This window comes from Scomber scombrus, chromosome 3, assembly GCF_963691925.1.
Source record: "Scomber scombrus chromosome 3, fScoSco1.1, whole genome shotgun sequence".
Classification (NCBI taxonomy): Eukaryota; Metazoa; Chordata; class Actinopteri; order Scombriformes; family Scombridae; genus Scomber; species Scomber scombrus.
In genome coordinates, this window is record NC_084972.1 from 24865833 (window position 1) to 24934563 (window position 68731).

Below are 68731 nucleotides of genomic sequence, written 5' to 3' on the forward strand. Positions count from 1 at the left end.
ATTGATACATGGCATTGAGCTCAACATTGATGGAATTTTTTCTTTAAATTTAGTGACAGCACCATCAGTCAGACATCTAGTAAGAACATGTCTGTCCAGTGGTGTATAGTCCAGTAATAAAAATTCAAATGTTATTAAGTAGTGGTCTGATAAAGAAGGATTATGAGGGAAAACTATTAAATGTTCAACCTCAATACCATATGTCAGAACAAGGTCGAGGGTGTGGTTATAACAGTGAGTTGGCTCATTCACATTTTGAGAGAAGCCAATTGAATCTAATAATGCAATAAATGCAGTGTTAAGGCTATCATTCTCAACATCCACATGAATGTTAAAGTCACCTACTATAATTATCTTATCAGTGCTAAGGACTAAATTTGATAAAAGCTCTGAGAAGTCAGATAAAAATTCGGCGTACGGGCCAGGAGGACGGTAGATTACAACAAATAAGACAGGCTGTAAAGTTTTCCAGGCTGGGTGAGAAAGGCTGAGAACAAGACTTTCAAATGATTTATAATTAAGTTTAGGTCTAGGGTTGATTTTTAGGTCTGAGTTAAAAATGGCTGCAACTCCACCTCCTCGGCCGGTGTCTCGAGGGATGTGGGTATTGATATGACTGGGAGGAGTGGATTCATTTAGACTGACATATTCATCCTGACGCAGCCAGGTTTCAGTAAGACAGAATAAGTCAATATGATGATCTGATATTATATCATTGATTAATACACCTTTAGAGGAGAGCGATCTAGTGTTTAAGAGTCCACATTTAACTCTCTTATTTTGATGGTCCATTACTGGAGTGGTATTAATTTTGGTCAGGTTTTTATGTATCGCTCTTCTATTAAAAGCTGTTTTAATTGGTTTAGGAGGTCGGGGGACAGACACAGTCTCTATATGTAATTGGGTGGGTAACTGCTCTAGTGGAAGCACAGAGAAGCGTGTAAGACTGCAGCTCTGTCTCCTGGTCTGGACTCTGGGTTGTCATGGATTTGGGTCAATGAATTCGGCCATATTTCTAGATATGAGAGCAGCTCCGTCCAAAGTGGGATGTATGCCGTCTCTCCTAATCAGACCAGGTCTTCCCCAAAAAGTTTGCCAATTATCAACGAAGCCCACATCATTATCTGGACACCACCTCGACAACCAGCGGTTAAATGATGACATGCGGCTATACATGTCATCACTGATCAAATTAGGCAGGGGCCCAGAGAAAACTACGGAGTCCGACATTGTTTTAGCAAATGTACACACCGACTCAACATTAATTTTAGTGACCTCCGATTGGCGTAATCGGGTGTCATTTCCACCAGCATGAATGATAATCTTACTGTATCTATGTTTATCCTTAGCCAGCAGTTTTAAAGTTGACTCTATGTCGCCCGCTCTGGCCCCAGGAATACATTTGACTATGGTCCCTGGTGTCGCTAATTTCACGTTTCTGACTATGGAGCTACCAATGATCAGAGTCTGTTCCTCAGCAGGTGTGTTGCTGAGTGGGGAGAATCTGTTTGAAACATGAAGTGGTTGGTGGTGAACCGTGGGCTTCTGTTTGGGGCTATGCTTCCTTCGATTAGTCACCCACCTGCCCTGGTTTCCCAGCTGCTTGAGAACTACCGGGGGATTAGCAGTTATGCTAACACTGGCTGCAGGACGGCTCGCACCGGTTACTGGGGCCTGGCTAATAACTGGAGCTAACTGGCTATCCTTGGTGCGGAGCCGCGTTTCTAACTCACTAAGCCTCGCCTCCAAGACTGCAAACAGACTACACTTAGTACAAGTATCATTACCGTCAAAGGAGGCAGAGGAGTAGCTAAACATGTGACACACCGAGCAAGATAGAGCAGAAGAGTGAGAAGAGGGGAGAGAAGCCATGGCTAACCGCTAACCAAGATTAGCTGTGGAGCTAACCGGAGCTAACAATAGAGCTAAAGCAACAGAAGTTTAAAACTGTGGGTTTTAAGAGATCGGAAAAGCAAGAAGCGCTTTAAACCAAACAAGCGTATGCTTAAGTGTACAATTAATAAGTATCAACAGGAATTAAGAATATATAAAAGTTAGCGGAGTAGAGAGCAGAGACACTAACGCTAACAGTAAACAGTAACACAGACAGTAACAGGAAGTGACGGAATACGCTTACCGGAAACTGTTCTTTCCTGGTAATGGGATCTGAGGATTCTCCTCAGGGCAGGCAACGTGAGTTTTTCTTTTCCTTCAAGGTAATTCCTTAACTGCAGGCCTGGTGTGATGGCACGGATTACAGCATCAGTGACCTCTGACTCTGGGTAGCCTTTGCTGAGCCCACTTTCAATTTGCCTAGCCAGACTAGAAAAGGTGAGTCTATCTTTTTGTCCGGGCTCCCCTATTTGGCCTGATATCTTAAAATCTTTGTGCCACATAGAGCCATTTGGCAGTGCTGGAGCCATGTTTTTTATTGGGGTGCTAGAATTTAGAGGGAGATTCATGCTATTTTTCATCAGGTCATGCATTGCACTCTCTTTTTCACTTAATGACAGCCTTAATGCCTCTACCTCCTTCTGGAGGCTTTCCTGTTCCTCAATTTGATTTTGAAGTTCACTTGCACTCTGTCCTTTGTCCATTTGTATTTTGTCTATGACATCTTGAGCATTAAGGAGATCGGACATACCTTCATCCTCTAGGCTGGCCGATTCTTCCCGTTCGAGGTACCTTATGACATGTGAGATTAACTGACTGCGTGTCTTACCAGTCACATGCTCTTTTCCTGGTCCTGAGATTTGAAGTGCATCACATACTTTAATCAGCTGCTCTACAGTCAGTGTATACAGTGCTCCTTTAATCTCCAGCTGCAGCTTCTCTAATTCAGATTCCATTGTATCAGAGGAGTTGGCATAGGCAGTCAAATGAGGGTTTATTTGGCTTAATTGGTTTTCGCTGCTCCCTAGTGGTCACCTTGCTCACTTCAGGATGCAAACCACCAATTTTTGTCTGAAAAACCACCTCCACTGCTTTGCTGAGCTCCTTTCTGATGCCTGGGTAGTTTGGAGGGATGATCGACAAGAGGATTTCTCTTACAGGTTAGGGATGGTCCTAAAGCCGAACATCCCAGCGGTGCCTCCAAATGTTGTGCCCTTAAACAGGGAAAATAGTGAGGGAAGAGGGATGAATAAACACACACTCTGCTCTTGCCTTCACTCGTCTGTATTGAATCTTAATTATATACAGTACAACCAAATTCACACATTTTCCCAGTATGAATACACTCAGTCTCAGGACCACAGTTTCCAGAACTAAGTTATCCTCTATGGTTTTTCTAAATAATGTAAATTATATTTTTAACCAGCATAGACTGCAACTTACATGAAATACATTTACCTTTTTAACTTATGTATTTTAGCTAACACATAAACTGACTTGTTACAGTAATAAAATACCATTTTAAAGCATCTTACAGAAAATACCTCGGTGACAAACTCAAATATAGAAAATGGCGGAACAACAGTCAGGCGCTAAAGCGAGGCAGTAACAGTAGCTAGCTTACACGGTGACGAAGTTAGCCAGAAACTCTTTGACAACATGAAAGTACAAAATTCACCTCTTTCTCTCACAATGAACAACCATGACAAAATAACAAATATTAACAACGTGTGTCACTAAATTTATAGTGCTTTGTGTACGGTAATTACCTTAAACAGGGAAAATAGTGAGGGAAGAGGGATGAATAAACACACACTCTGCTCTTGCCTTCACTCGTCTGTATTGAATGAGGAAGAGTAGCGCGATTCCCCCTACTGAAGCCCTGAGGCATTACCAATAGATCGACGCATAATCAACCCAGACAAAGAACACACACAATGAAATAACAATGAAATAATGTGTTAAGAAAGTCGAACACAATGCATAACGCTGAAAAGGAATCAAATTATGTTTCTGGAAAAATCAAATTATTTTAAAATTCTTAACTACCACATATACCCCTTATTTCAGTGTTCCTCTTACCTCGCCACTCATCCATTGCTTTTCCTCAAACTATTACCTTAACCTCTCATTTGCTTAATGGGACTTGTAAATCTATAGTGTCTTTATGTGAAGCTTGTTTTGCTAATCTGTCCATGTCCTCGTTTCCCGACATACCCACATGTGCCAGAACCCACATGAACCCAATGGACATACCTTTTTGAATGAGTCTGGACTTACTTCGAACAGAAGTGGTTGGAGTTGAAGGATTTCAGGCTCTTGAGAACTGAAACAGAATCAAAGCAGATTCAAGTGTTTCCTTGTTTAATCTCCTCTACCCATTGCAGAGCCAAGAGTACTGCCAGCATCTACACTGAGTAGACTCCCAGATAATTTGCAGGCCACTTTATTCTAACAACTTTCCTGTCTGGAACTGAAAAAGCAGCCCCAGCTGTCTGATGCTCTCAATCTTTTGACCCTCTGTATATACTCGGGTGTACTGAGAGTAAAGCTCTCTAACATCAACTGAAAATGCTCTTAGCAGGTCCACTTTCCATTTCGCTGCCTTCTTGAACTCCAGCAGGTACAACTCTGTCTGCGCTGCTGCATGTGTCCTTTGCTCAATCTCCAGAACTAATACTGTTGGGTTCATCTTGATATTATTAACCCACAAATCTTTTGCATATATTTTGAAAGCCCGCCTAAAGCTTGGTCTTTGTCATCTGCCCTCTTCCCTGTACTCCTGGGTTACTGCTTTTATTGAATGTTGCTCTTCATGCCTTCGTGTTTAGTTGGTCATTAACTGATTCCTTCTAATATTTGGTGCCGCCTCTCCTGCCAGGACTTGCCGGGTTGGGAAGGGGAAGCGGGAGAAATCACTTCGTTCTTTTAAGCTCTCACTGACATCACCAGGGATATCATGGGTTAGACCTGGTGTATGGGGATTTGGATACAGTGTTTGGTTTGCCCATTGTTGGCTACTGTAGAAACATGGCGGTGCAACATGGCAGCCTCCGTGGAAGGGGACCAGCTCAGTATGTAGATATAAAGGGCTCATTCTAAGATAACTACAACTATTCTTATCTTCAGGTGATTTTACACCAATCAAAACATATTTGGTCTCACTTGGATTTTGATTTTGTGTCTGTAATCCAATCACAACAAATCTCAGAGCTCAATTTGGCATCATCAGATGTTTTGTTCAATGAACAATTCGTTTTTTCCCCTTAAAAACTACATTTAAGGATTATTTGATTATGAAAATAGTTGAAACATTTTGTTGATTTACTAATTGATTGTTTCAGCTCTTCTACTTGTGATCCAACATCATAAGTTATTCTTATTCTTCCTCACATCATTTTATTTGAAGGACTTTTAGCAAAAAGCTAGCAAAAAGAGTCTTTCTTCATGCCTTTGATCATCTTCTGACCATTCAGGTAAATTTTGGGACCCCTTAAAGGGTCCTGAACCCCAGGCTAAGAAACACTGCTCTTCTCTACACAAAATATTCTGTAAATTCTGGCCAGTTGAACTGATGATCATCACATGCTCACTTCTCTAAAGAGTATGCTTGTGATGCAGCATGCTTAATCACTTCATTAAGAAGTTACTGAGTCATGCTCGATCTGCATCATATTTTAAGGTTGAAGGACAGCACACACCGGCACACACTCTTATCAAAACACATTTGAAATATAATTTATTGCACATTTACAGATCAACATAAAGTGGCACGATACCCATTTCAATCCTGTTACATCAGAAAAAAAGAGACAAAAGAAGTCCTTACAAAATGCTCACACCTTCGGTTTATGATATTGGTTTTTGACTTTAGAACAAATGGCCATTAGGTTGCAGGAATGCCAGACCGAAACTGCATAGATTTATAAAAATAAACATAAAAATAAAAAAAATACCGAGACACTTCCTTAATATGGCACAGGAAATCCAATCAGACCTTGGCGTTACTCATACTTGTCATGAGCCCATTGACTTCCACATTGTCCCAGTGACTTACAGGCGTTCAGTGTGTCACAATAAATGGGGCAATTCCCATTCTGAAAGAGGAAAGCACTGGTAATATGTTCTCGGAAACACATATATATATGGCAAGCCTAATTTTAAATTGTCTTTTGCAGAAAAAGAGGTAAAGACTGATTTTATATTGAGTCCAATATAAAAAAAAAAACATTCCTTAAGCCTGATTTACAGTAGCATTTAATCATGAAAACATTTTGGGAGCAGGCGTGTGTCACTGTAAAAACCTCAGCATGGAGGTGCAATTCATTGGGGAAGAAAAACTATACAAAAAAAAAAATACATGATAGTCACAGTCATTTAAGATACTATTTACATCTTTGACCTCATTTTTCATGTCATATCACCATCCAAACTCCTTTTTCATCCACATTATTGATTAAATTAGCGATCATGATTCATTACTTGATAATAATTTCACGGTGTTAGTGGGCATGGACGACCATCTCTCTTATTGCTGCTTGGCTCATATTGTCATAACTGGTTTCAGAGTATTTGTTGGCAACAATCTATAAGTTTATATCTACTGTTGCTGTATTGACTACGTCATAAACCAAACCACTGTGAAATGAGTGACACCCAACATAAATATCTGCCATTTAAAAGTGGCTTACATGATACAAAACCAACCCTAAACAGCTACAGTATTTACAGTAGGACAGTGAGAACTGGCAGCAGTGGATAAGATATTAAAAAAATCATTATAGGTTGATGGCACAAATGTTCAGAAGTCTGTTTTTGATCCCCTCATCTTACTGAAACCTGGAGGAAAAGTAAACATACACATGTTGATGTACAGTACAGCATAAATACAAACCCAGCCAATGGTCAAGAGAAGAACGGCACAAAAGCATGCTAACTGGATTCAAAATTAACTCTTATAGCAAGTCATAAACACAGTTTTATTAGGGTTACCTGATCAAAGGTTTACAGTTTCATTAGGGCCGCGTGATTGCATATTTTATATGGACACCACAGCAGTCAAGTGAATGAAAACCTGTCTGATTCAGTGTACAGTAACAGGTTTATATGTCCCGTTTACTCACTAATGGGAAGTTAGCTGGGGAAATGGTGCAGTGCTTTATTGTAGATTTTAAGCAAGAAGAACTAAAACCCAAGTAATCCCCTTGATAATAAAACCTTATATACATGGACAGCAATAAAGAAATGTGATTCTCTTTTGGCACAGAAAAACACTCTCCCCATCTTGAGTTGAGTTCAGTAATATGATTGGTTTCATAGACATTACTTCCTCTTAGTAGGTCACATAAATGTTTGATGAAAGCTACCCCATTCATGCCTCCGAGGAACTTCAAACTGCTCTTTAGTGCCACCACCACAGTGCTGATTATTTCAATGTGACTTTACAGGTAAATCAAAGTCAATCAAAAGAACAAGCATTCAAGAAGTACCTGCATCAAAATCATTTTTTAATCATCAAGGTTGGATCCAGCAGGCTGTTCAGCATGTGTCAAGAACGACGGCTAAAAGATGGAGGGTTACAGAAGAGATAAAGGCCTCAATTTGAATTCAGATTACCCAATTTTCAGCATTACAGAACCTGCCTGTTGAGTACTTTTACCCTGGCACTACCATGATAGTGGCTCTAACAACATTGCCTATTGATAATCACAGGGAAAAAAAGGAACAAAAAAGAAAATCAGTAATCTTAATCTGCCACTGAACAAAACCATAAACCACAGGACGCGTACTGTCCAAGTAAACATAAATAAAGATGCAAAGTTGAGTTCCAGAGCAGAGTTATTTGGAGACACTTTGAAGAAGCAGCACTTAAGAAAACTGGAGAGAGATACTGAAAGTCAGCCAGAAATAGAGGAAGAAGGAGGCAGAGGGGAGATAAAGGAAGTTAAGAGAGACAGACTTTCCTTTGGCACCTGTGCCACAGTGGCAGTGCTCTTCTGTGGGCGAGGCAAGAAAAGGTACCAGACGAGGGTAAAGAAATGAGAGTAGGGAAAGAGGGAGGTTTCGCTTAACAGCTCATGCCTGACTGAAATATCCTTCCTTGACTTGCTCTCTTCGACCGGAGATTTATTCTTTTTCCCTCTCACTCCATCTGTAGATCCTGATTCGGTTCCTTCCACATCAGTCGCACCGCTCAAACACATTTACCCGCAAGTTTAATCCCTCAAATGAATCTTTTTGATAGCCAGTGTCTGACCTTCTTTTATAGCCTTGAACCTCAGTTCTGCAGGAACAAGTTCTCCACTGTGGTGAGCACTATGGAGAACCTACAGTAAACAGTAAGTGCTTGCAAAAAGGAGGTTCTCCACATTCTTCTGTAGCAGTTATTTTATGGCACAGAGGGGACTTCTACAGTTCTCTATCTTGGTTTTGCTTCCACAGAAGAATGACAAGTTCCTCACAGATGAGTTTCACAGGCTTAGATCCTCCCACAGGCGCTCCTCTGAGGTCGGTTAGTGCAGATCGTTCTGTGTTGAGGTTCTCCCTCAGGTCGGTTCAGTGTGTGGTTCTATAGGTTCTCCCCAGGCTGATACTGGGGTTCTGTGGAGGTGAAGTAGTCCTCTAGGAAGCCCTGCAGGTACTCAAATGTAGGCCTCTCTTCTGGATCCTTCCTCCAGCAGGAGAGCATGAGCTCGTGCAAGGAGCTGGGGCACTCTGCCGGGCACGGCATCCTGTAGCCGCGCTCCACCTGATCTAGGACCTCACGGTTTACCATGCCTGCAGAGAGAAAAACAGAGTTAGACTTAAGACAAAGCGTCTTCATGAAAATAAACCAAGGGTAATTTTATGTGTGCTGAATGAAAATAACTAAATTTGTTGAACTTCGTACACTCATAAAAAATACCATTGCCTGAAATTACATCATTTATATCTTTTAAAACAGAAAATAATTAATTCTATAGTTTTATCAATTCATCAAACAACAGGTTTGTTTGATCAAGTCTTTGGGAACATTATGTGATGTTATGTGAGGTTAGTTGGGGCGTCACCTGGATAGGGGACTCTGCCTTTAGTTGCCAGCTCTGTAAGCAGCACACCAAAGGACCAGACATCAGACTTGATGGTGAAACGACCGTACAGAGCTGCCTCCGGTGCTGTCCATTTGATTGGAAACTTAGCCCCTGAGGAATCATGGGAAATAAAACTTTACATGTAAGTAACATTTAAAAGCAACATACTGTAAAATAAAAATATGTCTACATTTCAGAACATCCCTCCAAAATTGTAATCTCTTGAATCTCAGTAAACAAATCTCTTTTTCTCTATGTGGCTCTTTTAACAACAGTAATGCCAGTTTTAAATGAACAGTAATGAAACAGTAATTAGGACGTACCTTGTCTCGCAGTGTACTCATTGTCTTCAATGAGTCTTGCCAGACCGAAGTCGGCCACCTTACACACCAGGTTGTCTCCCACCAGGATGTTAGCAGCACGCAGGTCTCTGTGGACGTAGTTCATCCTCTCCACATAGGCCATTCCTGCTGCAATCTGATAAGAGAGATTTTAGAGGAAATTAAAATATTATTTTAAAACATTAAAAAAAACATTTCAGGAAAGAATACATTTTAGTGTGTAGATTATGGATTGTTGTAAGAGGCACTATTGACTCTGGGGCACAATAAATCATATTGAGGCTGCAAAACAATAAAGTATTATTACCTGAGCTGACATGTCTACCAGCTGAGGCAGGCGAAGCATCTTTCCTGCATCTCCTTTAAGGAAGTCCAGTAAGCTACCTGTGAATTCAAGACAAAAAATATTTAGACAAACTACTATACATAATATGTTATGTGAATAAAAGATTGCCAATCACCGAGCAAATTCAGTGATTGATTCAGTTTTTGTGGCAGTGAAAGGTCAAATAATCTAATTTCAACTCAGTTACTGATAGTTTTTAATGCTAGAGTCAATCATATACACTTTTTATTTAACAAAAGAAGCTTCAGTTCTCAAATGTTAAATGTCTGAACACAAGCAGCTGTACAAGAAGTCTTCCAAAACAAGACAGTCGTATTTGATGCCAAATGACTTGACTGTTGACTGCAAATAGTATAGTATAGGCAGAGGTTTGAGACTCTTGTTACAGTCTGTATCCTGTATTACCTTGACTCATATACTCTGTCACAATGTAGATCGGTTCCTCGGACACCACAGCGTACAGCTGGACCAGCTTCTCGTGCCTGAGCTTCTTCATGACCTGCGCTTCCTGTAGAAAGGCCTCCGGAGACATGGTGCCAGGCTTCAGGGTCTTGATGGCTACCCGTGTTGTACCATTCCATGTACCTGTCAGAAAACAGCTTTCACTATCTAACTTCTTGCATAAGGTGTTCTGCCTCCTTCTCTAAGACTGATATTTTATCAATTTATTAACATATCAAGGAGTTATAGTTACTTTTACCAGGATTTCCCTCATTAACACTTTATAGATTGTACATTCAGTGTATAACCCCTGTTGACAGTAATGTCTGTGCACCATAGTGTGGATATGGAGAATAGTCCTTACCCATCCAGACTTCTCCAAAGCAGCCCTGTCCTAGTTTAAGGTCGAGCCGGAGGGACTCTCGAGGGATTTCCCAGGCATCCCTGGCCAGTCCCTGGGTCTGTGGTTTGGCCACAGGACACACGTCTGTTAGAGAGTGACACAGCCCATCAGAGTGCTCTGAAAGAGAAGAGAAAGACAAAGGTCAGGGTAATTGCAACAGCATTAGAAAAGGTTAACCCTCAGATGTGTTTAAGTACTCACTGCGGTAGTGGAAGACTAGCTGCTGTAGACTGGTGAACTGGGTGCGGGAAGTGATGTAGAAACCTCCGCTATCCAGCTTCCTGATCTTGTAATGTTTAACATTCAGGCCTTTGGTGTTATCATAATCCAGCACTGACAGGCAATATGCCCCTGTGAAGAAGAAACAACAGACAGAGACAGGTTAGACAATAAAACCAGGCGTATCGAGGCCTGTGTGACAGCTGCTCTCTGGTGTTTCCTAGCAGCTGTGCTGGGAAGTCCCTGTTGGCCTCTTTAAGGGCTCTGGAAATTCAACCAAGCCTATCTGTCCATGTCCACAGACCACTACTAAGTAACGTTTTCACTCACTAGTGCTTTAATGATTTTATTTTAATTCTTTTGTACAGGACACTAGATTCGCAAAGTGTTCAATCAGCATTAAAACATGAAATATAAAAATAAACTTAAATGAAAATAAACAAAGAATTTAAAACCTTGCAGATGTGACAGGAATCTTACTGATTCAAAAGACTGAGCAGATTTAGCAAATATAAGCTCGACAGGGAGGTTTCACAGTAAAGGAAAATGAAAAATCAATCCACTTTGATCTGGGGTTTTGCTGACTGATGTTCACTGTGTTTCTTCCCTTTCTTTGAAAGAAAATCCAGTGCAGTAAAGACACACTTCCCAAAGATTTTAGCCACTGCACTGACAGTAAATCCACCTGATGTACCACTTGATATCAACACTGACAGACAACTATTACAACAACTATAACCCTTCACTAAATCCTTCATAAAATGTATGCAGAATATAATGCTGCATTATGTTTTGACACAATGACAACATTTAATCCATTTCACAGCGATTTTTCCACTCACATACATCAGATCAGGCACACAAACAGCTCTAACTAGAGCTAGGATGGGTTTATTTTCACCTCCCATGTTTTTAAGATTTTAATTGGGTCACTTCTGTGCTCCTAGTCCCATAAATGATCTCTAACTTGCACAGCATGACATAATTTACACTTCATACAACATAAGAGCTGCATGCTTCTGCTCATCTGTGTCACGCTGTATGAACTTCACATTTGATATCTAATACAGAACGCACCCAGAGGCCAACACACGTCCTGCCAGAGCTCCTCCCACTCCCCCGGATCCTACCCCTTTTTTCTATGATCCCCCCTCCCTCTGTTACTGCTCTTCCTTCTTTTCATGCCCCCCCCCCCCCCCTCCTCTCTCTCAGTGTGTGTGTGTGTGTTGGGAGAACAGAGACTTATAGCCGGGGGGAAATCCAGCACCCTCATAGGTTGACCTACTTCTGGCAGAGTGATTCACCCCTATCCATTCACAAGCCCCAATCCACTCCGCTCCTTTCCTTTTTCTCTGCACTTCCTTCAAAACAACCCCCTGAAGAGCTCACCTACGTCACAGGGACCAGAACTGACTTAAGACTTTCTGAGAAAGATGTAAAACTCTGCCACAAGCCCAGAGAACAAAGATACAGCGCTACAGGCGTGTGTGAAAGTTAACAAATGACTTAATTACGAGGTTCTGCCTCTTTCAAATTAGGTCCCCAAAGATCTGCTTATTTCAAAGTCTATCTCATCTGCAGTGCACACTAAGCTCCTGAGACACAGAGTGTCATTACTTCCTCTTTTTACACATTTTAAATACCCAACAAGTGCAAAATAAAAAGGTCAAGTTTCTGTTAAATGTGTTTTGGAGTCATAATTTTCTTTGATACTGTGTGCATTTTCCAACAACACAACTCAAAGGCTGCGTCTGCTGTTACATTACAATCATTATACAACTTTATTCTCAGCATGTTATCATGATCTGAGAATATTTCAACACAATCTCATAACTACATTTTTTTGTTTTTCACACAAATGTTTTCTCCTGATAAATAAGTAATATTTGAAGTAATAAATAAATAAGTGATATTGTCTAAGTAGTGTGGCCTAGAATGGGTGACACAGCTTAAAATAATTTCCATACATTTAATTTAAAGGACGGATTCACAATTTTTAAAGTGCGTCTTAAAACAACAATCAAGTTACTAAATGAACATTGACATATTTTTCTTGCTGTAATCATTCCTCCTGTTCCTACTGTCCATTAGAGAGCCCTTCATAATGCTCTTTTAAGAGATGGGGGGACACAACCCACAGCTCTCCTATGTATAGAGGTATTTAAAAGGATTATCTGAACATCATATGAGGCTCCAACAGTCCAAATTATTCATCGTTATACATTTGGAGGGAACCGTCTTATGCTCAATATGAACAGGAGGAATGATTACAGCGAGCAAAAATCTGTTTCAATGTTCATTTTGGCTCAAAAATTGTGAACATTTTCTTTAACCATTCTATTGTTAACCATTTAACCATCACTAATTCATCAATAAACTACATGTTGAAATAAGGACAAAAGGTGAAAAAACAATTTGGCAAAAACAACCTCATGAAAGCTGTGTGCTGAAAACATGTTGGTTCAATAAAGACCAGACTCTTTCAGTAAATCGGCTAATGTTGGCAAGTTGTTTTCACACATGATTTATTTTTCCTTCAAAAAGGCTGAGCATCACAGATTTAATAGCTCATTATAAACTAACACTGAAAAAAGCAGAAGAGCTAATTGGATCTCTTTGGAGAGACACAGACGTCTGCTCTCTCACCTTTAGTGGTCTCGCTCTCCCTCACCAAGAAGGTTCCTCGTCTGTTCTGTAAGTTCAAAAGGATCCTCTCTGAGTCACGCCGAGTGATCTTCCCAAAATACCACCTGCCAAAGTGGGCCACAGAGAAAAAGATCAGTGAGAAGACATGACAGCACTGCTGGAGCAGACAGAGTTACTTCTGGCAACATATAGAAAAGAACAGGACAACAAAAATCTCTATCCTTTAGCGTTAGCTTGTAGAAACAGCTTTGCATAAGAATACATTCAGATTCTGCACTGAAAACTGTCTGAAAGCTGTGGGGGAAAATAAACTGTAATAGTGAAATAAGAAAAGGATAATGTACTCTTCTGCTTGGATGGAGTCGGATGGAGCCACATAGTTGCTGGGGATGTAACCGCTCTCTCCCGTCGTCAGCGAGCGAGCGAGCCACCAGTCCCCTTCTCTGTGATAGAGAGAGAGAGCGAGAGGAAGGAACAAAAGACATGAGAGCAAGAGAGTGAATCATCAACAGAAAACTGACATGGGCAACAAAACTATTTCTTAATATAAAGACTTTATGGTTTATTCCCACTTATGAGACGAGATACTTGATGGTGAAAGAACACGTGAAGGATACGGCTGGTGCTACTCTACATTTTTCTCTTGTCAACAAATCCCATGAGGTGACCAAAAATCAAAATGCATTAGTTTGTCTCAAATACTTTGACTTCAAGCCTTTTGGTTTCTACTGAAGCAGTAAATCTTTAAAAGTGGGTCCAAAAATACAATGTATTTCATTTAATAAAAAAAAAGGTTGAGTAATTTTAATAAAGACAGTATATGTGTTACTCAAACATGAGTAAATAGTGAATTTTATGGCTAGTTTTAGTGGCAGCTTAATATAGCTTGCTGGTCACAATTTACAGCAGCTATAAGTTATTTGAGTGATTGACTCACGCTGCCTATCATTCATCAAAACAGAGGAACATGCCACCCAGTGCAGCAGTGTGGCTCCTTGATGTGTTTTTAATAGTTTTTGGACATTAATGGAGGTCTATTAACCTGACGCGCCAGATGGTTTGATACAGAGACCTGTCTGAGAAGTTGTCCTTGGAAACGGGAAAAAGGGCAGTCACTTTCAAAAAAATACCACTTTCAAAAAAGTGATTGGACGAACCATCTGTCTATCACCGTCTTACCTTGTGAGGCAGCTAGATCAGCAAGATCACGTGAGAATCCTTACAGGACGCTGATTTGTTGGACAAAATCGCATAACTTGAAGCCTGATAAGATTGATTCTTGCGTGATCTTGTGATGCAGTGATCTCATTAATCCAGCAGTCACGCAAGCTAAGAGGTCAATGGCTCACAGGCATGAGCTATCAGGGCAATCAGGTTAATCAGGTTTTAGCTACACAGACAACACTTGTAGTAAGATCAATTCATCAAGTTTTGGTCTTTTGATGGAATTTGTTGCCAATAAGAAAAATAAAGAGCATTATCAGTGTACCCTTAATGTATTACAGCATCTGCACAAGAGGATGCTTCAGACTATGTCCTCAGATTGATTGAAGACCTTTAATGTTCTTTACAAAAGATAAAGGAAACCTAACGATTGACACATCTCATCCCACACCAAAGCGCACAGAGTGATGTGAGGAAAAACTAATCAAAAGGAAGCATACATAAGCAGCCTTTAAATCCACTTACAGTCCTTCAGCTTACATTTTTTACCTTTAGCTGATGCTCTATGTCCAGAGACGTACAATACGTTATCTACTCTACATGTCCTATGTAAAATCTTTCAATGCAGTTACATTTGGTGCAGACAAATCAGAACAGACAAATCAGTGCAGCAGGAAAATGACAGTGAACACAAGAATTCTTTTTTATTGCATTAAGTATTACTGACCTGAAGCTGTACTTTTTCCTAGGAGAAACCATGAAGCGTGAGAAAGAAAAGAGAGAGGGAGAGATAACAGACACGGCAGACACATCAAAACGTGGCAAGAAGACGCAGCAAGACAAAGCAATGCAGCACAGACAGATAGTGGAGGAGCCGAATATGCTGTGGGACTACACAGTAGGGCTGCATGAAGCTCCGTCTTCAATGTCACTTCAGTTTGTAATAATTTCAATAGAGAATTATGGAATAATTTCCATTTATTTTCAATAAATGATCAAATCCACATATCAATTGGGATTTCTGGAAAACTTGTTGAGTCTCGCTGCGTCCAATCCATTATTTACATTACATTTTTAAATAAAAACTCACATTCGCCAAATACTGTTTTGTAGTGTAGATACTGGAACTGTTTTATTATGCAGTATAAATAAAGTATGAATTCATAACATCTTAACCCTACTGTGTAGTGCCAGACTATAGATAAAGAACAACAGAACAGACTTATGGCAGGAAGGCATGGAAAGAGCTCATAGGAAAAAAAAAAAATCACCATTGTTCTGATTTTTAACACCTGCAGGGAAACTACTGCACATGATTTGACTCGGAAACAGCAGCTTTTAAAATACACATAATTTTTCCCTTTTTCACTTCCTACTACTGAAATCTATGTGCTATTCCAATTCACACAAATCACACCAACACACAGACACACCTAAACACATTTCAGAGCTGGTATCTGTGCGGAGGACAGGACCGTGAGTGTCAATCTTGCTATGAAAGTTCTATAAAAGTGTCTTAAAGGTTATGATGATGACGACTGTCACCCGACAGGAACAGAATGAGTAAAATGTGGCTCTGCTCTGTTTTTAGTCGACAGATGGGGAGGATCAGACTCCACTGTCTGGATCGCTCCGCAGTTACCAGCTCTGACTCTCACTGTGTTTGTCTGCGTTCATTCAGATACACATTTGTGCCCACTCACGCTCACATGTGCGTCTACAAATCTTTTCATTTAGATTTTTTTGTGAAGGGAGAGAAAGACAGATGACTGTTGTGTCTTACGTGTTGTTGACAATCTGCAGCCTGTCGCCTTTCCTAAAGGTCAGATCAGATGCTGTCCGTGACTCATAGTCATACAACGCCACAAATGTAGTGACACCTCCTGCAAGAACAACACACCCACACACACACACAAAAATACACATTTAGGGAACAATGTAATTAAAGGCAATAGTACTTCCTTTTAAAACCCTTTTCACATTAACTTCTGTAATCTAAGTTCCATATTGCAGGTCAAACCCTTAATGATAATTTGCTCTATACAATGCAAAGCTATAAATCTAGTTATTTTGCGCACGCTCTATATCTGTATAAAAGTAGCAATTTGCTCCGCCTTAATGAGAAATATCGACATTCAGACTGCTGTGACCGATAGGCCATGAAGGACAAAGTCATCATAACAGCGGCTTTCTATTTTCTGTGCGTCTGTGTGTGCAGCTTTCTGCCGCCTCCTTTTAATGAACCTGTGATCTAAACTCGGGAACTCTCCGGCTAATCATTGATTGGCTCATTCCATGCATGGGAGGAGGTGGCCAGAGGAGCGGCTCCTGAAACACCAGGAGCTCTCAGCTGTCTGCGTGGAGCAACATTAACCAAACCATCTGGCCAGTCTAGACACATTACAGCTTAATGTCAAGTGAAATCTGGATAGTGGGCCACAGCGGGCTGCAAAGTCAAAGGGCAGGTTTTAAGATTGTTTGACAGTTGATGGTGCAAAAAAAGAAACAGCTTTAATTTTAGATTTAACTTGTTGTGAATCTGTTATTAGTTTTTTGGATTGTTGGAAATTGTTTTAGATTTTATAATTCAACTTAAATCTGTTTTCAGAGCAGTTCTGCTTGGATTCACAACTTTATTCCCTTTACTGTAGAATATGTGGTTCTTTCTCAGGTCATTGTGCATATAAAATGTATTTGCTTCTACTTTGTTGCTCACATTTAACACACATTTACAGAAGTTTGAAATTCTGATATATAAATGTATTTGTTTTCTTGCTGAGAGTTAAATAAGAAAGATTGATACAACTCATGTATGTACTTTATATATTACAGTGGAGTCAGCAGCCAGTTAGCTTAGATTTGCAAAAATACTGGAAACAGGTGACCCAATTCTGTCCAAAGGTAACAAAAATCTGCTTAAAAGCACCTCAAAAGCTCAGTAATTATGATGTTATCTTTTGTTCGTTGTACAAAGTGTAAAAACTACAATTTGTGCTTTTATAAGAGAATATGTTTGAGGGACTTTTTCTTAGCTGGAAGCAGTGACTTCATGCAGTCTTGTCATCACTGTGAGGTTGTCATGCAACCAGCAGAGACTCAACGAAGTCACGATGCCTGGTGAAGAAATATCCCCTGTAAAACCACAGTCTGATGATTTTACTTCAGTTTTTGTATGGATTGCAAAAACATGATGTCATAGAAGTGCTGGTAGGCTGCCTTTACGCCAAATTAACTGGCTGTTCGCTGTAGTTTCATATTTGGTGTACAGGCAGGGAATAGTATTGATCTTCTGCTCTCACTCTTAGCAACATAAACTATTAAAGAACACTGTAATCTGGGTCAATATCAGAAACATGAAGTTTAGGAAAAAATCTTGACTGTTATCATCATTTGGTGTTGCCTACCTGACAGAGGTCCTCTCTGAGGTGAGGTGACGGTGCCTGTGTGGTCCACCCCTCCAAAGAGAGCCAGCTCAGGCGTGTTCGTCGGGGCGTGCTGGTGCTGCCCTTGCCCCCTCCTGCCTGTCCCAACGGCAGGGCTCCTGTTAGGGGTCTGGGTCTGCTGGGCAGGGCCCAGGTGGTGGAAGTGCCCGCTGTCTGAGCCTGTGCCAATGGTGCCGTCCAGGCTCATGGAGCGCTGGCCCGGTTCCTTGGGCTTGCTCTTGCCCGCCCCCATGTGCAGACCTAGGATGAGAGCCAATGATGAGTAAGGATGCGGTACTTAAATATCCCAAAGGATGTGAAAAAAGCCTCTTTTGTGCTGCTACCATTTCTATCTATCATTATATGGCAAATATATGTTTAAAATGAAAAAAACATATAGACTACATATAAATCAACATCTCACCCTTTCCCAGTCAAACCGCGGCAATGACACACCTTGTACCTTTTATTTCATCTCATAAAATGTGGTTAGAAATTATGGAGCAACTCAGCTGCCCTCTGCCATCATATAAAACCCACAGGCCTACTTTCATTCTGGCAGCTGCATCTTGACTTAGATGTGGGCTTTTGGATGTCAGTCTGCTTTCAAACTCTTAATAATATTTAATGTTTTTAAAATATGTATATTTTATGTGGAAACATGTCAAACCCCAGAGAGAAAAAATATGAATGCTATTCCATCAGTAAAAAAGGACTCGTATGCAACAGTTTGAATCCATCCATCCCAAAATACTCTTCCTTCAGGAACAGGAACTGACCCTTTTTCAGTTTCTATTCATTCACCTTTGTCAAACAAAAATTCCCTTTAAGCGGTGTATGCTGTGCTGTGTGAGCCTCACAGTCATTTTGGCCCTCCTAATCCACCACAGAGTAGCCTTGGAGCTTTTCCAGGTTCAGTCAGAATTGTTTAGTATGCAAATGCTGTGAGAACAGGACACCTTGAAACAGTCAACACACAGGCATTCAAGGTCATTCCTATCTGTTGATTCAATCAGTTCTGAATCAATAAGCATCTACGAGGAAAACAAAGCTTCAAAAAAAGAAAAGAAAAAAAAAGAAGAAGCAGCGAACTGTAATGAAGCCGAGTGTTATTATTGTGCGAGCTGACAAGGACAGTGACGGTTTGGTCTTCTACAGGTTGTCATACCGCCGCCTCTCCCCCATTCAATCCCCGACACTGAATACATCTTTCATCTGCAACAAGTCAAGAGCGCGCCGTCACCGTGAGCGCCACAGACAAAGACAAACATGCTCAGACAGTCAAGTGCACCCACAGAAAGTTAAGAGTGCTGTGTTCACACACACACACACCAAGTCCAATCCTCCCTTTAGGGTGCTGTAGAGTGACTCACTGTGAGACCAGCTATTTCAGGCCAGCTGAAACAGATACAGTCATACACACATGAAACAGTCTTGTTCCTTTGTGAATAAAGGCACTCTCAGTTCCAGACAGAGGGTACAAGCCATGTGTGTAGATGTCTGTGTGTATATGTGCGTGTGTTTGAGCAGCTGTTCTTTGGTCTCTGGGAAACAAGGGAACAAGGCTGTATCTCACACCAACACCCCAACCTCAGTTGTGTCTCACATCCTTTTTCCAACACGTGTGTATCCCTTGTGAGTGTTTCCAACACACTTGAGTGAGTCTGACAGACAGGACAGAGAGGGTTATTAACAGACGAGGAGGAAGGAACTGGCAGTAGCTGTAAAAAGATTGTGTAGGTGGTTGTTGTGTACCGCTCGGACAGCTGAGGCTTAGTGGGTGTTTTAAGTGTAATGTGCGAGCATAACATAATTACACAGGTATGGGGATTCTCGGAGATATGGAAGGATCCCACTGTGGAGCTGTGTGGGCATGTAAGCTGCTGAGTGTGCGTGAATGTGCGCAAGTGATTTCAAGCACACATACAGTCATGCAAGCTTTGATTCAACTCCTGCCAGGATGTAATCTGGCACACTGGGGGGTTAACGTATCCCATGGTGCAACACTGAGTCACACAGAGATAGACCCATAGGCCCGGTGGAAAAAGATGGACAGGGATGCACGAATTGTGTGAATTGTGCTTGATTTGACAGCCAAGCCTAGATTTTGGACTTTGAGTCTGGCTGTAAACTTTAAAGTTCTACCACTTCACCTTGTGGTTTAAAAGGCCAAAACAGAGGCAACACAGGCAGACGGGAACGCAATACCAATTGATTTAAACAGTACTGGAGGCACTTATGCAACAGATACATTTACAAGTCCATTTTGTCAATATACATACATAAGCAGATACTTGAGGTGCTTGAATCTGCACAAATACTCCTGGTAAATTATCACCAACAGCCAAGTCTACTTAAAAACCAGCGTCTGATGTGTATTTTTGGAGCATCAACATCCTCCAGTTCTACACATACCACCATCCTGCAAATAGTTGGTACAATACCTTTCTTAATAATAAGAAAGGGCTTCCAGATGGGTTTCTCACTCTCTGATTGGGGATCACCTGCCATCACTGGTACCAAGCTGTCTTCTGCTCTTCAGTAATACTCTGTGACAAAAATCCACTTTCAGCACATTGCAAGAGATATAAAAAGGCAAAAATAATCCACATAAGATGCAAAAACAGGAACTAAAAATACTCCTTCCTCATATCAAACTATGATGTTGCTGTAGATATGTCTTGAACAACCAAAAACAATTTTAGATGTTTTAACATGTGATCCCTATAATTATTTTCACACATTTTATGTGTGAAAATAATGTGATTTTAGTAGTGATGTGATACAAGGAGTTCAGGCTGAGTTACAATACAGCAATGAGCTGTTGGGGGATTCGATATCTGTGTCCTAATGTATGATACTTCTGCAAAGTGTGTACTGAGCTGCTACAAACTACACGAAAATACTACTAAAAAACAAAGTAGACACAATTTTACTTTCACATCCAAGCAGATACGGGAAAAAAAGAAAAAGGAATTAAAAACACTCCTTTGTCATATAAAACTATGATGTTGCTGTAGATATGTCTTGATCAACCAAAAACAACTATAAAATGTGATTTTAACATGTGATCCCAACAGGTGAGTTACTATGTATTTATGTGTAGATGTAAAAATGTGTGAAAATAATTGTGTATTGATCTATAATTCATGTGATGCTAGGAGTTCAGATTGAGTTACAAAACAGCAATGAGCTACCACATAAAATACTACTAAAAAACAAAAGTATGCACCAAGTACAATATTACTTTCACATCCAAGCAGAAGTGCCCTTTACACAGTTTTTTCTGCAGTCTTATTTAACTGGTGACAATACATTTTCTCTGCTCTCCGTCCATCATACTGTTCAGACAATCAGCGCTAACTGGAGTGATTTTTTAGAAAAACGCACAGAATCATGCCCCAGTTTTGATCCTGTAGGGATCATTTCCTCCACATTCACACTCACTGTATGAACACACACTCATATTTTTCTTCCAGTAAAATATGCATGTGTTAAAACTTCCAGATTATTAGTATACAGCATGGGGGAATTTGGACACAGTTCAGCGAGGCAAGCAATTGGCAGAAAGTAGCATTTTAACCCTGATCCTTTGATTGAAGACAAGTCAAGACAATTTGGAAAGCTGACTTATCATTAAGTTGAAGGAAAATGAAGAAAACACCAATGAGAAGAGGTAATGATCCTTGACCAGCGCTGAAAACACATCCCAACACGGTGACGGCAGAGTCCTCGTCCAGAGTCACGGTGCACATACTGGCCAACACTCACCGCTGGTAGTCTGCACACACCAGAGCACCCTTGAAAGCCTCAGAGCCTGCATATGTAAACAACAGCTTACATACGCAGCTGAGCCTCACGCCTTTTCCTAATATGGTGTCAGAGTGCCCTAATATCAAGAAGTGCTAACATGTGACTCCTTTTTAACAATGTGATATAAAATGGAGGAGAATTGGAGTAGTGGAGATGATGAAATGAAGGAGACAAAAGTATGCCGGACAGAAAAAAAAAAGAGACAAATAAGATAAAAGAGAATTAAAAATACGATGAGGAATGAGAGATGAGGAGATTTCAATTCCTTTGGGAGTTTTTTTCCCCATTCATCAGAAGCACGGAGGAATGCGGGAGAACCAGATTGCGCCACACAGCTGCGATTGCCAGCGACTGCAACAAGAGCAGGCACCTGAGCGGCGGGAGGCCGGGGTGGGAGGAAGGAAGCGAGGAGGGAGATGAAGAAGAAGAATGGGGAGGAGGGAGTAACGGTGCTCTAGTTTCCAAGGATATACACCAATCCCAACTTTAACTCCTGTTGCATTCCCATTACATGCTTGTCATGACATCAGAAATCACTTAATTCATTTTAAAAATCATAACTAACCCATTTTTACTCCTCTTTTTTTTTTACTGTATTGGTGCATTTATGCAAGTTAAAAATGCTTTCTGTTTGTAATAATTCTCTGAATGTGAAGAAGTATCAAAACATATGGCTTCATAACTTCTTAAAAGAGTGACACAGGGCACAGACATGCCGACTGTGTGAATAACGCTGTGCTCGGTTATGTTTTGGGGAAAGAGATTTTAAGGATTAGATATGAGTCTCTGCAAATACAGGCTTCTTTCAAAAGGCTACTCGCTGAGTGGTATTTACCTCAGAACCGCAATGGAGCTCAAGAGCACTTCATTATCTGCAGTACATTTATCACTAACCTGTGTCTTTTTTCATAGTCTCAGTGTTGACCGAGTCTTAACTAAATCTATAAAACTGTCTCTGAGCATGAACTGAATACTGAGCACAAAGGGACAAATACTGCCAGGAGACACAGTGAAAGTAAAAGTAAAAGTAAGATACCTGAAAGGAACTGGCGTTAATACAGCAGGCAAGTTATGACACCTTTAAGGTACTGAAACTGCATCTTTGACAGTATTTGTGCTTCTTTCTGCCTCGGACAATAGTATAAACCTACAAAGTCGCATCTGACTCCTCGATATAAACCCTCGTAAAATCTGAGGTCATCAGTATCTCGCTCCTTTTGTTCAGGCTGCCCAATTATCTGCACATTGTTGTAATGTACAGAAAAATAACAGTAAAATAATGAAAACTGTGAAGCTGCAATTAACGTTTTAATTTAATCTACACATTAGTTTCTCAATTAGTCAGTTAATCACTTTCACTCACAGTCTATGAAATGTTAAACAATTGTGGAATAAATTACATTCACAACATCTCAAAGTCCCCACTGAATGTCTTCAACTTGCTTGTTTTGTCTAACAGTCTAAAATGTTAAGATATTAATAACTGATATATGAAAAGGGGGAAAAAAGCAAATCCTCACATTAAAGAAGCTGAAACTATGAATAACTAAGCAGTTTAACTTGAAAAAAGACGACCAAACGATTAATTCATGATCAAAACAGTTCCAGATTACTTGATTAATGGACTAATTGTTGCAGCTCTACAAAACATTTTTAAAAAGAAAAGAAAAACCTGCTTTAATACTTCAGTTCTGTCACTAAATGACTGGCTGCTGTTTTATAATGCTGTTTAACTGATATATAAGGATGCAACTAATGAATTTATCATTCTGCCAGTCATTTTTGCAAAGAATTGATTTGTCAGTGATTTAATTTAGGCTATAAATTTGAGCCCAGAGCCCAAGATGTTAATGTATTTAAATGTCTTGTTTTGTCTGAGCAATAGTGCAAAACTACAGAGATTCAACCTGATAATCATATAAGACAAAGAAAACCAACAAATCATCATATGTGAGAAGCTGGAAACAAACCATTTTTGGCATTTTTGCATGAATATTATTGAAAAGCTTAATTATAGGTAATTAATTATTTTTTCAATCATCTAATTGATTACTTGACACATTTTTCCGGCTCTATTGCCTGCATTAAAAAGTTCCAGACTTCACAGATAGGATCCAATTGCAAAAGTTGCAGTTGGACCCCCCCCCCCCCCCCCCCCCCCCCCCCCCCCCCCCCCGTTCCCGATCAGCGTTCGAGCTGTACATTTCTGGTCAGGCCCATAAGCACACTTGGCCGTGACGAACCTCACTGAGTCACAACAGACGGTAACAGTTGCCACTGTGCTGCAGAGAGTGAAGTAGCTCGAGCCAATGTTTCAGTCGAATGAGAAAATTACAGTTTGCCCAAGGGAGCGGACGAGAGGGAGGGAGGAGGGGGGAGTGGGCAATGATGGTTCCTCAAGATCAAAACGAGAGGAAATGTGCACATTAGCGTCACTGTCTTATCCTGCTATACGCTGGACGATAACATGAAACATACATGTATAATACACAGATCATCTAAATATAGCCCGGTCAGGGAGAAGGAAAGAGAGAAAAAGAGAGAATGGGTAGTTGATTTAAAAAAGGGATAAAGAAAAGACAAGTCATGTCCCAATTTAGCACTCTGAATCCCGAAATGAGATTCTATTTCCTTTTTTGTTTCGCTGACCCCCAAACACTTTAGAAAGTCTGAGGCTGTGTCGAGCTGTCCCATCTCATCTCCCCCTCTTCCACTCATCGAGGACAGGCAAGTAGGAGAAGAAGAGGAGAAGAAGAGGGGGATGTTGGCACTCAGCTGATAAAACCCCACTTCCGTTTTCTGTCCATCTTTAACTGGTGGCTCTAGCTACAAGTAATCCAGCATCTGAGAGACGGCTGCTACAGCATGATTCATTCTGTGGAGGAGGTCAAAGGGTGGGGTGCATTTCACTCCAGAGGTGCCACACTCTTTGCAAATACTGACCTCGCACATATTTATTTTTATTATTATGATTATTAATGACGGCATCAAGTTGCTCAAGATACTGGTTGACACAATATACTTTGCCTCTTTAATTTTAGAGTATTGTAATAATTGTTTTCCTCCAGATATGTTTATATTACATCTTGGTAAATGTATTATTTTAACATAAAAACAGGACCACAAGAGCCTGTTTCACTGTTAAAGCCAACTTCAATCTTTTACTGCCCTCTGAAAAGAAACATGCATTTCTCTTTTGAAAGTGTGTTTAAAGTGGCAGAGGAAGTCATTTTGATGACTTTAGAGTTATCAACAAGGGATGGATTATCAATACATCTTTTAAGGTTGCCAATTAGTAAAAAAACACAATTTTGAGCTTTTCCCATCATCCATGTGTCTCATTCACAGCAAACCTGCCTTATGGAAATTAGCTGGAACTTGTCCAAAGCCCCAAAACCGACTGTAAATAGATTAGCCACATAATTAAAATTCTATTTCCATGGGATTAAACACCAGTTGTTGTCAGCAAAGCTGCTTTCAAATAAGCAAGGGGTGGGGTAGCTGCCTACAGGAATAGCAGCTGTCAAAATGATAACGTCTTTGCTTAGGGAAAATAATTTGGGAAGGGAACAAATAAATAAAAATGAAATAAATTTGAAAAAACACTAAAAATCGACGCTTGCCGATGTGATCCATGTTAGGCCTGCGAACAGGGATTTGTGAATGGGAACAGAGACAAAAGGCGACACTGCTGCTGAGACAGTCGTGGGCTCACATACAGCGCATATGCGGCCTGATGAATCAAAACAGGTGCTCGCACTGCTCCATTTTGAATTTCGATGGCTTGTTGGCTTTATTTTAGGTATGCCGTCGATTTTATGCGTATTTTCCTCTGTGTTTGCCGCTGTGAGAAAAAGACAGCAATGTGACATTTGCACACCGGCTGCGCATTTCCAGTGTGGGTACTACCGTAAATCGTCAACAACGTATAGCCCCTGACACAGACTATGAGTGGCACTGGCCAAATGTGCCAGAGCAACACTGACTGAATGGTCTGTGTGCAACAATGAAATACAAGTCAGTGTGTGGGTGGGGGGGGGTCTCATAAGGCTGACTGAGAAAACACCCGTGTGAGAAAATACGCAGCAGCTAACCCAAAAGCTCCGACACAAATCAATTTTTTTCCCCTCCCATTAAAAAGACGCCATAAGCTCTAATTAACTCACCTTTGAGGCGTCTTGAGATTCAGCCCGAAAATCAGAGACGCACAGTGTGGTTGCACCGTGTTAAATCCTTGTGGCTGTCCTCATTAGGGGAATAATGGAAGCGGATGGCCAGTTGCTGTGGAAACGTCGGGCCAGCCACGAATCCCATTTAGCGAATTTCGGCGGAATCGCAGCGAGAGGAGGTCATGACGGTGATGAGTTCAGGAGCAGAGGGCACAGCTGCCGGGATTTCACTACAACACACCAAAAAACCTACGCGAAGGAGCCTGGCCAGCTGGGAAGAGTCGACGACGCGGCTAATTCATGCGTCGAAGCAGGAGTGGTGTAGTGTGGAGAAGACATGCCTCGTCGGTAAGGGGAAAGGCACGGGATAGTAATGCATCACTGACGAAACACGAGAGCACACAAATATGATGAGCCTGGATGTTACGCTCTCTACGCACATAACGGCGGTGTCCACATTCACGTCGAGTCGCGTAAAAGTCGACGTTGTTGGTTTTTTTTACTGTGAGGCATTGGAGGACACGACAACACCCCCCGTTAGCTTTCATAAAATAATCTTGAGTCACGATTCAGAAGTTGTTTTTTTTTTATTATAATGCAACACATGTTAAGTCAAAGTAAATCTCGTTTTTAACCAGTTTTAGTTCCATTGCTGGCTATGGCAAATTGGTTGCTAAGCGACTCACACTTTTGTGTTTTTTTTCTGCTAGCGTATTCATATTAAAACCAAACTCTACCGTATTATGAATGTTCGAACATGTGTCAACCAATCACATGCACATGAGGATCAAACTATCGCTTAGCAACCACTTGTTCACATATGTTCAGTACCAGTGGCGATTTTAGACCCTTTTTTTATGGGTGCTCAAGCACCCCTAAATTTGACCTCAGCACCCCTAAAAATAAATAAATTACTATTGTATTATACGACTTTAATTATTTTGCTAGCGTGTCTGTAACAATTATGCTACAGGTTCAAATGTTTTATTTTATTTTAACAGCTTTAATGTCATTTGGATATTTGTTATTAATAGGCTACTGTCTTTCCCTCAGGGTTCAGTTACTATCTCAGTGTCCACTATCTAGAAATCTTTATTCTGAACCATTATTATTATTATACACTATAGTAGACCATTTAACTATGCATTTTATATTTTTTGTTGTAATTTATATTATCCAGTGAAATGAGTAATTTAGCAGAGGGGTTTGAACACTTGCAAGGCATTGTATGTCAAATTCTCATTAGGAGCTCAGCCCTTTTAAAGGTCTGATCCTAGAATCACCCCTGTTCAGTACTAAGATTCGATATCTTTATGTCTTTCTTCAGATGTTAGCAGTCGTTATTCGGTCCTCAAATACTAATCTATGAGCTCATTTGATAAACATAAGTCTTCCTATCAGTGTTCCCCAAACCTTAATACTGTTTTTGACAAATCATACGACTCTCACGTCTTATGTCTCATGTATTTAACCCTCTTTTTTTGTCCATTCCTGATTCTGTGACCCCTGACTGTATCATCTATTGTGTCTAAATACCAATGATAGGAACTAGTTAAGTTTGAGTTAAATATAGCTTACCTGTTGTGAAAAAAGGCTATTCTGGTGTAAAAAGAACTCCAGTTTGAGAAGGAAGTACATATTCTGGCATACAAAAGGAGTAAATATGAAGGACCGGACATGAGTTCATTATGACTCATTTTAACCAAGATTAAATTCGCTATCAATTTAAACTTGAGTGAACTTAAGGTGAACACATTGCATTTATTGTCCAATTTCAATTCAAACAATCAATGAATATTCAGTTATAAAAAAACGTAAAATATGCAGTTGCATTAAACAGTCAACAAAAGCTATGATACTTCTTCTTTGTATGCTGTTGAATGTGAACAGGATGAATGGTTCAATGTCATTCTGATGTGTCTCCCATTCTTTACACATCATTTTTTATTGTTGTTATATAACTGTAGTGTTTCATATACTTGTAGAGATAACTATAATGGTAACTGTTGACTCACTGATTACTTAACATGCCCATTCGCACAACCAGGTAACACACGCACACACATACACACTATCGCTTCTTTTTGCTCTCTTTCTTAGGTTTCTGTCGAATCTGAGGTGCTGGTCCTTTAGGTTTCTTCATCTGTTCAGTGGATTTGCCTTCAGCAGAATCCATCTCCTCCTGTAGAGTAAACAAGGAAACATTAGACACCATGCATTTCGAAAGAAATCCTCTGAGTCATTGAAATGTGGTTTAAAAATACATGACTGTTTTGCATGATTAGGTAAGTGTGTTTTGAAGAAGTTAATCTTGTCACGAAAGAGTTTGTCTTTTATATAATACTCACACAGGGGGTTAGCAATTTATATATACATAACAAGAATATGCATTTTGGTACTTCAGTTTTCACTTCTGAAAGTTCAGACTGTGTAAAATGATCTCCAATTAAATAGAAAACAAACTGAAATTCACAGTTTTTGGAAGTCACACATAAAAGAAATTCAGGCATGTTTCAGCACTTTCCTATTGTTCTGACGGTGAATAATGACAGCAGGCTGCTGTAAAGGCTGAAATGGCGACATACTGTGGAGAGTAATCAGTGCATCTGATGACGATGTCTGAAAATAGAATAATTAGGCAGTGGATTTAATTGGTCTTGTCTATAAATAATCTCTCCTGATGATTGTAAGTATGGAGATGGTGGGAGTAACCCTTGGTGGTTCTGTCTTCATGGACATTAAAAACTAGATAACTACCACCACTTTTTCAACTGGTTTCTCTGTTTGTCAGGGAGACTGAGACATAGAGGGACTGGGAGACTACTTCTTGGTCTTTTTAGTGACTTGCATAACAGTCTGTAAAAGCATCAGGGAACAAATTAGTTAATAATCATATAACTGCAGACACTCTACCATTCGTTGTGCAGCTGTATAATTGTACCATTATTCTGACAAGGTACATTCACCTCAAATCATACTGAGAACATTGAGCACCATTTAAACCCACTGAAGGTCTGAAAAAATCTTTATGAGAATCCTGACAACAACTAAGCAATGAAGGATTGAGACCATTTGCCTTAATGGCGAAGTTGACCGAGGTGAGCAGAATGTAGATGTGATGTTCAAGGAGATGCAATTTTTATATTAATTTACATTATCAAATAATCTGTGTTTGGTCTATGAAATGTCAGAAAATGGTGAAAGATGTTTCCCAAAGCCCGAGGTGACGTCCTCAAATGTCATATTTTGAGTCAACCAGCAGTCCACAACTGCTGCTCTATGGGCAGTCCCCATAGAGGACTTAAGAAACCAGATTATTCACATTTGAGAAACTGGAATCAGAATGTTGATTTTTTTCTTCTTCTTAAAAAATGACTCAAAATGATTGATCCCTTATCAAAATAGTTTCCAATTATTCATTGCAGCTCTATGATATATCACTCAGCTCCTTTTGTTAAAGATATCTTGTCTCTTCATTTTTACAAAGAACGTGTGGGAGTGTATTCTGCTCCTCTCCTCTCCTCTCAACACCATAGTCCCCCACAGACTGGTCACTAAGCTCAAGGATCTGGGGTTGAACTTCTCAATCTGTTCCTGGGTCCAGAGCTTTTTGACGGACAAACCGCAGGTGGTGAGGATAAAGAACAGCACCTCCAGCTCCCGCACCCTCAACATCGGCGCCCCCGAAGGCTGCGTCCTGAGTCCTCTGCTCTACTCCGTTTACACAATTGACTGTAAAGCCATTCATCCCTCCAACACCATTATGAAATTTGCAGATGACACAGTAGTGGTAGGCCTGATCTCCAGCAGCAGGGAGACAGCCTATCTGGAGGAGGTGGAGGCACTGTCGTCATGGTGTAAGGACAACAACTTGGACCTGAATGTCTCCAAGACAAAAGAGATGGTGGTAGACTTCAGGAGAGAGAAGCAGAGGAACCATCACACTCCTCTCAGTATATTTGGGACCCCGGTAGAGAAAGTCGCAGATACAGGTACCTTGGAGTTCAAATCTCTGAGGACCTGACATGGTCCACCCACATCTCCACCCTGGTGAAGAAGGCAAGACAGTGCCTGTACCACCTCAGATGGCTGAGGAAATTTAACATCGCCACAGCGCTTCAGAAGGCCTTCTACACCGCAGCAATAAAATCTGTGCTCACCTGGAACACCACCGCCTGGTATGGAAACTGCACTGCTCTGGACAGGAGAGCTCTCCACAGAGTGATCTGGTGTGCTGAACGCACAACCCGGTCAGCACTGTCCACTCTCCAGGACATCTACACCAGGCGGTGCACGACCAGAGCCCGGAAAATTATTAAGGACATTCACCACCCCAATAACTGGCTGCCCTCTGGCAAGCACCTCCGCTCCTGTATGGCTAGGACAGAGAGGCTGAGGAAAAGCTTCTTCCCCCAGGTCATTTTGTATATATTTTTATGTTTTATCTTTATATATATATTTCTATTGTGTTGATAATATGTACATAGATCTCCCTCTCCCTCTCCCTGTTCTACATATTCATGCACATTTTTATATTCTTGATTTTATTTTTACTTGCACAACCGGGACTGTGACAATTCATTTCACTGCAATTGTACATGTACAGTTTGTATGTGACAAATAAATATTATTTTCTATTCCTTTCTCTATTGCCATCTTACATGTTCGTGCCCTTTGGACATGGGGAAGATGACTGCCAGGATGCAGATGAGCTGGAAGATGGCACCTAGAAACAGACCATAGCGCAGTACGCTCTCTAGAAAGGTGGGCTCCGGGACTTCTGGAGGAGACAGGTCCAGTTCGGCAGACATGATGCCCCTCTCCTTTGGTCCGTTATGTTTCCTATAGTGACCAAACAGAAGCTCAGTTAGCAGGAAGATCAATAACAGGCTTTTTTAATGGTTGCTTTATAATAATCAGTCTAATTAAAAAAAACAGGAACATCAAAACAAGTATGAAGTACAAAAAAGATTGTGCAAACTGCTTTTTACATTTAAGAGGAAACATAAATTTAAAAAATGAATAAAGGGGTACAGACTGATCAAGTTAATCAAGTAATAGTCAATGATTTTATGGGTTTTACATTTTGTTTTGTTTTTTCTGAGGCGGTTTTATGCAAGAAAATGAAATGTTTACTTTTTTCTCTCTCATTAGGAGCTATGGACCCACCCACAACATAAACACACAGCCTAACTTAAAACGAAGACAATTTGGCATGAAAATAATGTATTCTGGTGCCATGAATAAACCTATACTGATTAAAAACACTGTTATTCATCTTATCTTTTGTCTTTAATATCTGGGACACATTTACAACGTAGCAAAACACTGAAGCTAACAAAGATGAGATCTGACTGCTCTGCGGGGTTTCAATGAGTGTGTGGATCAGACAGCTTACCCACGACGACACTCCGCTGTAATGTGCAGGAATGTAAATGTAAAGTAAAAAGTGAGTACAAACTGGAAAACACTGTCAAGAAAAAATGCGACTTTAGCTCAAAAATGAAGGAGGAAAAAAGACAAACACTGACAGGAAGGGACGTCAGCAATCTTTTTCTTCGCTTGGTTAGGCTGACCAGACACTGCAATAGAGCCCTCTACTGTTTGTATGCGGCTATTGCACCCTTCTTGAGTTTGTATAATTGAAACAAAATTAAAAATAACATAAATGATAAAAATATATATTATTCTTCCTTTCTCGGTTTTCTAGCTGATTACAAACAACTATAAAGTCACCATCTACTACAGAGTGTGTAACATCATGTCATTTTACCCTATTTCTTAAATTCTACCCACTGACCTTGTTTCACTTAAGAAAGTAAAGAGTGCCTTCCTGGTGACTGTCCCCATCCCCATCAGATCCCACTGCCGTCCCACCTTTCATACTTTATCATGTAACCTTTCTTTTTACTTCATATGTGGTACAGTGCAATATGATGTGTTCTTTAACTCGACAGCTCTCACACTTGTCACCGTTCCTTTTCCCCAATACAACCAAAGTCCCATTTAATCCTATGTTATCCAATCTAAGTCAGTCTATTATTTCCTTTTGCAATGCCCTTTTTGCTAGTTTATCAGCACACTCATTCCCTTTCAACCACTTATGTGATGGTACCCAACAGAACTCTATACAACCTTTATGAAGTCTTAGCAAACTATGGTAGAGTTCAGTGATTAAATCTTCTGTTGTTGTTGACTGTATGCTTTCCAAAACTGCTATCTAATCTGTGCACCCCACCACTCTATCAGGTTATTGGATGCTCTTTTTTGACAGTTCTTCATATTGTTTTGTGTAATTTAACACTGTATAGAAATTCCAGCAGTTTCACGGTCTTACTCCAGTTATCCAGAATGAATAGAAAAGTAAAAACAGTTTCTCCAAATGCTCCCAGGTCTTTGAACATCTTCCTCCTCTGAATTCTTGTACTGGATGAAGATGTGTCTTTGCTGTCTCTGAGCCTCCACACTCACATTTGCCATCTGGATGTTTTCCAATCATCACCAGCCCGTTCCTAAACCCACAATGTACAAGCCTCAATCTGCTTATTACAACCAAATATTTTCTTTTTACAGGCAAAATGTTTTACTCGTTCCACAGTTTTCTCCATTGCAAAGTAAGACCCCTACTCCCCTAGACTTCTTTATTCATGTGTTTTGCCACATTTCCTTACCTGACTTGTTTCAGATGTAACCATATTCTGACAGACTGTAGCCTATTGGAGAATAAATTCTGCTCCATCATCATGAGCAGCATTCATTACCATGTTATCTGCATCCTTGTTGCCTTCCACACCCAAATGAAACCCACCTTATACCCTGCTTTGTGAGTTCTGTACATTGTCTGGTAAATCTCTGTCAGTATATCAGATCTGGACTTGGATTTGGTTTATCTTATTGTAAAGCTGCTGTTGAATCACTGCATATTACTGAATCATCTGGTGTAATCCTCGGCCCACAAAAGTGTCCATAATACTGCCAACATCTCTGCTGTGAATACTGACATTTGAGCTGAAATTTGATGTCAGCTCAAATGGTTACTTTAATGCCACTGTCCCACTCTCTGTATCCTTTGAGCCATCTGAAGAAATCTGTAAATATGACCTCCATTTATTTTTTTAACTTCCCTGTCTATATACACAGATATATTTATCTTGTTATTGTGTTATTGTTCAGTATTCATAGACCAACTTCCGGTTCTGGGATTAGCAATGATTGTACAACAGAGTGGAGGCATGGATGTATAACAGGAGCTTACAATACATCCATGACTGGAGGGCAACCATGAAGGTCACCAATTTGTGATGCACCTCTGACCCAGTAGATCATTGGTTTGAGAAAGTCGCCCCCTATTGTTTATATTTAAACACTGCAATACTGACACACAAGCATTACTAATATTGGAGATGTGATGAAAATAGTATACTTTAACTCTCACCACTGTGAGAGGAAAGGTTACAGTAGTATAGTACTGAACGATCTGACTATGAATTTCCATCAGTGTTTATCCAAAATGTAATAGGTAGCTGGTATCCACTTGATATAAGATACAATTAAATATTCAGAACATTATCACTATTTCAGCTTAAAAATAATAACATACATTATCTTGACAATAGTGGCTGGGACAATTATTTCACTCTATTTTATTATAATTATTTAATATCTATTTAATTTTATTACATTTTCATAATTTTTATTATTCGTATGCATTAGTCTCCAATTGTTTCCAGTCCACATTAGTTTTATGTCTTATTATGTCTTATTTGTTTGTTTGATTGGTTGATTGATTGATTGATTGATTGATAATGTGACTTAATGTCAGGGAAAGTAATGTTAAAGCCTTGTTAATTGAGAATATTTGATTTACTCCTCAGCCTGTTTCTGCTCTCAATGCAAAGACCCAAATTCATATGAACAAAATGTATTTAATATAAAATATGTTATACAAGCTTACAAAAAGCAATTGTACAAATATATGAACAGAGAAAAACAATGCAATAGATAAACAGTATAAGGCTTTACTAAGGCTACATACAATTGAGGAAAAATAAATGCTAATATTGAAGGCAAACAAAGGAAAGTGAACAGCCACCTTTTCTTGTCCCACATTAACATTTTGAAATGAGGTCAGTTTAAGTCTTTTGTGCATCAGTTTCTATTGTTTGCCTTAAATATTTGCCACCATCTGGATAAAATGTTTATTAGAAGCTTCCTTCAAGACAATCAGGATTTAATATTTATAGTTCCTGAAGTCTGCAGATTACGTGTATTGTTTACTCTCAGAATTTGAAAGACATCAGGGCTGCCGCAGGCCTCCAGTATCACTCTCCGTTGTGGCCTTTCAGGTCTCTTCGTATGATGTCATTCACTGGAAAACATTACAAACAGGGATGAGAAACTTTCCTCATGACATTTTTGAGAAAACCAAAATGTTTAAAGATTGAGTTTGAAATGCATTCATTTTATATTCAAAACCATTTTGTGTGCATATGTTTTTAATACATTTCTTTTTTTTTTTTATACTGCCAGTAAGAGTTATCAAAGTCAGATTTTTTGGAAGGGATATTAGAGGCTCCCAGTAAAGAGGTGACAGCAAATCAGGGGGGTGGGAGATGACACTAACAATCTCCAGCCAGACTAGGACCGGCAAAGCATATGCAAAGCAAAGCAGGTCCAATGATGACTTGCAATCTCTGCAGTGAGCATCTGATGTACTGCAGTTATATTAAGGTCCACTAGATGTTGCTGTTTGTTCAACACAGATTTACATATCTGCAGTAGTTTGTGTATTGATTCAACAAAAATAAGAACTTCAATGAATAAACTGTTGCATATTAATCTTTTGATAGATACACGATAATATTACATTTAAGTGATCTTATTATTGTTGTTAAGCTGCTGATGCTCAATAAAACAGTCTGTCTGTATTTTCAGTATTACTCTGCTCTGTGTTAGAGACTAGAACAAAGGATGTTGCCGCTTACTTTACCACAGGTGTGTCTGCATGTATTTGCCTATATATAAACTTCCTGTTTCTGTCTCCCATCACAGAGGTATAAACGATTCATGATAGTGTTTCTCTTTCATTATCTTCAAATGAATCAGAAACCATAAGCCGGTTGTGTACGGTACCAGTCAAATGTTTGGACACACCTTCCAATTCAATGAGAAAAAGTGTGTCCAAATGTATTTCAAATGAGGCTGGGCATGCTCATGAAGCTTCTGCATGTGCATGTGTGCGTGTGTGCGTGTGTGTGTGTGTGTGCGTGTGTGTGTGTGTGTGTGTGTGTGTGTGTGTGTGTGTGTGTGTGTGTGTGTGTTTGCATGTGAAAGATAGAGTGACAATGAGACAGGAAAGTGGATTGAAAGGCCCAACAGAAACCACAGCCCAGGATTTGCAAACATACTGTTGCAGTGTGCTTGTGTGCATATGTTTGCAGACTGGACCACAAATACCCATCCCCCAAACCTTGTACTTCAAACCTGTAAGTTTGTTTGTTTAAGTTTGTATTAATGTACTCTCCCAGTTTTTGTGAAACAGTTAATAGACAATACTCAATAACTTCTGGTGACTTGTCAAATACTTTCAAAAACCATACAAGCTGCACAAGGTAAAGTGCAAAAAGTGACTGATTGAGAGATAATGTAAATGTATTGCCAGTTTCTCGTTCAATACAGTTTTACACACACCACAATATCATACTAACAAATACAGAACATTAAGGCTTACTGATTAAGAGAGAGGTATGCCTGAAACAAAGCTATATGCTTATAAAGTTTCATTGAAACGGGTCTGATGGTGAAGTGATCATAACAGCCACACTTGAATCGGAAAAAAAGCTGGCAGTTGATGAGAGTGGGTGACATGATAATTCAAATGACGATAATGACAAATATTTTCATTCAAGTCCCTCCTCGAAAGCATTTACTTGTTTCTAGTAGTTATTTGTGTGAAGAATGCAAAAATAAGCGTTTAAAGGGGACGTATCGTGCATTTCCAGGTCCATATTCATATTCTGGGGCTCTACTAGAATATAGTTGTATGATCCACCATTCAAAAGACTCTTATTTATCTTTTACTGAACCCTGAATGAAGCCCCTCAGTTCAGCCTCTGTTTGAAACAGACCATTTTAGTTCCTGTCTCTTTAAGACCCCCATACCAATGAACCCACTCTCACTGATTGGTCAGCAGCCCCCCAGAAGACTTCCACCTGTTCAAGTGGCTACATAAACAAACAGTAAAAGGTGGATTTCACTTCTTTTTCCTGTTCTTTACTTGACACATACACTTCTCAAATACATTTGTACATCTTCAAGCCTGAAATCTGATCCAAAAAATGCTAAGTGGACAATATGAACAGCTCAGATTGTTAGCACATGCTGTTTGTGGGCATGTACAAACATGTCATGTCAAGGAGGAAGTAGAGGTGACATTGCAAGCGAAGCACTAATAGCAGGCTAAAGCTGAGGTTTTTGACTTGCAGGGAGAATTCTACATACACTCATTTTAAGTTTGACAATTGACAATTTCAAAAAGCATCATGTGTCTTCTTTAACAGAAGAAGACACATTAAGCTGCATTAAGTGGGGGTGCTTGTCGGATTGTTTCATAAAGTTGGGGATATGGGGATCTTAGACATTTGTCCAAACAACAAGCACTTTGTCTAAAGCCTACTGACATCTTCAGGAAAACAGTTTGTGTTGTGTCTACTCACCATCCTCCAGATAGGTATAGCTGAGGTTCTCTTGTTTGACTGTGACTCTCTCTGGACCCGGATCATCATGGTTGACTCTGCCAATCTGGGTTAGATGTTGGCTGCTTGGCTCCACTCGGCAGCCACCCTTCCCTTGAGATTGACCTTGGATGTATCTAGGTGGTGATCGTCCCAGTGGCAGTGCTGCCTGCACAAAACCCTGATGTCTTGTCGCCAAACAGGCCTCGAATGAGTCGCCAATCTGAGGGCCTTCGTCCAGTTTGCCCACAGGGTTTCTGGCACTGACACGTTGACTGGAAATGGAAGCGATGGCAGGTTGGGAAGCCATTGGTGAACCACTGTGGAAGGCAGTACTGCAGTTGCTGTAACACTGGTTTGCTGTTTGGAACAGCATGGGGCTATTGATGAAAGTGCCGGCTCTGGACTGGTAATACAGTGGTTGGTCATTCAGTGGATCGGGGGTTGACATGTGAGCTCTTTGGTCAACGTTAGCTACATGGTACAGTGTTGAAGACACATTCAAGGCTTGAAGGTTGTTGTCCTGCTCCAGGTGATGGTAGAGTGACTTCATTGAAAGGCCAGGCAGAGACTGATTGTCTGAGTAGCCGTACGAATTTAACTGGTAGTCATCCAGTGGCTCTGCTTTAATGGCTGGAATACAAAAAGAAAGATAATCTGACACAAAGGATTTAATGTAGGTCTATCTTAAACTCAGTGACGAGTGCACAAATACAAAAACAAACCCCATAAAATCAGCTTAAAATCAAGTTTAAAACTTGATTGATCAAGTTAAAAACAATTAAAAAGCTGCTCATAAAACAGATGCATTGATTAAAAGATATGTTTTGAAGATACATTTTTTACTCTTTTTTAAACGATACTACTGAGGTTGTCTGTTTGATGTCTGCTGGTAGGATGTTCCACAGTTTAGAGCCATATATGGAAAAAACTGCATCCTCTGTTTTTTGGTAAGTACAGTGTTGAGATGAGAGATAGTATTTCAGGACTTGTGCTGGAATATGTTGATTTAAAAGTTTGGTTAAAAATTTCAGTCTGGAACAAAGTGGTGGACAAAACGAAAGGCTGATATCTATACAGCCAGTAGCATGGCAGTATGATGAGGGATTGTAATTTATGCTGTTTTCATGAACCCACTTTTCCTTGATATCAAGTTATCAATTTGTTTCCTAAAAAATCAACATGTGCTTAAGAACGTGCCTGCATTTCAACTTTGGGTACTACATGTAGGTGGAGAAAGCGTCAGCAAAAACACGAGTGTCAAAGTGACAAAATTTCCCTTATAGAACAAGTGAAAGTTTCCACCCTACACTGAGCCTGTGTTGTGGCCACAGTTTGCTACTAACAGTAATTGATTAACTGAGCGATTTCTTGTGATTGAGACTTGTTTCTTGTGAAACTGTGGGACATCTGAGTAAAAGGATGATTGAAGAAAAAGCTTCTTTCAGGTTGACTCTAATCTTATTTCAGTGTTGCAATTTCCTGCACCCTCTATATTTAACCTAGTCACAGATGGGCAACATAGCATACATTTGCCTCTTTTTTACTTAAATAAAATAGACCCACTTAAATGTCTTCATAGATGGCATAAGTGTCAAACCAAAGTCCAGATGCAGGTTAATTGTCGTGCATCATGCATGAAGTTTGTTTACAGAAGTGAGAATAATACTTCATCTCCTCTTCCTGTAATGACAGAGCTGAGATAGAGACAGATAACGGTGAGGAATATATAGGCTACCTATCACAGGAGTGTAGATGAAGTGCTGAGGCTGACTGCGTTTCTTCTTCCCGTTGATGACGTAGAAGTTGACTTTGGCTGGGTGGCAAATTTTCTGGTCTCGATATGGCGGGACCTCAACAAAGAGCATGTTCTAGATACAGAAAGAGATTGAGCCTCAGACAAGCTTTCACGTTGAAGCAGAGAGAGAGGCGCAGGCTGCCCAAATTCTTCTCTTTTGTGTTTCAGATCAAAATCAGCATCAGAAATAAATTATTTAAACATGATACATCAGCATGATGAGGTAGTCAGCGAAATGTGGACATAGGCTTTGTGTTTTGCTTTCTGTTTTGAGCACGAGTAAGCAAAGGGGATGTAAGGATTCAATATATCTAAAAGTACATCATTTATGTAATGGTGCCTTAACGTGCATGTGACTGGGTGTTAACTCACTGATTGTGTTTTGTCTCTGTCTACAGTGGCCTCCACCTCCCAGATCTGCTGCCCAGCTGAAAGCAAACGGAAGACAGTTTACAGGCATTAAAGCGGTGGAAGTCTTAATAATTAATATTTGATACAGTGAAAAGAGACAGATTTGTAATAAAAAATAAAAATAAAAATGTTTTTAAAAAAGAGAAAAAAAGCAGAAAACATGTCTTTCATGTACAATATGTGAAGAGACAGTGGAAAATAGGGTTCTTTTCATGTCTGGTTTAGTGTTTCATTCCTAACTCACTTTTTACCTGCTGTTTCTGTTTTCCACCCACGCTTTGAAAACACACAAAAAAACAAAGCCTCTGCTCTGGGTCTGAATCTTTATCAGTTTGTCTAACCACATCCTGTTGCATAAAACCCCACACCAAGCAACAGAGAGGCTGTACAGGCAGTCGACTGTACCCATCCTGCTCTCAAACCATGTAACCCAACAATGTTGTGTGGGCAGGAGAAGCAGCGACAAGGTGAGAAATTTCCATGTAGACATAAATAACAGTTGTCCCCTCCAGTAAAACAGTAAAAGTTTTAACTAATGGTTTGTTTAGTCAGAGTTTAAAGTGTGGGTTAAAGGAAGATGTGAGTCACTGAAAGTTGCTGTTACACGGCTGATATGCAAATAATGTGAAAATACAAATACTATGCGAGTAGGTGGAGACACTACAGCGGATATTGGGAGGCCATAGAGGTATGTGTTAGACTATTTCAAAATCCAAATTTGCACACAAAACAATCCCAGGCCAACATAATATACACATAACGATCTTCATAAAGTAGGTGCACAGTATAATGTATTAAAGTAACAGTTCAACATGATGAAAAGATGGCTACGACTCGCATGTCTGTACAATAGCGGGTTAGCTTAGCACAAAAACTGGAAAAAGGGGAAACAGCTAGCTTTTCTCTGTCCAAAGGTAATAAAATCCAGCCACCAGCACTTCTAAAACTCACTAATGTATAGGTTTCACAGGGGGTTGTGTGCCGCACCATTTCTCCTGGTCAAGAAATATAACATGTTAATGAGCATTAGAGGTGCTGGTAGGCCAATTCAGTGACCTAGTGTGCTAGATGTTTTGTTATACAGAACCATCTGAAAAGACGTCCTTGGAAAAAGTTCTGAAAAACGCAGGCACTTTCAAAAAATACTAGGCAGGTGATTCGATGAACCATCTATCTAGCACCGTTTATTACCGTCTTACCTTGCAGATAACACAAGAATTCTCATAGGATGCTGATTGGTCACAAACGCATAACTTGAAGCCTGACAAGATGGATTCTTGCATGATCTTGTAATGTTGTGATCTCGCAAATCCTGCTGCCTTGCAAGGTAAGACTGAGCGAGACTAATTGTTTCCCTAGGTTTCCAGTCTTTATGCTAAAGTAATCTAACCGACTTCTGGCTGTAGCTTCATATTTACCATGCAGACATGATAGTGGTATCAATCTTCTCACTTAATGCTCAGCATTAAAGGAAATAAACTTATTTCCCAAAATGTTGAGCTTTTCTTTTAAATACAATATTACTTTAAATTGTAGCTCATTTTAAGTACCGTAATGGATAGTAATGGATTAGAGGAGTTATAAAGATCCAACATCAGAACACTAAGTTAAAAAAGGGTTCCTCCAACTCTTCCTCACCTTGTGTCTTCTCTGAAAACATCACCCTGGAGTCGGATGTGAAATTCTGTCCAGTCAGGACCATTTGTTGTCCACCTCGCACTGAGCATCGGTCCAGGTCCTGCCTCTCGACTGCAGGGAGTTCCTGAGCTGAGCGCTGGGCTGATGAAACAGGAAGAACGGATTTTAAAAATTTAGAAGAAAACATTTTCAGCACATTTTTTTTGGAAACAAAAATCCATAACTTTGCCATATTGACAATTAAACCCTGGAGGAAATTTACATCAAAGGTTTTACCGAGAAAACATCATTGAGTTTGCATTTTTAATTACTTAGCAAAGGATACAAGAAGTAGATACAATTAAAGTTCTTCAATACTAAATGATTCAGCAATAGGAAGCAACATGCAGCTCATAGGGGCTCCTTACAGCATTCGATGGGATGAGAGGCAGCTTGAAGAGACAAATACTGGCCTCCAGGCTGTGCAATATGGACGCGAAACACCAAACGCACACGAGTGTTTTTTCGTCCGATGTCCGTCTCACCGTTCCTCAGCTCGATGTCAGCGTTTCTCAGTTTCAGGATCCCAACACAGTCAATCCTGAGGAACGTAAGAGAAGTCAGATTAAGAGTTTGCTACAAATGTTGTCACCTTGTTTTACTCAAAATCCTAACCCTAACCCGAACCCTAACCCAACTATAGCGACAGTATCTTAAAATGATAAGACAGATAAATTCTTATTTTGTGTAAAGTAATTGTTAGCAACAGTGTTACAGAGATTCATCATCCCTCCAGTTTGTCAAGGCGTTTATGTTTGCTGCTGTAAACACCCGGTGTCTGGTTGGTCTTTCTTGGAAAAACTCCCTGGCACACAGGATGTGATGCATTTAATGTTTCCGTCTGCTGCAACAGCAACTTGTTGGGAGCACACACATACACACACACACACACACACACACACACACACACACACACACACACACACACACACACACACACACACACACACACACACACACACACACACACACACACACATTAAAAAAGATGACAATCTTATCACAACCAAAGCCAACCAAAGCTGAGAAGAGAAAGATCACTCAAACTTCTTTACTTGCAAGTCCAAATAAAAACAGATGCCAGTAAGCTACAGACAACCCATCAACTCTGAGTGATGCAAAAATACTACAGTGGGTGATGGTGAGGTGCTAGACTTAGAAAAAATCTTGTGGTGATCGATGTTACCACATAATCAGAATGACTGCATTTATGATTTCACATCTGACTTTTTTTGCAGTCTCTCTGTCTTACTCACAGCACACTCATGTGGTTCTTTGGCTCCAGGGGGATCTCTAACACTTTGGTCCCATTGATCATCCTCTCCATGCTGGGTGTGGTGACGGTCTTGCCAGTGATGCGGTGGACTTGGTAGAAGGCATGCGGTTTCAGAAGCCTCTCGTCAGCCGTCCCAATGAAGACATGCAGCATCAGTGGAGCTGTGCCTTGGTACCCATGGAGCTGGAGAAGGCAACAGAGGAGCTTAAATGCCTGCTTCAATTGAATTAAATGAACTGTAATATCATTCACGCCCATGACTGTGGAGAATAAATTTGCACAGTAAATCTGTTCTCCCTGTGGGGATGATTTCACCGGTCAGTTCTGGCACAGCAGCTTTGCATAGTCCTTTTGTCTAACAGTACAAAGAAAGTCAAAACTGCTCCACCAAATGAAAATCTGCTCAAAGATTTTAGGGCAGCCCTTTCAGAAACTCTATGAATCAGTCTACCATAATAACATATTAGGACTGGCCAACAACATTGTCTCTGAACTATTATGTCCTGAGCAGTGAGTATAAATTGCTACCATCAAACTGGAGACACAAGGTCACACTGAAGCCCTATTTCTACAGCAGTCAATCCTAAAATCCTAAAAAAAAAGTACAGAGCTTAATCTTGATAAATGTATGCTGAAGGGACTTGAATATAGTCTTCTGTGGTTGCAATGTTATGTTAAATGTATCTTTGTTTCTTGTTTTAGTTTTTGTCTTTTGTGTAATGTTGCGAATGGAACTGCTATGATGCACGAAAAAAATCAGACTTGATCTGATAATAAAGTGTTATCATCATCATCAAAACTAATAGTAAAAGCTCATAAATTAACTCACCACAGCACTAAATAAAGCGGAAGTATCAATTTGTATGTCATGTTAATACCTAATTTGTCTCTATCTACCTTTTTTTAAGCAAATTCCACAGTGCATTTGTTAATTTGTCCTTGTGGGAGTGGTGACGTGACAGTGAGAGACTCTTTCATTTATTTGCATGACGGTCGGCTTTACATAAACACAACATTATCCAGGAAATACCAACCCACATTTACAGTCTCTCCCTGTACTTCATTTCTATATATGAAATTGTCAGTGACAAAGGTGTGAAATGCTCCTTGCACAGATACACAGAAAAGCCCCAGCAAACTACAGGCTAGAGTCAAAAAAGCACCTGAACTTCCGGATGACCTCCATTAGGTGTCTTGACAGCTCCACGGCTGCCCTCAGTCTCATAGTGAGCTCTGTGGTGAGACTTGGGCTGTTGTTGGATCAGTAGCTCATACTGGCCAGACTGACTGGGCAACGACCACTCTAAAGAGGGAAAAGTTGTCATGGGCAGACCACTGAGAAAAAGAAAAAAAACAGAGAAAGGGAACAAAAGAGAATGAGAATCAGAGTTTGTTCATATTTCTAACTTGTTTAAACAGCTGCATTTATTTGAGTGCCTTGTGCATACGTATGAGCTCGTTAGAAAGACTTTAATTCTTTATCAGTAACAAAAAACGGATAAACAACACACCTGAAGGCTCCATGGTGGACCTGAGGAGTAGACCACACTGGGAGCATGTAGAGGGTCTCAGGTTTGACCTCAGGTCCTGCCCTGCCCATCCTCTCCTGCTCAGGGACCCAGTCATACTCCTCTTCATACACACAGTCCTGTCTCTGGGCCTGCCCATGTGCACCTTGCACCACTGCAGAAGGCACCACTCTGGTTAGACCAGTGCCAAGGTGATTCAGAATCTCCTTCAGAACTGGGGAGGAGGTCTGAGCTTGGGGCTGGAACTCAGCTTGAACCTGGTACTGCTGGAGGTAGTAGTGCTGCTCATGTGGTGAAGGGATAGGGCTGGGGCTCCGGGAGCGCTGCTTGACAGGAGTGCCCCCCTGACAGGGGTGGACCTGGTCATAAGCGCGCTTTCCCTGTGGTGAGGCAGAGCGGGAACGCTGGTGGGGACGTGGCGAGGCGTTGGGTTGGTGCTGAGGCACGAGATAGGTCTCATCAGTGACACTGTTGTGAGGTGAGGCTCCTGGAGAGGAATGGGCAGAAGAAGTGTGGATACCCTGGAGGCCTGGGCAGAGGTCTAAGGCGGACATACCCATGCCACATCCGCCTACGTTGGAAGGGGAGACGCATGGTGAGGCCAAGGGAGAATACCCCTCTGCTGGCCAGCCTGTAGAGGAGTTACTGCTGGCAGGGCTCACACACTCCCGGTAGGCTGCCAGAGCTTTGGAGGCAAGGCTGCGCTCCAGGGTGTGAGAGCTGAGAGAGTCACCCGACGGAGTGATCTCAATCCTGGGGCTGGGAGCAGGGATGTTGCCCGGTCTCGACACCAGCCCTGACAGGTTGTCTGGGGTGTGGCTGTGAGAGGAGGGGTTCTGGCAGGAGCTGGAGATGTAGGCGGTGTTAAGGTCGACCACCAGCAGAGGAGGGTGGGTGTCATTCTCAAGAAGAGCACCTGTGTCATCTGTCAACAACCAGACCCATAATTAACTTGTGTACACGTGTCTAAATCACTGACTATCAAGCTGAGATAAACGTTAAGAAAACTGTACCTCTATTTTTAAAAATAATCTTATATAAAAGGGGGTCTAGTTGATCCCAGTTCTTACAGACAGTGATAGAGGAGGATTACATCATAACATCAGTATCTGACAACTGAGTATTCACTGATAAATATCCCAAAGCCACTTTACTACAATTCACCACACAGCCACCACCCTATATCCTACGTGAATGATACAATATTAAGAAAATCATATGATGTAATAACTTTGAGTTACTTAGAAAAAAAATCTAGCTTATGTTAAGAAACTGTTAAGAAGAATAGCTTCATACACACCTTTAAAATCGTCTCCAGGTGTATTATACAGAAATAAATCGGAGAAATCCAGCTCCTCCTGACCTATATCTTGATTAAGGCTCTCGGTGAGCCCCAAACCTCCAGAAGTCATCTCCAGCTCCGATTCGTTAGATCGATTTTCCTTTTAACAAATGTACCTTTTAGGATAATTATCAAACTAGATAGTTGAGTTAATCTGTGAGTATATATGGACGAAAAAGTTACAGAAACGACGCGTTTAAAACATCAGCAGCTGCTCAAATAAAACATGTAACAGCTCGACCTGAAATAAAGCGAGCAGCGACAGACGTTTCCTGTCACTGCTGAAGATGACAAGTAGACAGGAGGCGCAGACCTGTGTGTGTGTGTGTGTGTGTGTGTGTGTGTGTGTGTGTGTGTGTGTGTGTGTGTGTGTGTGTGTGTGTGTGTGCGTGTGCGTGCGTGTGTGTGTGTGGGGAGGGGTTGACAGTGTGCAGCTCAAACTACACACAGACTACCTGCCAGCACAGCTCATTTCCTTTTCTATGAACAGTAATACACATCGCATTGTTTGGAGATATTTTGATTAATTAGTTAATGTATTTATTATTACCACATTCAGTTTTGTAAGCTTATAGCCTTTGATTGTTCTTATATTTCTGAATAACAGTGTCTTTCGGTCTTGTTATATCTGGTGTGTCTGGGTTTTTGAATTAAATCACAAACCAGACGTATGACCTGTTCACGGGGGACAGCTGGTTCAACTGAGGACAAGTATTTGTCCCCAGTTGCTAAAACACAGATTTTGGGTTCAGTGTTGGGGTTAGGATAATTTTTCAAGCAATTAATTGAAATCTATGTAAATACTCCAAAAAGTGACTTAAGTAAACTTTTTGTGTGTGTTTACCTGTGTTGCACTGAATGATAAAATTGTGTGGAATTTAATATTTTACTTTAGCCTATATTAACACACTGTTTACATTTTATGTATTTTAATTATTTAGCAAGTTAGTCATTTAGATATCTAAACTAATTAAGCTGTACTCTCAATGAAATGAAAAGAATAAAATAAAAATGAAATAAAAAGTCAGTGCATGCAGATTTTGGCCTCTAGGTGGCAGTATTGTACAACTTCCATCCGCACACATATTAGAGCTGTTGCTGTTGACTTAAAGGGTTAATTCACACAAACTAAAAGAATAAAAAACATGTGTTCTCACTTACCTCGTGTGCATCCAAGCAGACAGTGTAGTTGTGGTTTAAAATATCTGTCTTCAACATTTCTTCCTCCATCCTAAAACAATAAAGATGAATGTAACATCATTTGTGGTGCTCACAGCATTGAAGCCCCTCTCCTCTCAACAACGCTCATTATTTGTTTTTTGTTGCTTCAGTTGGATGTTTAAGGCTCACTGTGCAGAGTTGACACTAAAAAGTTGTTTTTCATATTCATCTACTGAAAATGGAAGTTTCTCACCTGAAATCTGAGTTTTAAATCTGTACCTATACGAGCAGGATGTTTAACAAGACATCACAACTAGTTTGGAGCTAATTGTGGTCCAATATGAAATGTACACAAGTCTGATGCTGAAACTTGTAACTTTTGCATATTCGTAGATTTATTTTAGCATTCCAGGTAATTAATGTTTAAACAGCAGCATGTTTTCCCAGAAACAGTTTCTGTGTTACTTCATAAAATCCACAGATGTCACTATGATTACATGTTATGAGGTTAAAATTGGAACAAATAAAACCATGAGCTGAACTTAAACTATAAAATGTTCCCGTGTTAGTTGATTGTAGTTGATAAATCGTATTTCAGCTCCCCGTCTGATAGTTATTTTAGGTTGACATCGTCGTTGATCTCCATCAGTCTTCTCCTTTACATCAATAGCATGTGAACTGTTTTAGCTTGTGACCCCTTAAAATAAACCAATATTTACCTTTGACCCCTTGTTACCTGTTCCATATGAACATTTATTTTGGCCTGAAAAAAGAAAGAAAATATTCAGATTCATTGTTCTCACTTCTTTCTGTTTTTCTTTGATTATTTGGATTGCATATCAGAAAAAAAGAAAACATTGACATTGAATGTTTGCCTGCTTTCACAGTTTCCCCTCCAGCACCCACTTTGTTACCTTGGTTTACTTATTGTTGTTTTGTTTATCATTTATTTCAATTAAGCCCTTTCTAAATATAGTAACATGAGGCATAAGCTCCTAATCTCATAACTCACTTTGGTAACATAAGCAACCACGTTAATTATAGAAAATAATATTGTGTAACATGATTTTGAGATTTCCGGATTAGTTTGACACATATTAACATTGGCCCTCACTAATTATGAACCAAGGCTAATAGATTACCTTGTGTCTAAAATAAACATTACAATTTATTTTTGTATTGGAAGAGATTACATGGATATTCAAAAAATATACAGCATCTGTTATTTATTTGTCATTTTCACTCATGTGAAATACAGGAAACGTGTGAAATGATTTTATTACCAAATTGTGGAGCAATCACTTTCAGCTTTCCACAGGATTACTGTATAATACTTCTAATTATATTTAAGTACAGTAATTTCGTGATTTAACCCAACATGTGCAATTTAAAACCATGTTCCTCTACTATTTTGACTTCAACTGAGTGGTTTGCTATGAAGATATTGCGTCCCCATGTGAGTCATACTTGTCTCAGACTCTGATTGGATGATATTTTAGTACTCTTGGCTCTATAGCTCAGTGGTTAGAGAACTGGTCTTGTAAACCAGGGGTCGTGATTTCGATCCTCACTAGGGCCTGACAATTCTGCCTCACCACAGGGAAAGCAATTTCTGCAGTCTTGTTACAAGTAATCTTCGGGGGCTTCTAAAACAATTTACTCAATGTGAAATGTCCTTTCAGAAGTTACAAATTTGCCTATCATCTACTCTATGTGCTGCAATCCGACAAGGTGGTTTCTGGCAGCTCGCCAAGACATAAAACTGCAGTATTCTCTCACTCTACCCATGTTTCTTGTCTCCCTGCACTTTTGACTGTCAAATAAAGGTGAAAAATATATCAAAAGAAAACATAATGAGGGACACCATGCAGCTTTTCCTGCTGGCAGGGAGCAAAGCATGTTGACTTTGCTTTTGCTTTTCAATGCAGCTGAAAGATAAATTAATGTTTCTGCTTGTTACATCAAAATATGCTGCGGTTTTCAGTTGAAATTCATCAGTTACTCTAGGGGTTGGGGCCCTCCAAGGGGCTCCTCAAGATAAATCTGAGGGGTTAGAAGATCACTGCAAACATCTCCTTCTTAACAAGTTATTGTTGCGTGTTGTTTGAGTTCTCAAAACAAGTGTCCACCACTTAAACGTTTTACAGTAGCATGATTGGTTCCACAAGCAAAAGGCAAAAAAGTTCTGTTGAGTCTTGAATCTGCCAGAGCAGTGAGAATATTTTAACTTATTTCCAGTGTAAATCAATTTGGTTTCAATATCTTAAAAATCAAGTGTAATTTTCTTCATTCTACAGCTGCAACCTGTATTCTTCTGTCTAGTTATAAGACTCTGAAGCTAATTTAATTTAATCAAGAAACAGATTGACCACAGATTGAAATTCTGACTGAATCTGCAGTTTTTCTCTTATTTTAAGAAAATGTGGTTTTTAGGATATAATCATAGGCAGATGTTTTACAAATACTGAATGCTATATTCTCTTCATGCTTCTAAAATCCTTTGACCGAAACCATCTGAGAAGAAAAACTTCAGCATGTGGTAACCTGTGATGAGGAGGTCAAAGGTGGACAGCTCCTCTTTTTAAGGTGTCACAAGACAGAAAGGTTGGAGACCACTGACCTACAAAAACCCCCAACACATTTTTACTGAACACTCAACTTACTTAAACTAAAACTGAAAGTCAAGAAGATGTATTCGATGTAAAATCTGCATAATTTAGTGTAGTCCAAATTCTGAAGAAAATAGAGCTCGTTCAACAAAGAAAAGAGAAACACAAGCATGCATTCTTAGTTGGAAAAAACTAATCTTTTTCATATTTATTTAGCTCAGTCCTTCAAGATGTAAAAACTTTATATTGGACAAATTTAATTGTGAGTTTTGGCAATGCTCCGGTTTGAAAATAAACACAGTCAATGTGGCTTTAATGCATTTATTCATATATTTACTTCAGTGAATAAAATAAGTCTCTACATAAAACAATGTACATCATTACAATATTATAAAGGCACTTTATATACACAATGAAAAATAAACATATGACCTTACTAAACAAAGACAAAAAGTTAGACTTTGACATCTACATAAACTTATTAAGATTTGAGGACAGCAGCTGCCTTGGTACAACATTCAATTTGTACATAACAACTGGTATTTTGGTCAGTCATTAACAGTCAAAAGTAATAGTTTTAAATAAGTTTGAGGTATTTCTGGCATGATTACATGTATAATCATTTCTTTTCTTTTTTTTCTATTTACAGAGCAGCAATACAGGGAGTCACTGCACCATTAGGGCCATGGCAACAGAGGTATCGACTTTCTGTCAAAATGTCCAGAAGAGCTTAATACGGAGCCTGAGAGGGGAGGAAAGAAGGAATAATTCATTAGTTTGTACACAGTATTGATGCCCTTTTGTGTTGAACAGTGAATGACAACACTAGATAACATCTGACAAGGAAGTAGAGCGCTATAAGCAGAGATTAGTTCTCTTCTTACCTCATCTCTTGATGAAGGCGACAGGCAGCTCTCTGTTGGGAACCAGAAGTCCTGAATGGATCACGTCGAGCGGCTCATTATCTGTTGCCACAATGTCATAGTCTCTGACCAGCTGTCGGACAGAGAGGAGGAACTGTCAATTAAAGGCTCAAGACACTCATGTGACAGCATCATTTGGTCTTACAGATCCATAATCGATATCTGACAGTCAAAGTGTGAACAAAGTATGAACTGAACTGATCTTACCCAGCACATGGCCAGCTGCAGCTGCAGCTCTGCCAGCCGCCGGCCGATGCACATCCTTTTTCCGATGCCGAAGGGAACATGGGCAAAAGGGTTGATGGTGCTGTTCTCCCGCAGCCAGCGCTCAGGTTTGAACTGCTTCCCATCGTCAAAATACTCCTCATTGGAGCCCAGCGCGTGGGTATTTATCATCAAAACTGTCTGTAAATAGACAAAAATAATAAATTATTAGTTGTATGCAGCTAAATGGATGTGAGCAGAGAAATTAAATAGATAGTACAGTAGGTTATAATACAGTTCTTGCATTCAAACTTTGTACAGTGTGAGCTGTTTTTACTATATAATAATAGTTCAGTCAAATGTAAATAAATACAGGAATGTAATCTGCTTATGTTAAGTGTATCGTAATAAGATCTAAGCCACTTACTCCTTTGGGAATGGCATAATCTCCCAACACAGTGTCTTTGTCCAGGGTTCTGCTTGTGAACGGAACTGATGGTGATAACCTGTAAGAATTTGAAAGGAAAAAAAGGCATGGGTATATGGCCATCGAGAAGTTACAGCATAGCATGACACACATGTCTAAGCTGTTTAACGAGAGCTAAACATACTCCGATGTTTTCCACTGAGCCAAATGAGGTGAGATATAATCTCCAGTCAGAGGTCATATGCATTCCCTGGGTGATGTGGTTATGGTATTAGTCTTAAATAACATTTTAGACAACTTGTGACTGCACGAGATGAAGGGAGAAAGTGGGGCGTTTAAGGGGGTAGGAAGTGATTTGAACGTGACCACACAGTAGTTTAAGCTGAGACCTCTGGCTGTTAATAGTCATGCAACCATATCTCATGAAGGTTGTTTCAGTCATGTGTATATGTTTTTCACCTTAATCTCCGTGGTACTAGGTGAAATCATGATGCAGCCAGGGAGTCTAATTTGAAGCTGCTGACTCTTTAGGTAAATCTAAGGTTAGGTCATGTCATGTATAGATACAACCATTTTTAACTTGATCATGAGATGTGTAGTTTGACCTGAAACATGTGTGGCAGCAGTCGCTTTTAATTATTTTTCTTAGTAGCCTTCTGTGACTGTATCAAACTGTACCTCATTGACTCCTTAAGGCAGGCCTTGAGGTAGGGCATGCTCTTGAGGTGCTCTCCACACGGGTCCTGGCCAGGAGGCACTACCTCTCTTATCTCCTCCCGCAGCTTCCTCTGGGCGCTGGGCTTACGTGACAGGTTGAAAATAGCCCACAGCATACTGTTGGCAGTCTGAGAAACATAAAAACAGAGAGAGAGAGAGAGAGAGAGAGAGAGAGAGAGAGAGAGAGAGAGAGAGAGAGAGAGAGAGAGAGAGAGAGAGAGAGAGAGAGAAGAAAGAGGGCAGAGGGAGATGTCACTTAGTGAGGCAGCTTCTCTAAGTGCATTCCTCTGTGGGGTCCTGAAAGGAGCTGAGGAATGTTTGGGGTTCCTCAAAGGCTCCTCAGTTACATCCACACCACATTCATTTTCCGCTTTTGAAGCACTGTAACTGCATCACCTGTTTGTTTTAGGGGTTGAATTGCTTTTTTTCTTTTTTCAACTCGAAGGGAAATAGGCGAAAGGTAAAACACTTGCACAGTGGTGTACTGAGAATACATGTTTTAATATTTCTTTATAGAGAGCGTAAAGTGTCAATAAAATACTGGATAGAATAGGCAGAAGTAGCTTTATTAAGTAGATATTTACAGTGTACAGTAATACAAAATAATGCTCACCGTCTCCACCCCTCCGATCTGTAGCTCTGTGATAGCTGCGTACAGCTCCTTCTTGGAGAGGCAACTGTGGTGCAAGATGTCACCGATCAAGTCGTCAGGTGCTCTGACGGCGTTTCTCTTCAACTTCTTGTCAATGTAGACTTTGGCTGAGGAAAGAGAACAGCTGGATTAAAATATGTTGTGGTTCAGGGTGTAGACAAAATAGCATCAACTCTTCATGAAAAAACCTTTTATCCTTTATTCAGTATCTGCCTGTCATATAGTTCCCACTTTTATTCCCTGTTCCTCTTTGTAAATGCAGTTAATCTGGAGATTAATGAGATTTTATGCCAAACAGATGGTTTTCTATCATATATTACTGATTTCAACTGATCCAGTTACATTTTGTGACATATAATTTGCAGCTACATCTCATATATCAAAGAGCTGAAACAATAAGTGAATCAACAGAAGAGTAAACAGCAATAATTTCAAGGAATTTATCCAGTAAATACACAAACATTTTCTGGGTCCAGTATTTCAAATGTGAGGATTTGCTGCTTTAAGTTTAAGTAAAAATTAAATATCTTTGCATATTGGACAGCTGATCGTACAAAACAAGACATCTAAAGACATCACCTCAGGCTCTGGGAAAAATTATGACTCATTAATTGTAAATCCAATCAATTAAACAGTGGTAATGTGTTCCACTGATAGCAGCATTAAGTTACTCAAGAGTTAAAGTCCTTTTTCTGCAGTGTGTTATAGTTTGTTTATCCTATGTATGATTTATGGATTGATTGTACTTTATGAGTGTGACTAGGTTCAATTGCATGACATACAATTTCTATCTGATGTGAGTTTTAAATTGAACGGGTCTAATGTTTTAACTTTAAGTGACATTTTGTCCATATGATCTGAATGCTGCACTTCATGGTCCCACTGTTGACCTTGTTTGATCCTCGTCTATTTATCTGATTTAGCTTACGAGACCTGAGCATAATTTAAAACACATAACACACACACAAAAAAGATTTAAATGACTGACTGACAGTCTGCAGTTTCTCAAAATATTTTAAATAAACTAATTACTAATCACACTTGCTCTCACAGGACCAACAAGTAATTTTGTCTTGTGAAGTTTGTGACCATATGTCGGGAAAGTGTGTGTTTATGTGTGGCGTGTGTGAGCCAAGTAAACAGCATCATCTTCCTCCCTCTGTGTTTCACCCCCACCTCGTGCCACTACAAATATTTGGCAGATTTCTCCCTCTTAGGTCATGCAGTTTACTACAACTCTGGCTGCTTTTTACAGAGTGCCAAGTACACAAAGCTCCGAGGCACCCGGTTCAAATTCACCCTCCCTCTGTTCTTCCCTATCTGTCAATTGGCTGGATTTGAACTCAAACTGGTGTGGGGTGCAAACATTAGGGAGGAGTGGAGACAAAGTGTACTAGAACTCAGTGAAATGAGACTCATCAGTGGAGGGAGGAGGCTGTAATCTTGTTGTTCTGTGGCGCAGCGTCATTTTATTTCTGTGTTTGTACCTGTACTGAAAATGCTGGTCCCAAGCAGCGGTATGGTCCTGCCACGTTTTGGTGTTGAGACTCTTGTGGAGCTCCACAGGTGTGACCATCATCATGCCAAAAGTGCTCATCATCTAAAGAGAAAAAAGGATTAGGTGTTAATGGTTGTTCTAATCATCCTCCCCATGGCCTTTGTGAACATCTTTGACACAATCTTTTTCAAGGTCTATTCTTGCACCCACTGCCCTGTGAGACCTTTGTGAGCCTACACTTATTATCTGATGCCTGTGGGTGATATTGGTTTTCCCCAGTAAATCCCAGTAAATACAGAGTCTGCTGCATCACTGACTGCTCAGCTGACCTCTGCTGAGGTGAACCTGATGAACTAGGCTGTTTCTACAGGCTAAGTGTCTCACAGATCTCCTACATTACAAACCGCTGTTATGAGAAGAAGAATAACAGGCGGACTCACTGTTTTCACCGCTGTGATGAAGTTCATGGCTTCCTCGTTGACCGTTTCTTGCAGCAGACCAAACCTCTTGTCATAGAGGACAAGGCAAATGGCTGAATGAGAAAAACAGAGCAAAGAATGAGATTCACATCCTGAGCTGAATGTACACACAGTTTCACTAAGACATTATATTTAAATTAGATTTGAAGAGTAACATTTAATAACAATACATAACAAATTATCACTTTTTTGAAGTTAGGACACAAAAATAACATTTCATATACATAAAAACAGACATTTCATATACATAAAAACAGTTAATACCTCCAGGAGCTTTATACACATTTAAAAAATATTGAACAGTAGAGCTAAAACTTAATCGATTAACAGATTAGTGGAAAATTAATTGGCAACAATCTTGATAATCTATTCATGTCAAAGTGTCTCAAAGTTTTCACTCAAAGCAAAACTGCCAAACATTCACTTGTTCCAGCTTTTCAATTTAAAACATTTCATCAAGAAAATAATTAGCAGATACATTGATAGTAAAATAATAATCGTTAGTTGCAGATTCAATCAATAATAAAATAGATGAACTTACTCTCAAACGACCATTTATTTAATTCGAAGTACAAATCTTCAATCCTCCCATTGGCGTTTATTTTTCCAATTCTGCTGACGAAGTCCACCAACACCTGTTTTTCCCCCAGCAGAAACAGTAAGTCATCAATCACGAATAACCAAATCTAACAATCCTATAGTATCTTTTGTTTCAGAGCCTTACCTGGTTGATTTTGCCATCAAGCTTCACCACCTCTGTGGGCTTCATGAGTTTGTGCTGAAACGCGCTCCTCACTCTCTGCCAGTCTTTGCCCTCCCTGAAAAAAACAAAAGCTTCAACTCAGCGCGCTTTTATATTAAGGATCTACATGCACTTCAAGCCAAGTCCTGACGAGTTATGCTCATTTTCTTTGGGATAAAAATCACTCGAAAGCCTACTTACAGGATAAGGAGTCCGTAAGCCTCGTCTCTCAGGTCTCTGTATGCTGTCCAGGGTTTGATCTCCAGCCTCTGAGGGTAATTTCCCTCCTTCCTATAGAGCGCCTCCAGCAAGCAAGGTGAGCCAATGTGCACCGACTCAAAAGAGCCCAGCTTCATCCGGAATATTTTGCCAAATTTTTTGTGATAATCAACCTAAAGCAGAATAAAAAAATAGTCATTAATCACTCAGAGAAATTACAATAAAATGTAATCGACATGGGTTTTTTTTAAATTATTTTAAATAATTTTTGTTCTAGCAACGCTTGAAAAAAAAAAGGCTGTGAAAGACAACTAGAGAACAAGTTTTTACTCTACCAGTGCCTCGTGTTGTCTTGTCAGACCTCCTTTCCGGAGGAGTTGAACCAGACTGCCGACCAGAGGCCAGTTGGTGGGTCCCGGGATCGCGTCCAGGCTGTGAGCTCTGGAGGCAGCGTGAGGGCAGCGCGCAGCCTCCACAGCATCCTTCTCCTCCAAGACGCACACTGAGGATGTTGGTTTGAAGTGCTGCAGCCCCACAGACTTCTTTTTCAGCAGCTCAACAATTTGAGGAACTTTTTGGATCTGCGTCCTCATCCTCAAATGTTTAGATGTAAGGAAAAAAAAGGAAAGTAGGAGAGTAATCTAATGTTTCACAGAAGCTCTTCTTTATTATCTTGGGGGGTTTCTCGTTTCTTAGAAGTGTCACACCTTGCTGCAATATATATACCCTGAGACTGTTTATTCCTGCCGTGCATTGAACCAATCAGGGATCGGTGCTGCATGGTGTGGCCGTCGAGCCCACCATTCATTTATGGATCCACTTTGAGAGGATCGTATGACCCCAGATAGACCGAGGAAGTGCCCTTGCCCCCCCCTCACTTTATAAATAAACACACAGGCCACAGTGGAGGTGACGCGGTTCGCTTGAACCGTGTTTCAGAGCGACCCACGACCGGAAGAAGCGAAACTTTGGCAAAGCAAATAAGCTACTACTGCCACACTTCTGCACCGTGGGCAAATATTTGACAGATTGTGTGTGTGTGTGTGTGTGTGTGTGTGTGTGTGTGTGTGTGTGCTTTGTTTGTGTTTTGGAGTGTGTGTTCTTTGTGGAGGGATGATGGGGGGGGGGGGGTAACTGGGCATTTTCAGTTCTCATCTCGTGCTTGATTAATAGTGGCACATGCAGCTCTGTTTAAAAACCTCTAAAATTACATAAAAGGTTAGTTTGAGTTATGCAGGATGCCCCCGGTCCTGCAGAAGTTTTAACAATTCCTCTAATACATGTTAATAAAGACACCTGTTACTCAATTCATAAGTTTCCAGTTGTTTCTGTGTGGCAACAGTTTTGATTTTCCAAACTGTTACAGCTTTTGCAAGAATGGAAAAGTTCTGGATAAACAAGGAGTGAAACATTTTGATGGCAAGTTTCACCAAAAGTTGTAAAATCCAACATCTGATTTGATTTGTCCAGATAAACTGATGGGTTTATACCACTTCTTGCTTGTTTCTCTCCCTGCTCTCATTCATACACACACATACACACACGTATGTTACACACACCTCTCTCTCAAAGCTGGCATGACTTAAATAACATGTGCAGGGGCCCCGTGTTGTTACCCTGTAAAAACTGCTCATTCAGACTTTCAGGTGGCATCAGAACAACCTTGAACCATGATTTCTTGTTTACAACAAATTGAGGAAAGAGTCAGCCTCCCTAGGTGTAACACACACTCGCGCGCGACTTACCCACCCCACACCCATCCAAAAAAAAAAGAAAGAAAGAAAAGAAGAAAGAAAAAAAACACACCACCCACGCACCCAAAGACAAACTCTGTTTCCTTTGTGGTTCTGTCTCAGTCTCACTGTTGCACGTTCAGAGCACGATGGCTGATATATTTTATTTTTTTATTTTTTTATTATCTGTTGAAAAAGTAGTTTCAGTCACTTGATCATTAAAGTTATGTTCAACATTCAGAGAAATATGCTTCTTGATGTATTGCAGAGTTCGACGAATTGACCAATACCACTCTTGTGTCTGTTAAGTATGAAGCTACAACAAGAAGACAATTAGCTTAGCTTAGCATAAACTGAGAACAGGGGGAAACAGCTAGCCTAGCTCTGTCCAAAAAGTAAAGATCACTAATTAACATGTTACAGTTTATCTTGTTTGTTGAATCCATACAAAAACTGGACTGCAAAGATGAAAAGTTGCTAAATAAAAAAAGTTTTTTTTTTTTTTTCTTTTTTAATGGGAACAGGCATATACAATGTATAAACCGACAATACACTGACCAATACACAAACAGACAGAAGACAAACACACAAAACACTACAACAACAACAACAACAACAACAAAAAAAGGATGTGAAACTACTAAAAAAGTTTTAAGGGGGCATTGTTGCCTGAGCACAGTGACTCAACCCAGCTTTTGTCTAACATGTTTATTAACGAGCTCTCGAAAAAGACTTCATGCATCGATTTCATGCATCCCAACTTCAGAGAAGCAGAATTATTCAACTTAAGACCATATAGTCATTTCTCCTTCCTATAAATAACACTGTAGATTATGATTATTTATGTAGTGATGTCAAAATGAATTTTAAACATTATAAATATTCACATGCTGCCTGTCTATGCATGAGAGGACGAATCTCGTGGTCAGCCATGTTGATTGTTTTCATTTGGCATTGTGAGTCTGGGAACGCTGATCATTAGTCCCTAGTTATGTTCAACCTGCAAAAATAACTGGGTCCTACACCTCCCATAATGCAGTTCAGTGGCATTTTTTTTTTTTTTTAATTAAAAAAAATCCTCACTGCCTGATAAATGCCCATCTTTAAAACTCGAGTCAAGTCAATTTAATTTATATTGCATACATCACAAATGACACATCTACCTGAAGTGGCTTTACAATACGCTCTATTCTTCGACCCTCAGTTTGTACACGATCAAATTTTTTATCATAATAATGGAACAAAATCTCTCAAGAATCAAACAAAACAAAAAATTAAAGTGAATACAATTAAATTGAATGTAGAACAATAAACAATAAAACTATACAAGAGATCTACATTTTATTACGTTATCCTCACTTTTCTTTCACTGACTGGGATGTCTCTTTTTTTCAGTTTCGCTGCTTAGTTATAAATAACCATACAGATACAAATACACTGGGTGCTGAAAATACATGAATTTAAAGAACATGGCGCAATACGTTCTGTTTGTTTTGGCCTTAATCGTCCTCAAGCTAAAGCTAACGCACTATTTAGCCAGACAGTGAGGCCATGTCATCATGTTGTCCTGGAGCTACCTGGCCGTCCAGAAGTTAAATGGCCACAACGCATTGCTGTTACACCCGCCCACATGAGAGCTTTGTGTCAGAACTGAATCTAAGAAATTAAGCAGTAAAACTGAACAAAAATTGACCAAAGAAGAGAAAAACCAATCAGTGAAAGACAGATGGAGAATATTGTAATCAAATGTAGCTTTCTTTTTTTTTGCTTTCAGTTTTTTTCAAGCACTTTCATCAAATCGTCAGAGATAATAACCTGAGATAATAACATTTTAAACTTGCATTATCATCAGGTATGTGCATAATATGAACAAAGAACTCTCTCTGTGTTATTCCTGCAATTACTCAAACACCCAAATTGACAGCAGCAGTGTGTTGAGCAAGGCTTTCACCCCAGAGCGTCAACCTCGAAGTGTCCTAGGGCCTCATGTACAAAGGGTGCGTACGCACAAAAACATGGCGTACGTTCTTCTTCACGGCAAAGTTCAGATGTATCAAGAGTGAAATGACCGTTGAAATGTGCGGTGCGTCACGCCAACTTCATGGCTGGCGTACGCACGATTCTACAGCTGTTGATCCTTTGGCGACATTTAGAGGTGATGTTGGGAAGCTGTTATAATAAATAAATGTGAAAACAATTAGTCCTCAGACTGAGTGATGTGCACATCAGAGGTACATGAACAGTTAACACTGATGAACAATTAACACACCCACGTGTGTGCAATTACATGAGTGGATATAAAAGCATGCGCAAAGTGGTGCAGAAAAGACCGTTAACAACAATGGCTGCTTTAGCAGTATTAGAAGACATTGTAAATGGTGCAATACGAAGAGAAAGTGTGTTCAGAGACAGAGAGGATTTACTGGCACATGATGACAACTGGCTCATCAGCCGCTTTAGGTTCCCGAAGGCAATCCTCCTGGAACTGTGTGCAGAGCTGCAGCCGGCCTTGGAGCACGACACAGCGAGGAGCCATGCGCTGCCTGTATCGATATAGGTGCTGACCACACTGGCGTTCCTAGCAACCGGGGCATTCCAGAGGGAGCTGGCTGACTGATCGGGACGGTGCCAGTTGACCCTGAGCCGGGACATGTCAGCCGTGTGGGACGGAATTATCCGCATGTCAGCCAGGTATATCAAATTCCCATACAATGCAGCTGAACAGGTCAACATTAAAGCGCAATTTGCAGCGAGAGCCGGTTTTCCTAATCTAATCGGAGCTATCGACTGCACACACATTGCTATAAAAGCGCCATCACATGATGAATTTGTATATGTCAACAAGAAACATTTTCATTCGATCAATGTACAGATCATATATATGATGAGCAAATACAATTAACCAACATTCTGGCGAGGTGGCCTGGTTCAACGCACGATTCATACATTCTGAGTAACAGCATGGTTGGGAACAAACTAAAAGCTGGCACTGTGCGCTTTGGGTGGCTTCTTGGGGAGCAGTGTCACCCACGATTGCGGCGACTCTATGTTCAAACTTTGGCTGTGGGCAGCCGTCCTCCGCTTCACATCCACCTTGATGTCGGACCACTTCTTTTTCAATTCAGCGTGTGTGTGCTTTTCTGACCCCACAGCATTGACAGCCTCACACACTCTCCCACTCACTCTTCTTGCGTTTATTGTTTATGCTGGAAGACAGTGTGCCAAAGAGTTCTTCTTTTTTCCCGTCTTACTCATTATTTTGTTAATTTTCTGATCGTGCAGAGAGGGGAATCTCAGGTACAGGGCCCATTTGAATATGATTTGCTTATTTAAATGGGGGGCGTGGACAGGGAGGAGTCTGGTACTCCAACATGTGCGCTCAATTCCTCGTTGATTGGGATGTACAAAGGAAATGTGCTTGGATTCATGCGTACGCACAGATTCATACATCGGGATGTTTTTGTGCGTACAAAGTTTTCTGGATCTGAGCGTACGCCATGTTTCAGTAGGAAATCCACGGACATCTATGTACATGAGGCCCCTGATCTTTACTGGCATATTGAACACGAGGTAACAGTGTCACTGACAGCTGGCACTGCGCAGGGTGCAAGTCATCGAGAAAACATGTTTTCTCGTGATGTTCTCTGGAGGCAAACAGAGCTACGCAATACTCCCCTCTCTGACCTTGTGTAGAATTAGTGATGGGCAGAGGTTTTATCGCAATAAATGTGTTGCGGAGGGTGTGTGTTCATGCTGTTTGTTCACCAAAGGTTCTGTTAGTGCAGATCAATCATTGTCTGAGTCTCTTGGGTTTATTTGTAATTAAATATCAACTGGAATAAAAAGCAGAAGCTGTGCGTTCAAACAAAGAGCCTGTGATCTTTAAGGTTTCATATAGGCAGAATAGTAGATTTTCAGGTATTGTTTAAGGACATTTTGTTTTCAGTAATGAATCTCACTGGTAAACAAAAATACATATAATTTAAAATGTTTTTTCATTTTCATGTCTGGTGTCTGCTTATATAAGAAAACATTTATTCTCTGATTTTTGTATATTTTGATTGTTATACACCAAGGCAGATTTGTTGCATGTGCTTGGCAATAAACCATTTTTTGATTCTGAAAGCAAACATATTGTTTTCTGTAGTGTGGGCCAGATGTTTGGTTTAAAATAAAACTGAAGCTTTCTGAATTGACTGAATGCCTCTTATTGAAATCCTGATACTTGACCCCCACTCAGCCCTTGTCTCATCATCTCATCTTTTAGATATCGTTTTGTTACAGTGCAGCTCAATTTTCTGTTTCTTACAAAGAGACAATCAGTGAAGGCTTTGTAGTCGGGACATCAACAGAAAGATAAGTGATGAACCGAGATAGGCAGCAGTGGAGTCATCAGCACACAGGGCAGGCAAACCTGATGACTCTAACTCGCTGATGTCCAAATTGACTGACAGGTCAGTGAGTTCGGTGATTGGGTTTGAAGCAGAGGCTACTCTGTATGCGAGGTGCAGGCAGATGCATTAATATTCCTGGACAATAACGCGGAGGCCACAGAGGAGGAGATTATCTTGATCCATGGTCAAGATGTAAAAGCTTTTTACAGTCACATAACTGGTCACATAACGTTACTGACCTGGAATGTGAGGTGCCCCTTTCTTCAAAGCCCACCCTTACACTAAGAATGAAAATATTTACTACAGAGCAGGAGTCAAGTAATGCAAGGAGCCCCTCACTGCCGCCTTTCACCCTCTGGCAGCGTGTTTTGCTCGCCCCAGCTCACAGTGCAGCAGTGAGGCTCCCACAAAGTCGACTGAGATGTTCCTAAATAGCAGCAACGTTGCCGGTGTTACACTGACCTGCAGTGTTTATAGACTCAGTTCCTTTAGTAAAAGTATCAACAACACATTACAAAAATACTGCATTTAAATTCCTACTCATGTCAAGTAAAAGTATTCTCATCGAAACGTACTCATTAATTTTGCAAAAAATCAGGCACACTTTCTGCAAATGTAGTACTTTTATTTTGCAGTGTGGTATTGATACTTTTAATTAAGTAAAGGATCTGAGTCTTTCTTCGAGCACTGCAGGTCACAGAATCTGATGGGTCAGTAAAATATGGTGAAATACTTGTAAAATATTTCCACTGTCACTATTTTATAACTTTATCTTGCATTTAGTCACATCTCAGCTTTTCAGTGCATTCTGTGTGACGTTCACTGAGCATTAAAAGTCATTGAAGCCAATGTTAATATCCTGAAACATAAAGATTTTTGATTCTGACAAACAATAGTCCATAGATTATTGACTGTGGCCAGAAAGTAGGTCATTCCTATTGATAGAATAGATGGGAAAGGGCTGGAGCTGGCGAGGAAGGAGATTTCCGTGAACTCGTTGACCCCCCTCTTGCCTGCTTTCAGCCGACTCAAAATCTGGGTCAGGATTCCCTGGATAGAGGAGGACCCACCTCCCTCTTCTGTGACAGCAACAAGCTGAAGAAATGGAAAGCATCGGGTTAGGAGTGAGGCCATTGTATAGATTTTCAATAGGCTGCAGTGCAGTCAGATAAAGAGTAAAAAATCTGCTGGAATTAAATGTTTTCTGCCCAAAGCTTAGAAAAAAATCATGGTCACCTACCTCATTTGCTGAAAAAGCTGTGATTTCAGTACTGTTGATTCATACAGTACATGCTAAATATTAGTTAGCCGAGGCACGGGTGACTGAGGTTAAAGGCTGTTAGTGAGTACAAACTCAGAGATGCAGAGGTCACTGAGAGAGTACAGTTAACAGAGGTCTGTGAACTAAGTTAACTAAATGCCCTAGAAAACCCACTGTAGCCCCCTCACTGTAAATTAGGATAGAATATTATAGAAATTGATTCATATTATTATCTTCTTACTTGCCTCACATTATAATTCATTAGTATTTGTATTACATAGATCACATCAAATGTGAAAAATGTATACAAGTCTATATGTAATGATTCACTTTTGTGGTTGTTTTTCAAAAGAGTTTAGAAAAACTCCTTGAGACATACTGTTGCACTGAGTTATATAATACAGTATTTTGAAAAACAGGAGAGAAGTTATTTTTCTTTAAAGGAACAGTTAGATATTTTGTGAAATCCTGCTTATTAATGTTCTCGTAAAGCGTTAGATGAACATCTTTTTACATGAATCTACAGCCGAATGGTTAGCTTACCTTTGTGTAAAGGCTGGAAACGAAGGGAAACAGCAGCCTGGCTCCGTCCAAAAGGTTAAAAAAACAACCTAAAAACAACTACTAAAGTGCATTATCTAACATGCAGTTTGTTTGTTCAATCAAATAAACAAAAAAAACAAAGTGTAAAAAGTCAAGTTTCTTTTTCCTAGAGTCATTTCAGTGCTGTGAGGTAGCCAAGCAAACAGTGGTAATGCTAAGCTAACCGTCTCCTAGCTCCAGCTTCATATTTAAAAAAAATGAAAAAGTATAAATCTTTTAATGTAACTCTGGTCAAAAAGCAAATGAGCAAACTACCGGTAGTTTGGATCAGTGTTGCGATCCAGCTGAAATATAAGATGGTGATGATGATGATGACGATGACATCCAGTCACCTTTAGTGGCTGCCCTTTTCCAAAGTTTCCATGGAGGACTTCTCAGATGGTTCTGTGTAACAAACCATCGAGTATCATTGGCCAGTGTTTATTATTGATTTACTAAAACTCGCACACTGTGGGAGTTTTATTAGCTGATGCTATTATTATTATAAACTCTCTTTAGACTTTTAAAGCAACAAAATCATAAATAAATCCAGGCATCAGCATTTCTACTCCAGAAGTTATTCCCGGCAGCATGAAAAGGCTTCGAAACAGCATACAAGCTTCATGTTTTATGCATGTTTATGCATATATATAGCTCAGTATGTGTCAATCTGGTATGTTCAAAAGGAAAATGGGTAACGAGAGCGGAGCGTCTTTGATTGACTTTGTTGTGATTTGGCGCTATACAAATAAAGATTGATTGATTTAGAGAGCAGAAACACCTTGAGGGAACAAAGGTAACAGGTAGTGTGATCTGATATGCAGCTGAAGACTCTGCTGATTCTACAAGACATTGACTTACTGTATGCTGCGCTACTTTTTTTGCATAACATGTTACCTGGAGCCAATAGGTTAACAGGTATGGAATTTAAAGGCCAGTTAGTAAATGAGTGCAACAAGTGCAGTTGTATTTGACAAGGTAAACGTTTACTATGATACAACAATATAATCTGAATCTCTAATCATTTCAAATGTTGTTCATCACTTTATTAAATGTGATGTGTTTAGATTATTGTTTATATGTGTGATAAACACTAAAATGACTCTGAATATCTGTGGTAGTTACATCACCTTTGCTGCCACGGCCACAATCAACTCATTGATTACATCGTTGGCACACTCCGGTACACTTTGACCTCTCCACCAACCTGAGCCTCAGAGGCAAATTTGTCAAAGTTTTGACCCCCAGATACAGTGTACCCCCATGGCCCCATCAACTCATCGCCCTGCTGCTGTTATCTTATCGTTATAAACAGAAGCCCTGGGTGGATGTCATCATGCACCAATGTCCTGTCAGCCTGCCTGCTGGTGGGCATTCAAAGGAGGCCGTGCATGGCAGAACACAGATAACACCGCACAACAAAATTCACACAAGTTTAGCGTCAGCCTCACAGAGCGCAGTGGACAAACACGCCTCAGATTGCCTCACTTGAGCTTCATGGTGGTGAGAGACTAAAACCATCCTTCAGCCAGCCCTTATAGAGCATAACAATGAACATACTGTATGAGAACTGTGAGAGTAAAGTGTTTGTTCTGTAACTGACTCAGAATGTGAACTTACTACACAGTAAATTCACCAGTTTTATCACTATTAAAATTGATCCAAATTACTGTTAATCTTTAATAAATCAATTCCATATACCTGTGGTTTTCTGGGGCAATCTTGTCAAGACTTACCATTAGTTTAACATTTTTTATTTTTAAAATATAATAATGGAATTTCTGATAACTTGAATCACATACAGTAGATGCTATTTCTATTCAACTAATTCAGTGCCATGATTAGTGATAAGAGGTCTGAATGTGCTGATGTAAGGTGGAGATGGAAGTGAGATTTGAGCCACGTTTAGAGCCGGCTTTATTGAAACCAGATCTCATTTTCTTATTCATATTCAGCTTTGAAAAAACATTTTCTATATTACGCATCCATTCAAACTCCTTGTGGTCTTGTGTGGCTTATCATGTCTATTTTAAGATTCAATGATTTGTATTAATTATTTGCTGCTGATGTATTTTAGCCTGCTGCTGTATATCAAATGGGTTGTTGGCTTTATCTTGATCTGCACTTATATTTCCTGCAATAGTTAGAAGCATTTTATTGGGGTATGGCCTCATGTTGGTTGATGTCTGACCCTCACCTGCAGTAGCACATTTCTCATAACTGATGCCAGATTGAGGTGGCGTTGGCAAATTTCAATGCAATAAAAAAAAAAGCATTTTTCCAAAACTTTAGTTTGAGGACTACCACCTTTATCATGAAGCCAAATATAGCAAATCTTTCACTGCATCACATAAACTTAGCTTAAATTAGAAAATGAATAAATAACTTTATGGTTTAGACATAAACCACAGAAATATCTGATCAAAGAATAAGTAATAAAACAGAGACATCATGTGCACATCCATAAAACCTCAGTGGGATAGGTGCTGAATACAAAAAACAATTAAACTAGATAGAATTAGTACCAGCACACTTTCTGCCTGAGCAAGAGCTGTAGTTGGAAATAAAGGTAAAGGCAGCTCTGATTTCAGTTGCCTTTTATCTAATTAAGGAATAAGATAAAAATATTAAGAATCATTCAGTGCTGACTGAACCATCTCGATGACAACTGCGCAAAATCCATCCACTTGTGAAGGCCATGAGGTGGCTGAAAGCTATGGAAAAAAATCAATGAAGTAGACCTAGTGTTCATTTTTCAAATTCAGTCTAATTTTTTCTATATAACACATAGAAGTCTGTTTCCCCCGTCAGATAATGTTTCTTGTATTGCTGCCCTCTGCAGTTGGGTTAATGGCTTAGTTCAGGTTATGTTTGCAGAAAACAACTGGTTGGGGTTTGAACCATGCTTGAGGTCAGATTAAGGTAAAGGGAAACACAAATTGATGGGGAGACAAACTTCAAAAGACACACAAGCTGTATCTAATGTGGTTTTGAGGAAAAGGGGCTTACTATCATCCATCACAGGTCTCCACATGCCTAATATCTAAATGTATTCATATGAATGAATCTGTTTCACGTGAGTTTGTTCACTGAACTGATGGGGATACTCCATCCTCTGTCTACTCACAGGAAGATAAAAAGGTGGTGTACACTACCGATGAAAGGTTTGGACATACTGTCTCCTTCCCATCAATATAGAAAGTGTGTCCAAATGTTTGACTGGTCCTGTGTTAAGAAATGAAATGTCAAGCATACTGTTCGGCAATGATTCATCCTTGTTTTGGGACATGGTTGTTTACCTCAGAGCAGGGTGTTGATGATTTAACATCTGTTACAATCAGGATACTGAGTTCCCGAGAACTCTTACACATTTCCAGGAAAAGTTGTACCCTCATTTATGGCATGTGGCATGTGTTACCACTCATTCATAAAGACAGAGTGAGCAAACAGGGAGCCTCAAACGGGCTTTTCAGGAATGATGTGAACACACCCTGCCACTCACAGGGTGAAAAACATTCCTGAGCTGACAGTAACAATATCATGTTTCATTGGGAAAAGAACTATTGCTCAATGACGTAGTAAACACAAGGAGAGGAACTCAGAAATGGGGATGAAAACCATCAAAACAAGCGTGTTGAGACAGTGTAGTAGCGCAAACAAATCTCCCACTAACATTAAAGAGGCTGTTACAGGAAAAGTGTGTGTGTTGTAGGTGTTCTCGTGTGGACAGAGATAAAGACTGAACAAGTTATTACAACAACTTTTACCACTGTTAAAAATGGCAAGGAAATGTTTTTGATCACTCTTGTATCTGCTGGAATAGATAGTAAAGGCAATAGATGAGGCAGAGATGGAGAGCGAGAGACAAAAAATAATCAAGTGAATGTGTAAACTACATTGTATTTTTTTTTTCCTCATAGAAGCAAATGTGACCTCCATGTTGTCAACAGATGATGTTTTCTGCTCAGATCACCCAGAAAGCAATTTTTAAAACTTGTTGGCTGAGGCACACACTCAAACCTCTCGTAAATCAAAAAGAAACAAAATCCTTTCAGTTGATCAATAAATAAGTTTTGTGACAACGCTGTTAGTGGAGGTCTGGTTATGTTTAGGCACTAAAACCACTTGGTTAGGTTTTGGGAAAGAGCATGGTTTGGGTTAAAATGACTACTTCCTTAAGGTTAGGGGATCTTCGTCAAACAAACAGCAATCTCTCGCGCTAAAATCTGTAATTTTATGTACAGCTCAAACAGGAATTCATTAATTAATTAAATCATTAAATCTCCCACCGCACCAGGTTATTAACTTCTGAGCTGTTCCACAAACATTTAAGTGAGATCATTTATTTGGGCACATTGTCAGATCTTCTGTAGGGCTCCACCCATGCTCGAGCCAGTACTGGTAGTTAGATTTGGATAAAGTGTTTAGGCACGCTAGCAGCGTCAGTCAGCTATGAACACTGCTGTTGTCTGATGAGGTTCAAATGATTTCCTTTTGAGCATACCCCGGTCTTAAAGGCACAGTCGCATCAACTTTCCATTCTTTCTGCCCCGAAAATGAATTTTGCTGATAATGAACAACTATTGATAAGAGCTATCACAAACTTTAAACTATGAATGAAGACGATGCTCAATTTACAGTCCAGCAGTGTGGTAATGATACTAAACATGGTGATGAAACACATTACAACAATAACTTCTACATGTCCAGATTCAGTGCAGCTGTGTGACTGAGAACATCCACCTGGTCGAAGTTGAACAACGGTGAACAGGCTGTGGCTAATTGTAGATGGCACCAAAACGGGAAACGCACGCTTGAATCCTCTTGAAAATACAACATAAAAACATGATGTTGTGTAGAGACACTCATGGATCCCAGAGGATGAAAACTCCTGAGTTGATTCCCATTTGGTTGATCAAACTCACCTGTGTTACATACAATAAAAATGAATCACAGTAATATCAGAAGGTCTTATTTATTAGATGATTTTAGAGGTGTTTAGAGGTGATTAGTGTGAACTGGAGATTTGCTCAGTTAAAGACTCTATTTAGTACAAGGTTAAATTACTCCTGTTATTATTAACAATAATTATTATTATTTTTCTTAATTGTTTTTACTGTTGCTGTTGTTGTTTTTTGTAGGATTGGTATGATTCTTTGATTTGTTTTAATTTATATTTATGTCTACATTTTTCTTTTTGTTTATGTTTTGTCTCCTTGTTGTTATGGTAACATATCTTTTTATTGCTGTTCATTTCCATCTCCCTGCAAAGCTTGTTTTGCTCGACAAGTGTCACAGAAATAAAAGCTTATTTGTCCACAACCAGCTGAAGATGTATGTACGGTTGAGCTGTTTACGTCATACGGAACATATGAGAGCTACGTGTAGGAAGAGTAACATGAAGAAGAACCACACACGCCTGTTTTAACATGTGTGCAAGTTATATGTGCGTGACTGCGTGTGTGATTCTGCACCATTCCCAGGCTTTCTCCTCTTGTTTTTTCCACATTCCTGTTTTTTTTCTATCATCTTCTCTTGTGTTTACAAAGTCTGATGTGGTTTCAACCAGCTCATCACTCACAGTGGTTGTTACAACATCTGTCTGGCTTTGGTGCCAGGGTGCAGGCTGTGCCGACGCCATGTGTTGATGTCGTAGAGAAACGAAGCCCCGAGGTCATCCTGCCTGATCAAAAGAGGGTTTTAAAATGCTGTTTAGTACGCTTGGGCAGGGCTACCTCAGTTGTTTTGGAAAGCTCGGCAGTATATTAACCTGTGTTTTTTACGCGTGTGTGTGTGTGTGTGTGAGAGAGAGAGAGCCAGTGTGTGTACAAGGTAAGGAGGGCATGGAGACTCTGCTCTGTTATGAGCTGTGCAACCGAGGTGAGATATTCGTTGGAAAGGAGCCAACTTGTTGAGTTCAGAGGGGTCCTTGTGTACCCTGCTCTGAACTCTTGCAACCTCAGTGTGTGTTTGTGTGTGTGTGTGTGTGTGTGTGTGTGTGTGTGTGAGTGTGTGTGTGTGTGTGTGTGTGTGTGTGTGTGTGTGTGTGTGTGTGTGTGTGTGTGTGTGTGTGTGTGTGTGTGTGTGTGCGTAAGGGGTGAAAGGGGTGGTGTTGGTAAGTAAATGAGTGAATAAACATGCACCGTTCGACCTTGCCTCTGCCAACCAGTTGGTGCCACCAGGGTGGAAAGTGATGTCCCCCCCTATTCACTCCCCTCACCCCCTCCCAACACATACACGCGCACGCACACACACACACACACACACACACACACTTTGCCCATACTGGCCTCAACACTTATTTGCGTGGATGTGACAGTGATAACATGCAGTACTTCCCGCTTTGGAGAACCTCTTACACTCCATAAACTCACCAGGAGAGATTATCATATTTCCTGCAGATGTTCATATAGGCAGAAGCCATTTATCTGCGTGT

At 40.0% G+C, this 68731-nt stretch overlaps 5 protein-coding genes and 1 non-coding gene across 8 annotated transcripts; 1 reads left to right on the plus strand and 5 right to left on the minus strand.

The window, feature by feature from the left end:
* Nucleotides 1-759: 759 nt before the first annotated feature.
* LOC133978114 (uncharacterized) lies at nucleotides 760-2102 on the minus strand. Its single transcript, XM_062416467.1, has one exon. The coding sequence runs from the start codon at nucleotides 1870-1872 to the stop codon at nucleotides 982-984; it is 891 nt and encodes a 296-aa protein (XP_062272451.1). The 5' UTR covers nucleotides 1873-2102; the 3' UTR covers nucleotides 760-981.
* A 6107-nt stretch (nucleotides 2103-8209) lies between these two features.
* On the minus strand, nucleotides 8210-18198 carry LOC133976995 (proto-oncogene tyrosine-protein kinase Src-like). Of its 3 annotated transcripts, none has more exons than XM_062415146.1 (11): nucleotides 17928-18198; nucleotides 16307-16403; nucleotides 13704-13802; nucleotides 13360-13463; nucleotides 10696-10845; nucleotides 10456-10611; nucleotides 10056-10235; nucleotides 9612-9688; nucleotides 9287-9440; nucleotides 8943-9074; nucleotides 8210-8670 (listed from the first exon to the last, which is right to left on the minus strand). In XM_062415146.1, exons 1-11 carry the CDS (start codon nucleotides 18196-18198, stop codon nucleotides 8462-8464), a joined length of 1629 nt encoding a protein of 542 aa, XP_062271130.1. In that variant the 3' UTR covers nucleotides 8210-8461. The 3 variants fall into 3 exon arrangements, with proteins under 3 accessions (XP_062271130.1, XP_062271122.1, XP_062271137.1); XM_062415138.1 differs by having other exon boundaries at nucleotides 16307-16406; XM_062415153.1 differs by lacking the exon at nucleotides 10456-10611.
* A 9470-nt stretch (nucleotides 18199-27668) lies between these two features.
* manbal (mannosidase beta like) lies at nucleotides 27669-31462 on the minus strand. The gene is made up of 3 exons (XM_062415805.1): nucleotides 31326-31462; nucleotides 30589-30769; nucleotides 27669-28109 (listed from the first exon to the last, which is right to left on the minus strand). Exons 2-3 carry the CDS (start codon nucleotides 30736-30738, stop codon nucleotides 27999-28001), a joined length of 261 nt encoding a protein of 86 aa, XP_062271789.1. The 5' UTR covers nucleotides 30739-30769; nucleotides 31326-31462; the 3' UTR covers nucleotides 27669-27998.
* A 2487-nt stretch (nucleotides 31463-33949) lies between these two features.
* LOC133977424 (nuclear factor of activated T-cells, cytoplasmic 2) lies at nucleotides 33950-44948 on the minus strand. The gene is made up of 10 exons (XM_062415586.1): nucleotides 44653-44948; nucleotides 43335-44277; nucleotides 42987-43158; nucleotides 41804-42006; nucleotides 40916-41088; nucleotides 40509-40649; nucleotides 38832-38887; nucleotides 38400-38532; nucleotides 36644-37294; nucleotides 33950-34295 (listed from the first exon to the last, which is right to left on the minus strand). The coding sequence occupies exons 1-10, from the start codon at nucleotides 44762-44764 to the stop codon at nucleotides 34249-34251; spliced, it is 2631 nt and encodes an 876-aa protein (XP_062271570.1). The 5' UTR covers nucleotides 44765-44948; the 3' UTR covers nucleotides 33950-34248.
* A 2413-nt stretch (nucleotides 44949-47361) lies between these two features.
* On the plus strand, nucleotides 47362-47434 carry trnat-ugu (transfer RNA threonine (anticodon UGU)). Its single transcript has one exon. It is a non-coding gene; the product is annotated as a tRNA-Thr (tRNA).
* A 1337-nt stretch (nucleotides 47435-48771) lies between these two features.
* Nucleotides 48772-55120, minus strand: LOC133977619 (1,25-dihydroxyvitamin D(3) 24-hydroxylase, mitochondrial). Its single transcript, XM_062415825.1, has 12 exons — nucleotides 54661-55120; nucleotides 54308-54498; nucleotides 54089-54182; nucleotides 53906-53999; nucleotides 53326-53417; nucleotides 52881-52987; nucleotides 51349-51511; nucleotides 50697-50863; nucleotides 50019-50097; nucleotides 49595-49792; nucleotides 49349-49460; nucleotides 48772-49206 (listed from the first exon to the last, which is right to left on the minus strand). The coding sequence occupies exons 1-11, from the start codon at nucleotides 54916-54918 to the stop codon at nucleotides 49350-49352; spliced, it is 1554 nt and encodes a 517-aa protein (XP_062271809.1). The 5' UTR covers nucleotides 54919-55120; the 3' UTR covers nucleotides 48772-49206; nucleotide 49349.
* Nucleotides 55121-68731: the final 13611 nt, after the last annotated feature.

Excerpts from the sequence above, each read along its gene's own strand:
- LOC133977424 (XM_062415586.1), bottom strand. The coding sequence starts at position 44,764 with ATGACTTCTGGAGGTTTGGGGCTCACCGAGAGCCTTAATCAAGATATA. Across the intron at positions 44,278-44,652 it reads ACCTGGAGACGATTTTAAAG|ATGACACAGGTGCTCTTCTT; the intron begins GTGTGTATGAAG and ends GGTTGTTGACAG. Across the intron at positions 40,650-40,915 it reads CTCTCATCCCATCGAATGCT|CCCAGCGCTCAGCTCAGGAA; the intron begins GTAAGGAGCCCC and ends CTGTTTCATCAG.
- LOC133977619 (XM_062415825.1), bottom strand. The coding sequence starts at position 54,918 with ATGAGGACGCAGATCCAAAAAGTTCCTCAAATTGTTGAGCTGCTGAAA. Across the intron at positions 54,183-54,307 it reads GCTTACGGACTCCTTATCCT|GGAGGGCAAAGACTGGCAGA; the intron begins GTAAGTAGGCTT and ends TGTTTTTTTCAG. Across the intron at positions 53,418-53,905 it reads AAATAAATGGTCGTTTGAGA|CCATTTGCCTTGTCCTCTAT; the intron begins GTAAGTTCATCT and ends TTTCTCATTCAG.
- manbal (XM_062415805.1), bottom strand. The coding sequence starts at position 30,738 with ATGTCTGCCGAACTGGACCTGTCTCCTCCAGAAGTCCCGGAGCCCACC. Across the intron at positions 28,110-30,588 it reads TGTCCAAAGGGCACGAACAT|GAGGAGATGGATTCTGCTGA; the intron begins GTAAGATGGCAA and ends TTTACTCTACAG.
- LOC133978114 (XM_062416467.1), bottom strand. The coding sequence starts at position 1,872 with ATGGCTTCTCTCCCCTCTTCTCACTCTTCTGCTCTATCTTGCTCGGTG.
- LOC133976995 (XM_062415138.1), bottom strand. The coding sequence starts at position 18,198 with ATGGGGGCGGGCAAGAGCAAGCCCAAGGAACCGGGCCAGCGCTCCATG. Across the intron at positions 16,407-17,927 it reads TCAGAGAGGACCTCTGTCAG|GAGGTGTCACTACATTTGTG; the intron begins GTAGGCAACACC and ends TTGTTCTTGCAG. Across the intron at positions 9,075-9,286 it reads TGAGTACACTGCGAGACAAG|GGGCTAAGTTTCCAATCAAA; the intron begins GTACGTCCTAAT and ends ATGATTCCTCAG.